This window comes from Temnothorax nylanderi, unplaced genomic scaffold (genome assembly GCF_030848795.1).
Source record: "Temnothorax nylanderi isolate EJ_2023f unplaced genomic scaffold, tnyl_v1.0 TNYL_tig0141_pilon, whole genome shotgun sequence".
NCBI lineage: Eukaryota > Metazoa > Arthropoda > Insecta > Hymenoptera > Formicidae > Temnothorax > Temnothorax nylanderi.
In genome coordinates, this window is record NW_027249203.1 from 411,520 (window position 1) to 475,063 (window position 63,544).

The following is a 63,544-nucleotide window of genomic DNA, read 5'->3' on the forward strand; positions in this document are numbered from 1 at the left end:
TCATAAAATCCAAAACTTTCTCATAAAAAAGATCTAATAAATCTTTTCTATCTTGAATTTTGTTGTCAGAAATACCATTCATTACTTTAATTCCCAAATAAAGATTATATTTTTCGAGAAATTTTGAAGAATCTGTAGGATCTATTTCCAAAATTGGTTTAGAAAAAACATAATTTTGTTTCATAAAACATAATAAAAGATCAGTATAACTCTCGACTATTTTTTTATGCATATCTGCTATTAAAACCTTCTCACTTTGGAAAAGTTTATTCATAGATGTTATTTTGGGTAATATCCATTCTAAAAATAAATAATACAATTTTACAAAAGGATTGTTTAAGGCTGTAAATATTTGTTCTGCTGAAATTAATCTTTCTTGCAACCATTTCTCATTTAAAAATAAAATTAATGCAGGCCATTGTTCGATTATCCTTTTTACCACTGCCGTTAAAGATAACCATCGTGTCTGAGATGGATGAAGTAGTTTGTGTACTTCGCAAAATTGCTGAAACTCTTGATATTCACTCATTCTTTTTGAACTATTCTGGAAAATAAAATTATTAGCAATTAGTTGAATAATTAAATGTAAGAATAAAAAATGTAAATGCTTACTTTAAAAAAATTATATGTATTTCTGGCTAAATCTTCACAAGTACGAGGAAGTTTTTTGCATGCTTCATTGGCACATATGGCAAACGAATGGCATATACATGACATTACTATTATTCCAGGACATCGTTCTTTAAATCGACTAGCAACTGAGTTGTGTTCACCATTGTGTTACAACCATCAGATCCAAAACCTATTATATTATCTAACGGGATATTTCGATTCTCAAATGCCGAAATAATTATTTTAAATAAATTTTTTGCTGTAGATTCGGTTGAAAACTTATGAACTTCTAATAGCTCATAAAAAGAACTTACAATTCGTTCTGTATTGCTATTATAATATCTTACTACTATGCACATTGTTTTATTAGTAAAGATATCAGTTGTTTCATCGACTAATATGCTAAACTTAACTGATTTTAAATATTCAACTCTGTTGTCTTTTTCATATTCTCCAATAACATTTGTAACTATTGAAGTAGCTTTTGTTCTTTTTAATTGCACATTTTCAGCAATTTTCGAGTCCTTGAAAGCACTTTTGAATATTTCTGTCAAATGTTCTACTGATAGAAAAGAAATATTATGAGCTGCAAAATAGGCACAAATTTTAACTTCCGCTTCTTTCGTTTGCAATTGTAAAGTGTCTGTTTTAAAGAATTTCTTCACGACATTCTTTTTTACACTATCTTTGGTTTTTACTCTTTCTCTGTGTTTTACACTTTCCTTGTGGTTCTTTATCACAGTTAACTCTGCAGTAAATTCCATGTTGCACAATATGCAATAACATTTATATAAATTGTTCTTGATGGGACGTAACCAAAATTTAAATTCATCTTTACGCAACCATTCTTCCCGAAATTTTTGTGATCGGTGTTTTTTCTTGCCTGGTTTCTTAATTTTAATCCCTTTTTTTGGAGGAGTATTTTCAGAATCGGAATTATCATAAAACCCTTTAATTGCTTCAGCCATCTTTATGCGCACAATGTTATTCTGCTGACCACATCAAATAAACCTCCTTTCTCCTTTTAACATAAGAACGAAGCGAGTTAGTTGTGCATTATTTTGGCATCCATCTTGTACTGTATCTATTATTATGTATTATTTGGCTGTGATTTGATTGACGCGTATTAATGTTTTGCAACTGCTTACCTGCTGATCTATCGATACAGTGGATACACCGCCGGTTTCGCCGGCTAATTTTTCGACGTTGATGGTTATTATTCCATCCAGCCGGTCCAGCGAGAGATTGACCATTGTCCACCGATCGGAGGAAAATTTATTCGTTTTGTGCAAGTCTCCGCCCACAGAATGTCTATTAGCAACGGTACGCCAGCGGCCAGTACGCCACGTTCTAGGGACTTTACCCCCACTTCGTCCGCCTATACGCAGAGTGCAGACCATTCTCTCGCTGTACGCCTGTACAGAGTATATTCTCTATTGTCTGCATCTGACCAATCACAGTTAAAGTCACTGTGATTGGTCAGGTACAGACCCTGTCCTGTCATGGCGGCGTTACCAACACTAACTCAATATAATGTATGTGTTGGTGTATGCGTGAGCCTATCTGTGATACTTCGCGGCTAGTTCGATTTATCAAAAATGTCGAAAGAAGATTATTACGGTAAATAGATACAGTTTCTGCGATTAAGAACGTAATTGAGCGTACCGCGATGAAATCTAAATCGGTGGGCGAGTATCAAGAGTAAAAATGCAAATGCGCGAGTCATTCAAATAGTCTCTCGGTTTCCGTATAATTATTACTTGACTCCTATTACGAAGATATTGGCCGCGTTCAGCAGATACAAGTGTTGAGTTCGTCTTATCAACACTCTGCGTTGATTGGTTGGTTCTAAAAGTAAGAGCCAATCACGTTCGACTGCTACTGAGCGGCTTGGTCTGCTGAACCCATTAAAACTATGCGCGTTAAGCGCTTTTGATAAGAAGCACTCATATATACGCACATATATTGGGTGTACAACTTAATTCGGTCCGTTTTTTGCTTGAAAGACGCATTTATTTGAACGATAAAATGAATTAATACCTTATTCAAAGTACTGTCCATCGCTAGCCACTACTTTTTCCCATCTTTCTGGCAATTTATGGATTCCGTCGCGGAAGAAGCGTTTATCTTTTGAAGCCAAGAATGAATCGAGCAAATTTTTGATACCCTGTTCTGAAGTGAAGCGTATTCCAGTCAAAGCGTTCTGCATCGATCGAAACAAATGGTAGTCGAAAGGGGCAAGGTCTGGGCTATAAGGCGGGTGAGCCAGAACTTCCCATCCGATATTTTCCAAATAGTTTTTAACCGGAACAGCAACATGAGGCCGAGCGTTGTCATGGTGAAAGATTATGGATTCGTGTCTGGTCACATATTCTGGACGTTTTTCGGCTATAGCTCGCTTTAAACGGATCAATTGTTGCCTGTAGAAGTCTCCCGTGGTGGTTTGACCAGGTTTTAGCAGCTCATAGTGGATCACACCCTTCTGATCCCACCAAATACAGAGCATTACCTTGGCACCATGGATATTCGGCTTCGGCGTTGATGTTCCCGGTTGGCCGGACTTTACATACGATTTTTTGCGTTTCGGGTTGTCGTAGTGAATCCATTTTTCGTCCCCGGTAATGATTCGATGCAGAAAAGACTTCTTTTTGTACCGTTCAAGTGGAGTGACGGCTGGTCTGGTGGGTAGAGCGCCAGATTCGTAATCCGGAGAACCGGGTTCGAATCCCGCTAGGCCACTGAGAATTTCTCAGTGAAAACGCCGTCCCCCCCATCTAGCGGAGAGAGGTATCCCTAGGTGGAAAACTGGGCTCCGTCTTTCGGAAGAGACGTTAAACCGTTGGTCCAAAGGAAATGATAATAGTAGGGAAAAGAATTGGATAGGGTTGGGTACGTCCCTTGAAAAACGCCTCTCCCCTCTTGAATTGGATAGAATTGGATAGGGTTGGGTACGTCCCTTGAAAAACGCCTCTTTCCCCTTGAATTGGATAGAATTGGATAGGGTTGGGTACGTCCCTTTAAAAACGCCCTTTAAAACCCCTTGGGGTATATAAAGTATATATCTTTATCCTTGTACCGTTCAAGCAACATTTCGGACATGCAAAATCGTCGTTCGATATCTCTCGGTTTCAATTCATATGGGACCCAATTTCCTTGCTTTTGGATGTATCCCGCGGGTTTGAGTCGTTTCGAAATAGCTTGTTGAGTAACTTCCAATGTTTTTGCGAGCTCTTCTTGCGTTTGACACGAATCTTGATCGAGTAATGTTTTTAATTCTTCATCTTCAAACTTTTTCGGTTGACCCGAACGCTCTTTGTCTTCAACACTAAAATCACCACTTTTAAATCGTCGAAACCATTCTCTGCAAGATTTATCCGATGGTACAGATTCACCATACACTTCCACAAGCATTCGATGCGCTTTAGCTGCACTTTTCTTCCAATTGAAACAGAAAATCAAAACTTCCCGCAAATGGTGCTTATTTGGAACGAAACTCGACATTTTCAACGCAGTAGAAATTAAACTTGTTGTGCAAAACTCAAAGGCTTGTAAACAATATTTGGTTGACAGATGTTGACACTTCACGATACAGCAAAAATCAGCTGTCGCCGTCAACCATTTATAGCACCTAGAGCCATCTTTTGAAAACGGACCGAACTAAGTTGTACACCCAATACATATATAAATATATAAACTATATATAAAAATCTCTCTCTAGTCCAAAGCTGAACGTTTAACACACCTAGTTTTAAGGTATATGCATATACACTATATATGAGAGAACACGTCGGGAATGAGTGCATTCAGGTCGAAGTTATTATCAAGGCGTGTTCAGGATCATGCGTGTTCAAGATCGTTCAAAACGTTCCCCGAAAATTAGAATACCTACTGCAAACGTTTGCATTTTACGTAAAGAATCTCTCTTGATTGAAAGATGAAAATTTTATACGCCATTTTTGTTTTATTAACAATAAGTGATAATTTCCTTCAACCACACTCGCACATTTCTACTAAATTACAATAAAAAATCTCTCGTATAATAAGTATCAATATATTTTCTATTAAGTTATAGAATTATATGCAGTCGATTCGAAAGCGCGATAAATTCGTACGACACGTATCACTGGTTTCCTATTACAGATTCTGGAAAAATGTGTGTTGAGAGACTGTCAAGTATTTTTGGGTGCGTTCGACGAGACGCTATCAGCGCTATCGTGTCATTCTTGTATTACGTCTATCCTTGTTTTACGTCTAATGAACGATAAAGATAGAATACAGCCTGTAGCGCTAAATAGCGCTATAGCTAGTGCAGACATTAAAACGAAATATTAAGGGTCGGCAGGAGACCCAGGCAAACTCAGGTGCACTCAGGTGCACTTTATGCACTAAGTGCACTTTAAACTGCACTTTAACTCCGTATTTTATTTATTATAAATTTTTAAGAGCCAAAATGGAAAATCCGGCTCTGTAGCGGGTTGCGGCTGATCTTACTGATTAAAACGAGCATAAGTTTAATAAGATTCGTTAATTAATTTGGCTAAAATTTAGGAAAAACCATTTGTAGCCGTAAACTACACATCGTACGAGTACGATAATAATTATTGTACGGTTGGCAACGCTGTCCAACAGGCAAATCGGCCGGTATGCGGACGGGGAGTCCGCGGGCTTACTCACGTTTGGCAGGAGGACCAGACTGGCCCTCTTCCAGCTCGTGGGGAACCGACCGACCCTCAAACACTCCGTGAAGATCCGGAGCAGGTGGTCGGTCAGTCCCCCAGCGGCCAAGGTCCAGGCCTTGCCTGGTATTCCATCAGGGCCAGGAGCCTTACGCTTCCTGACCCTGCGGATAGCTCGCTCCAGCTCTTCTTTCGTTACCCCCAGTTCCGCGCTTCACCCCGGGTCTTCTGTCTCGGGGAAGAGCACGGCTCCCCCCGCGTCGGCAAGGAATAAAGTGTCTACCACCCTGCCGACAAACAAGGGGTCGAGGGATTCCGTCAACGGAGGCGCCCATGGCCTTAATTTGTCAAGGACCATTTTATATGGGCGCCCCCACGGATCCTCATTGAGAGTCTGGAGCAGCTCTCTCCAAGCTTTTTCCTTGGCCGCTCTTATCGCCCTGGAGAGGTCCTGACGGGCATCACGCCAGGCCTCTCCAGTCTCTTCGATATCGAGGGCCCGGCGTCCAGCGCGGGCCCTCAGAAACATCCTCATCGCTTGGACGAACAGCCGCCTGAGCTCGGCGATGCTGTCCGTCCACCAGTAGGCCGCGCGTCGGGGGGGGGGGGAATCCTCTGATGCGAGGCATCGCCACGTCGCAAGCGGTTGACATTAATCTACCTAGTCGACCGACCTCCGCATCGACGTCCAGCTCCTCCCCCCTCTTGACGCGCCCCTCTTCATCGCCCCATGTCAGGACCAAGACCGCCGCTATCAGGCGGTCCTGGTCCAACTTTTTTAGGGCCCATCTCCGCCGCGAGTCGTTCGCGGCTTGGCGCCGGGCCAGCACTTCCGGGGGGGGGGGGGGTGGCATGGACCACCATCTCGATGTGACGGTGATCCGACAGAGTTTCCCTGTCAGTTACCATCCCCAATTGCGTATTAACCACGCGGCAGGGGGGTTAGCCCACGTCAGATCGACGATTGAGGCCCCCTGCCGGCGCACGCACGTGCTCTCTCGGCCTGTGTTAATTAAACACAGGCCCAGGCCCGACGCCCACCCCTCCAAGGTATGTCCTCTTTGATCGGTGCGGGGGGACCGCCATAGCGTGTTCTTGGCGTTAAAGTCCCCCAGCACCATCACCTGACCGGGGAGGCACCTGCGGACATACTCGCCCACTTCACGCAGCGCCTCCTCGAATTCCACCAGGCTCCACCTTGGAGGGGCGTATATCCCCACGATGGAGATGGACCCCCATTTAACTCCCACAAATCCCCTACCATGTTCGTCCCTCAAACACGGAGGGGAGTGGGGAAGGATCCGCCAGGTTATAGCAACGGAGCCCGTCGCGTCCTTGGCCCATCATGGGTGATTCACTGGGACTCGGAAGGGCTCCGCCGCCACCCCCAGACCACACCCGCGTTTCGCCATAGTGTGCAAGAATAAGTCTTGGGCGGCGCGGGCGTGGTTCAGATTCGCTTGTAGGAGGCGAAGGGGCATTACTGAGAACTCTCAATGAGGTCCTCCCCCTCCACCTCCATTGCATTCGGCTCCTTCGTGGGAGGGGCCGTGCCTGCCTCGGGCTTTTTGGTGAGCCCCTCGGCCGTGGTTGGGGGATCCACCACCCACCCCGTGGTGTTCTCCCCCGCCGGCCATGCCATCTTGACATCGTCCGTCGGCGCCGCAGGGTTCACAAGAACCACCCTGTGGTCAACCAACGTTATCTCCTCCGTCACCACAGGTTTGGTGAGGGGAGCTTTCTCCGTTTTCTTGGTCGGAGGTACGGACTTCGACGCCGACGCCGCACCCGCCTTCTTTCCGGCGTTATTCGCCGCTGGCTTTTTTGCGGGAGGTGCCGCCTTTCCTTTCCTTGTGGGGAAAGGAACCATGGTGTAAAGAAACATGGTGTGCTCATTTGGTTTCGTGTCTCTCTCGGAAATCGTTTCTCTCTCTTGATTTCTGGCTTCGAAGAGCTCAAATTGTACCAACCTTAAAAAAGTTCCTAGAATCTGGGGATATGTATAATATAGGGTTGCCATATTGTCGTGAAGCGACCGGGACAAGGATGATGACGGAGAAGGGGAAGGGAGGCAAATAGACCGTATTATATGTCAAGATAATTTATTTATATTAATAAAGAACTTATTTTTGACGCAAATAAAAATATATTCTTTAAAATATATTATTTAGAATGTTTATATTCGTCAATAAGTAAAATTAACGAAAATAAAAAACAAAAAACAAATCGGTGCATGTCGTAAAATTAAATAAAATAAAATATAATTTAACAATTTAGCGGGTTGACCGGGACATTTAATGGCTTGACCGGGACAATTTGCTGCAACTCTGCAACGGTTGTCGACAACACGATTGCAAAATCAGAACATTTGGCTATCTGGGAGACTTTACAACTTTACAATTCAAAGTTTCATTGCTGCTACTGTATAGGAAACTTTTGTACTTTCAAAAATCCAAAATTTATTTTTTATATTCTTTTTTACAATTTTACATTGAATTATAAAAATTAATAGGACATTTAATTTCATTAAAATTATTATGTACAGAAATATAGTCGGTATATACATTTTTTACGAACATATAGTAGAGTGTTATGTACAATGATAATAGTGTTATTACAATAAAAATCATGTAGCTTTCGTAGCACCAACAAATTTTTTCATTTTTTTGTCTTTTTTTCGCTGTTCCTTTTCGTCAAACAAGCGTTTACCAATTTCCTTAACTCTAATATAAGTTCGCGTTCTTACGAGGCACTGTAAAACTTTGTCAGGAATTTGTGAAGGATAGTGTTTGGTATTCTTTGCCATTTTTACAACTTTTTGGATGACAAACTCTTCTTTCGAAAAGTCATTTCCATGAAAGTCTAAAAAACATTTCTCTACTATTTTACTCGCAAGTAATAAAGTTTCAGACGGATATGTAAGGTAACCTTTAGAAACAGTTTTTACCCAACTTTGTTCGTCATTATCGTGTATATCCTTCGTTTTGTCGCCTAAAAACGAATAAATATTTTTAAAGCGATGAGCAACGTAACCTGCAACGTACTCCAGACCAGCTTCCTGAACAATGTCAGAAGCATTTTTGCAGCCAAGAATTGGCGTGGAGCTTTCAAAATAGCGTTTGATGAACCTTGTCAATTCTTCATCGTCGTCGATAGTGTCATTGCAAACATCTATATCCGATTCGTCATTTTTTTCGTTTTCCAGTGCATCTTCCAACAAGTCATCGGGTGAAATGTCAATAATGCTTCTAAATAATTCTTCGGTAAGAATTACTTGATCGTCCGATTGAGTGCAGTCAAGTTCATTACTGAATTCGTTATCCAAATCCACATTCGTCGATTCCGGAGCATGAAGTGTAATACCAGGACATGGAGTCGACGTAGCACGTGGATCGTTCGGTGTAACAGCTGCAAACGGTGAATCAGTTGTACGTGAAGAACATATTGACGAAGATAGGCAAACTGTGCTTTCATCTTCTTCGGTATTCTTATTCATGGTGAACACTGCATGGGAATGTTTCCCAAGAATGTACCACCGAAGACGGTATCGAAAGTCATAAGCCGATGGATTATCTTTGCCCGAACCCATCGCCCTAACATAAGAAAAGAAGTTTTCCAAAATATCTTGTTGGAGCCGCCGTGTCAATATATACTTGCAGTGTTCAGGGTATTTACTTTGCAAGTAATTAAATAACCTTTTAAGAGAAGCATTGCTGATGATTATGCCTTTTTGAAAAGGCATTAGCGATTTTCTCTTGCCCACTCGCATGTTCTCAATGTACATTGACATGAGTACCAACAATTGCATCTGATTCTCTAGGTCGATTCCAAAGCCATTAACTCCTGGATGTGCTCCATATTTTGCATACGAGTTGTGGACATCAAACCATTTATTCACTGTTGACACGAAGTATGAAAATTTTTCATATTCGGGAATGTCCAACAATCCTTGATTTCCGGCCCATTCAATTGCCTTCGCGGCCGTGTGGGACCAAATTCTGGCTGCAGGTCTGACAGCTTGTCTCGCGGAACCAACCACGTGTAATGTACGTTCAGTGATAGGATGAGCTACTCGAAGATCACCAGAGTTGCCCAGTTTAATGATTGATTCAAAAACGTCGGCAGTGAATATATTTTTGCAATTTCCAAGTGACAAACCTTCATCGACAAACCAATTCCTAAGAAGTTTCAATAAATGAGGAACATCAGCGAAAACAAATATTTGTGCACCCTCAATCAACGGATGTTCAAAGAAGTAATTGTCAGGAGTTATTTTCAGTTCTCCCCATACTCCTTTATTGCCCAAATCGGAAACAGCAGCAACAACCTCATATCCAGCTTCTTGCAAATGCACCACGCATTCCATTAAGATATCTTTCGTCATTGGCTGGTCGAATTTGTAAAAAATAGGTTGTTTCCAATTGGCAAACAATCCACGGCACATAATAACCTGTACTTTACTGCATGGACCAATGAGTTTTTCCAGTTTCGTGTCGAAGAACGGTTCTTGTGATAAGCCCATTTCGTCGAAAGATAAAACTGTAATTTTTTTCATTGGTGACAGATCTTTACCCTTCTCTTTCATAACAGCGAAAACATCTGCTAAGAAGCCTTCACGGATGTCAAAAGTTTTAAGTGCCCATCGTCTTAAAGAGGAAAGTGATGGTAAAGGGAAGTTTAGCTTCAATCGAAGGTACCGATAAGCTTTCGGACTGATACTCCGTAATGAAATTGCTGCAGCATAGTCGTCAATAGACCAATGAATCCATTTCCGCTTTTTAATGATGCATCTTATCTGTCCTTCCGTGAAATACGTCCTCAATAGCTCTCGCATTTCATTTTCGCTGTCTTCCTTTATCTTCTTCTCATCTTCATGAGTTGCCTCCAATTTAGCTTGCAAGTCTTTAATAATTTTCTTCATGTCCTTTACTTCTGCTACAAGTTGTTCAATTTCTTTGTTTTTCTCCGACATTTGCAATTTCAACGCTTTCACTTCGTCATAAAACGATTCTTCCACTTGTACATAAGTACATCTTGATTTCAGGTGAAAATCATTTAGTTCTCGATAGTGTTGCAGTTCTGCTTTCAGTGACTTTATAGTCTCGTACGGGTCATCTCCTTCTGTCCGTGGCGTTATGTTGGCGAGGTCGATCTCATTTCCGTCCATGAATCTTTAATATCATAATTAACTCATTAGGAAATCAATCGATGTATAATATAGTTAGAATATATAATATAGATGTAATATATAATATATAATCAATCGATGTATAATATAGTTAGAATATATAATATAGATGTAATATATAATATCAATGTATAATATAGTTAAAAAGTAATTGAAAAGAAAGTTAATAAAATAGAAATATATTCAATAAAACATAATGAGTTTGTTACATAAAATGTAAATACGTACAACCGTCTTCGCTTTAACATTGGAACGTTATCTTCGCTCACATATTCCAGTAGTTCATCCCTTGATGTAGTCCTAAAATTATGAACATTTATTTATAAAAAAAATAGAAGACATTAAGACTATAATATATCATAATTATCATAATTATCAATCACTCTTAAAGTAAAAATGCATACAACATAAAATGTCTGTTTTAATAACATCTACAACTTTAATTTGAAACATTTTTCGACATTTTCAATATTTTTTGAAAAATTCCATGAAATTGATCACGAATGTCAAGCGTATTTTGTACTTTTATTCACATTATGAAATCATGATTATGTACGCTAAAAATAATTAATAATTTATAATTAATAATAATAATAATATTATTAATAATAATAATAATAATATCATTAATAATTAATTATTAATCATTAATATGTACAGTAAAGTTAAAATTACCGTTTTCTTCTTCTCAAAATCGAATGCAACATCTTCGTCACTTCTTTCGTGTTTTTTCTACGTAAAACTCCCAGACGACTGCAGAAGACTTTCGATCTCTGAGATCTGTACAAATATACGTTTTCAGTAATTATAATTAAAAAATACAAGTACAGTTTGAATACCGGTGATACATTTTAGATCTACTTCCTTTATTCGACAAGTATTTCCTTTGGAAAAACTGAAATTTAATATTTAATATTATATATTTCATACCTTCTTGGAAACGTTCGGTCTGGCATATGACACAGCTCTTCCGATGAGGTTGGTGGTGTTCGAGTGGCTCGAAACGTTATGTCCATCCATGGATTACTAAACAAAAATTACGTTTTTACTTAATTTTACAAGTGATAGTATTTGCCTGCTTATTTCATGAGAAAAGTATACTTTTGTTGAACACTTTAAAAAGTACTTTATACATTAATTGAAATTATGAATAATCATTGATAAGAAATGTCAATGTTATAATAGAGCAAAAAATGTCGTTTAATCCTTGTGAAAAATATAGGTTCTCATAAGAATCACATGTCAAAATGTCATAAGATATATGAGATTATGGCATGTGATTATTACAAGAATCGTATCTAAAATTTTTCGTAGGGATAACATTATGCATGTATGTACCTTCGAGATGATGTATTCTGCTCATCAATGTTGTCCATTGCACTTTCCTCGTTCCAACTATTAGAGCCTTAGAACATATAGAAATGGAAGCGGAATGCCTATTGTTTTCGGAAGAAAAACATGTCCGGAGGAAGTGAGAAAGAAAATCATAGTTGCCTCTCTCTTGTGAGTGACTGCTCGAAAGTGCGCATGCGCGGTCTACATTTGTTTGGCCGGTTTGGCTCACTGAAAAATAAGGTTACGTTGGTGACATATGTTGAAACACGGTTATTTCTTAGATATTTTCTAAAACGTGTTGATCCGCGAACGTACGCCAAAATTCAAGCAAGATGATATATTGTATTTTATGCGGTAGAAAGGACAAATCGGTTTCATATATACGGTAAGTAAAAATGTATTTAATTTATTGTCAGTTTACGTGATTTCAGTAATCTCAGCAATAAATTTAATTATTGAACTATTTAAACTAATTAATATTGAAACTATTTTTTTTTACATTTTAACTATTTAAATCTATTTTATTATCTGTCAACAGATTTCCATCAAATAAGCACATCAGAAAGCAGTGGTTGAAATTCTGTAACAAGACCGAGAAAAATTTGTATGACTCACACAGATTGTGTACAGATCACTTCAAACCCGAGGATCTGAGGAAGCGTTCAAGGTGTATCGTTGTGCAACCAGAAGCTGTGCCTTGTATATATATATTTGGTGGAGGCACTCCACCTTCCACCTTCGTTGGAAATGCCAGTAAGACTGATGATGGCAATATCTGTTCCACTGGAATCACGAACAGTGATTCTTCGAATGACAACATTAACGTCGTGAATTATTCACAGTCCACAACAGCAGTAACAGAGAGTGAGTCTTATTTTTGTTTGTATATCTATTTAAATGTTTTGGCGTACACCAGCAGCGAATCAAAACATATACCAAGACGTTAACTTTTCAATAATTAAATAAGATATTTGACTAAAGTGTAAACTTGAAAGATGCTAAAATATTAACCTTTCATATATACAACTTGATATCTAAAGAATCAGAAGTTATATTTTCGGTAAAGAACAATTTGTACGACTTCTATTTGTGTGATACATACAATATTACGTCGATCTTTGTGCTTGAGGCTTTTAATAACCTATTACATACTGTTTTTGTGACAGATATTACACACACTTCTCCCAATCGAATCACAAGCTCTTGTGGTACACGCAAGAAATCTCAGGATTTTGCTAAAGAGGATATGAGTAGTATGGATGTCAATGTGGATGTCGATCCTGTTCATTGTACTGAAATAGGCAATTGTGAAATTCTTCCGAACAACTGCCTAACTCCCTTGAAACGGCGGAAAGATGCTCATTGCAGCAGCAAGAGAAAACGCTTAGATTTTAATGATAGTATTGATTCAACGATTCCCATTCATGAATTACCAGTAAGTATATTACTTCGTTAAAGTGTTTGTGCCTTATATGAAATAAATTTTTCACACATGGCCATTAAAGAAAGTAAAAAGTAAAAAGTATATAAAAAGTATATGTTGAAAAGTATGTTTTACAGTAAATATTAAAAATTTTGTATTATTTGATAAAAATATAAAATAATCATATTGTACATATATTTAATCCTAATATATCCATTAATTAATTTTATTTTTTATGACCTAAAAATAATAAATCCCCTGTTTTATATTGAATATAGTAAATATATATAATAATATAAGTTTTACACAATCTATCAGGTCCCTGCCATTACATCAGCCATTTGTGATTCTGCTCCACCGATGATACCAGATCCACGTTATGTTGGTGATATCCGGTCACCTCATCTGGCAACACCAAGACGAGCTACGAGAGCCATGAATTTAGCGCGACGTACCATTATGCAGCAACGAAAGAAAATTGAAACATTGCAGAAAAAATTCGGTAGATGCAAGCAACGTATTTCTTCGCTAAAGGATCTGGTCTCTGATTTGAAGAAAAGAAACTACATTTCTGAAATTGCTGCTGACAATTTAATGGTATGTTTGAATAACATTTATCGATCGATGAAAGCTCCGAATAAAGCCAATGCATTCATCGAAGGCTTCGAATAAAAGTGTTAGACATAATTCCATATTTTACATATTACACAATAACTTCAACGAGTTCTGATGAAGATAGCGCCGTTTGTCAGAATGTCAATTTGTCTTTTTTTCTTTTCCTTGACTCGGATCATGACGATAACTTCAGTAATTTGTATTTTATTAAAAACTATAATCGGTTATATATCTACAATCGGATGGAGTTGAAATTTACCTCGGTTACAATTGTACATAAATATATTATCTGGAATTATGCTCTCTGGAGAATATAAAAATTGAATTAAACATGTAAATAAGTTTCATATAGGAAGGATTGATTATTGTATTTAGGGTGAAGTCCCAGAAATTATGCATGAAGTTCTGAAGCGGAAAGGAAAAATGAAGAGTAAGTACTCCGCTGAATTACGAGCCTTTGCTTTGACTTTGAATTTTTATTCACACAAAGCCTACGAATACGTACGAAAAACGTTCAAAAACCTTTTACCGGAATCTTCAACAATTCGCAAATGGTATAGGTCAATCAATGGACGACCTGGATTTACTGACGAAGTTTTCCAAGCTCTACGATGTAAAGTTCAGAATACCGATAAACCAATAATTTGCAACTTAGTTATAGATGAAATTAGCATCCGTCAGCAGATCGAATACGATGGAAATCGGTATTATGGTTATGAAGATTTAGGTTTCAATAACTGTACAAATTCAGATCAGCCATTGCAAGCTAGAAGTGCCTTGGTTTTCATGCTTGTAGCCTTAAACGCGCATTGGAAGGTCCCGATAGGTTACTTTTTGATCAACTCACTAAGTGGAAAAGAAAGAGCGAGCGTTCTTAGAAACTGTTTAGAATTACTTGCGAAAATTGACATACACGTACATTCGTTGACTTTCGATGGTGCCAGCGTTAATGTGTCTATGTGTAAGGAGTTAGGTGCAAACTTTGAATTGGGAAAGAACTTTAAACCTTTTTTTATTAATCCTGCGACAAAAGAAAAAGTGTTTTGTTTTTTTGACCCTTGTCATATGTTGAAGTTAGTTAGAAATACGTTAGGACACTATTTAAAATTGTGGAATAACGGAAAAGAAATATTGTTCGACGACATTAAGCGTTTGCAGAAATTGCAGGATGAAGAAGGATTGAAGGCTGGCACAAAGCTAACTAAAAAACACATTTATTTTCATAATAATAAGATGAATGTAAAGTTAGCGGCTCAAACACTCAGCGAAAGCGTTAGCATTGCTCTAAAATTTGTTGAAAAGTGTTTTCCTGGGTATTTACAGTCACCTCAAGAAACTGCTAAGTTCTGCTCTATCTTTAATGATGCCTTTGACATTCTCAATGTCAGATCGAAATTTCCAAAACCGAAAAAATGTAATATGCCTCTTTCTGACGGTACCTTTATTGAATTAAAACAATACGCTGAGAATATAATTGAATATATTAAAAGCATTAAAGATTATGAACACCGATCCATTTTAAAAAGCAATAGAAAAACTGGTTTCTTAGGTTTTATCATATGCTTACAAAATATTTTTGAATTGTTTCCAATTCTAAAAAAAAAGGGATTAGAATATTTACTAACTTATAAACTTAATCAGGATCACTTGGAAACATTTTTTAGTGCGATAAGAAGTCGAGGTGGATTCAACAATAATCCATCGGCCAAACACTTTGAATCCAGTTACAAAAGATTATTAGTTCGACATGAGGTGAAAGCTGCTGAAACGGGAAACTGTATGATTAATGATATTCAGATTTTGTTTGTGTCGTCTGCAAACAAAGAAGACACACTTTTCACAGAGGAAAATAATATGCAAATAACGTCATCCATTGATGTGTTATTTGATCACGACTACGTATCCACATTGCGAAATCTTAGTCCATATATTGATGAAGTAGTAACGTACATCAGCGGATTTATAGTTAGGAAGCTATTAAAAAATAAAAGTATGTGCGACACATGTGCACCATTTTTGACAGCCAGTAGCCAAGATATGTCGAAATGTACATTGATCGAAATGAAAACACGGGGAAGGTTGATGTACCCTTCACGTGACGTTATTGCAATAGCTAGAACAACTGAGAGAATTATACGCGCAAATGATTCTATTCTTTTTACACAAAAAAATATTAAAGAATTTTTAATAACGAAAACGTTTGAGGCAGTTAGTATCAACCATGTAGTATTTAACGACAATATCATGACAGAACATGTTAAGAATCAAGGAATTCTTGATAACCATAAAACTCAATTGATCAAAGCTATTATTAGAACATATGTAATTCTTCGTTTATTTCATGAAGGAAAACGCGCAACAGATATTGGAAAAAACGAATATATTCGACAAAAATATTCAAAACTAATTTTATTTAAAAACCAATAAAATTGTAATACAGTGTAATAAAATAATTTCACCATATTATATAAACTGTACTTATTGATCTCCTCAACACTGATTTATTCATTATTATCCATTTATGATCATTCATTATAATATATTTATTTATGTATCAATTATTTAACCTCATTATATTAATTAATTTATCTTTTATTTATTCACTTATTTATTTATTTCATTTATTTATGGATTTCTTATGATACTTGATTCATTAATTGATTCATTCACCGATTAGTTCAGTTATTCATTCCGATTCGTTCATTTATTCGTTTATTTATTTTTATTCATTTTTTGATTTATGCATTTCATCATTTATTTATTTATTTATTCTCTGATTTTTTCAATGAATTATTTACTTATTTATTCATTTTAAAAAACCCTTAATATGATTGATTGTGAGGTATATATATGTACACACACACACACACACACACACAATGTGCTTGTATGCGTCAGCAAATGGCGCGCATGCGCACTTTCGAGCAGTCACTCACAAGAGAGAGGCAACTATGATTTTCCTTCTCACTTCCTCCGGACATGTTTCAGTCTGCTATTCCGCTTCCATTTCTATATGTTCTAAGATTAGAGCCACCAGGAGTAGCATTTGACGGACCTGCTACACACCATTCATCATTTTCAGATGTGGGAGTGTCACTTCTTTGGATCGTACTTGAATCATTGGTGCTTGTACCACTATTGGTAGAAACAAGTACAAAATTTCGTCGAACTATATTGAAATTCAAATTTGTTTCGTCGACTCTAACGTAGGAAAAGATATACATTAATATACAAAATAAATTAAAATATTGTTTTTGGTACACTTTGTATATGTACATTATATATTAAAACTTACCTAACTTTCGGGGAAGTTAAAAACAACGTTGGTAATGCAGTCTGCAAAAGGTTTCGTCTTTTGGACTTCTTCCCATAGCCAAAACATTCTTCATTGAAATGGTCTGAGCATATGTTATAAATGTCCGTGCTAAATGTTATAAAAAATATTGAAATTAATAACATATACGATACAAATTATGATACATAATTCTTTCACATGTATCTATGCTAAGAAGATTGCTCCGAATTCTTAACATAGTAGTTACATTTATTTAATATCAAGAACAACTTAAGCCATGGTCTGAAGAGTAACTTAAGTTCCACATAAAATAACAGAAATTTAATCCATGACTGTTAATTCAACTAAATATTAATAAAAGTTATGAAATTTGCAAACTTACCGAATTCAATTTTGTTTGGTAACTTAACCTCTCCAATTTTCTGTAGCCATCCCTCGCGAATTATATCGTTGGATGGTAATTTGAAAAAACTTATGTCTTTACGACATTGTGCCGAGTTGTTTCTACAACTTCGTACTACACACCGCACCATTTTTATTTCATAAATATAAAAATTTCATATCGCCACACGTATTACATACTCTCGATCTCGATGCTATGTATCTCTTTCTCTACTGCAGTGAGTGTGACAAGGACGAATACAATCAGGTGTGCCAATATTTATATCTTAATTTTGTTTTCTAGAGGTTGGTACAATTTGAGCTTCTCCGAGGTTTTTTAGACTAATAACTGAAAAGTCACTGAATATTGAGCACACCATGTTTCTTTACACCATGGGAGGAACCACTCCGCCGCCGCCCTTCTTGGCCTGCGGAGCCTCTCCCCCCTTCTTCTTCACAGCACTAGGGCAGGATTTGCCCCCTACCCTGTGCTGGCTCGGGCGCCCCGCCTCGGCGCAAATAACGCATCTGATGGGTCCTCACAGTTGCGAGCCTCGTGCCCGACCTCGCCGCACCTATAGCACGTGCCAGTGCGATCGGTCGCACTCTGGCACGTGGCCCTCGTGTGCCCAATTCCTAGGCACCTATAACATTGCATCGGGCGTTTGTCCAGGACCTCAATTTTGGCCCTGGCCCACCCGATGTCAATGTGCCTCCTTGCTAAGTCTGTTTACGGCAGCGAGGGGGTATCTTACGAAGACGGTATTTAAGCCGTTAGGCGCCCGCCGCATAGGCCCCGGTAGAATGGCAGAGGGGTGAACTCCCCCCTTTTCTGCCAGAGCTGCCTTGACTTCGCTCTCCACGACTGAGACGTCTAGCCCGGTAAGACGGATTTCCGCCCTTATCTCCGGGCGTGCGACTCTGACGCCCTCCTTGCCCGACAAGGCTGTCCTCATACATGAGGCTAGAGCGTCCGCCTTTCCTGCGCAATCCGGGCCGGCCACTTCCAAATTGATGGTCCCGGTAGCCGTCCTTCGGATGTTAGGAGCTTGGGTGATTCCAAGCTCCGAGAGTTTGATCGAGGAGCGCGCCAGCCTTAGGCACTCCTCGTACCCTCCATCCGGGCAGGTTAGGGTGACGGTTGCTGTGCGCGGCACCCTCCTCTTTGTTTTCTTGGGGGGCTGTTTAAAGTTAGCCCCAGCACCCCCGGTTTAGCTCTTACCGCCAGGACCGGGCTTGGGAACCAATCCCTTGGCCGCAGTACCTGCCCCGCGGGGCGTGGGATCCGGCTTCGGGGCCGCAGTACCGCTCGGGCCTGGCTTGGGGAGTGCGTTGTTCGTTCCTCCTCTCCTTCCTCTCCTCACCACGGTTGACCACGTCTCGCCAACCGTGGTACTCTTGATGGGTGCCGGGGGCGCCGGGAGTGGGGCAGGCTGTGCCCCTCTGCCAGTGCTTCGGCCCCCCTTGTCTTTCGCATTTGCGGGCGTTATGTTCTTCGTCGACGTCGAGGGGACTTTAGATATAGTGCCCTTCCCTCCTTTCTCCTTGACGAGCCTCCCGGCGGCCTACGGAACGGGGGTCTTCTCCGCCCGCGCCTTCTCCGGTTGCGCTGGGGTCCTCCTCGCTGAGGGCCCACTCGTCGGGGGGAACCGGCTTTTCAGCCTCTCGAACCAGGAATCCATCCTCCGCGAGAGGGACCGGAATATCCGCTCCTCTGCACCCTCGTTGCCTCGGGCTCCATCGACAGGTAGCGTGACATCCGTCGGCCTTCCGGTGGTCATCGGCGGTATCGCCTCGTCGATGACCTTGGTCCTACCTTGGATCGCCGGTCTCATCGCCGCCGGCATGCCGTCCCTCGCGATCCCCGCTAGCACTTCGTCCCTCGTGCTCTTTGGCTCCTCCGTCTCCAGCTCCATATTAACATCCGCGTCCACGGCCGTATCCTCGGTCGCGAACACCGCCGCCTCCTCTGAGCTGGAGCTGTCGACGAGTTGCTGCCGTCTGCGCTTGGCAGCCCTGTGCAGCTTCTCTTCCTCCTGGGGCGCGTTCTCGTGCTGCTGCTGCTGCTGCTGCGCCTGCAGCAGCGTTTGTTGCTGCTGCATTTGCGCAATTTGCAGCTGCATATTCTGCATGTCAGTCTGCAGCCGTGCGTTGGTCTCGCGTAATTCTTTAAGACATTCGATCTCCGCTTCCTGTGCGGAGACCTTTTGTCTTAGCTCCTCCAACTCCACGTCCCTGTCCACACCGGTTTCCGGATCCTTGATCCTCTGGATCATTTGTCCGGTAGCGGCAGAGATTGTGGCCGTTATCACATTCAGCGCCTTCCTCATCGTACCATTCAAGTTGGAAGATCTCTCTGCCACCTTGTAGATGTTACGCAAGCTCTCCAAGATGAGACCTGGTATCTCGGCGGTCGGGGAATGTTTAAGCCTCCGAGCCTCCGCGATCTCCATGATTCTTCGTTTTTTGGAGAGGTTCGGTATTACCGCGGGGTCCTCCAGGTCCTTCAATGTTTGTCGAACCTGGACGAGGTTCTTCCTATTCTTGAAGAGTTCCTTCCTTAGTCCAATGCTCGTCGTGACGGGACGTCCTCGCTTTCTGAGGAGCTTCGCATTTTGATTGCGGGACTCCTCCTCCGTTGACTCAGAGTCTCCGGGGGGTGGGGCGTTCTCGTCGGCGCTGATACGGGTGACGTCAATCTTTTCGCCACTCCCGCCTCCCGCCGGCTCATCCCGGTCCCCCACTTCGTCCGAGTCCTGGATATAGATCCTCGGTCTTATGGGTCGCGCATCCACATCGGTAGAAGCGTCAGTCGGAGGGGACGTGTCCCTCCTCCTGCTGTGCGACCGCGACCTGATGCGGGACGCGGATGTGCCCCTGCTCGCGCCCTCTGATCGGCCCCCTTTGGCCGAGCTGCGGGACAGTCTTGCCCCGCCTCCGGTCGTGGAGGCCTCACCCTCATCACGCGAAGAGGAGGCAGACCCAAGAGATCTATTCCTCTTCGCCTTGACGCACGCCGGACCAGAAAATTTGCCCGGTTTAATCGTGCGTGTCCCCTCTTGGTTCTTAAGAGAGCCAGAACCGCCAGCCTGGGAGCCTGTAACTCCCATCTGTCCATCCCTCTCCTTCCTTATAACGGCAGCGATAGCCGTTTCCCCCGGCGGGCTCGCTCCCAACTCGCCGGGTAGCCCATCGTTGGATGACGACGGGAGGGGAGCTGGGACGGTACCCCCCTCTCGCCGGTCCCTGGATGTCCGGTCATCCTGGGACAGTAGTCTCTTCTGATCCTCATTGTGCATGTTCAATGAAATTGTTACTATTAGGATATTTTCCTAAGAAACGTCTATGCATGTCAGTAAGAATATTATGTTTAGTTATGCTTATTTTAATTCTGATATGTACATATATAATATGTTGCCTTTTTATGCTTGACAGTAAATGAAATGTAGTACGTACGGTTGTGACCGAACATACGATCTTCGATATGTAGGACTTACTTGAAGTTAAATATTTATGGTCGCCTCTGTGTTTTAAGCGATCACACAGAACGCTAATTGCTCTCAATCGCCTTGATGAGAAGCTTCTTTCCTTCCTTCCTTCCAGTATTATTATCTTCACGCTGCTTGGCTCGTTACGTTTTTGGCTGACAAGGTCACGTACTCGCACTCGATTCGCGTATCAGATATTCGGATTTAGGATAGGAATATTAATGAATATTATTCTTGCATTGATTAAACAATAACAAAAATGTTCATTCGTCACTTGTACGCAAGTACACTCAAAAGTGAGATAAGTTATGTTTCAAACGGCTATCGGTAGTTAACCGGGTACGATCCCGTATCACGAGCTGATTATCTATCACAATATTACTATTGCCGCTTAACAATCGTACGCTTTGGTCGTGACGATTATAAGTACGCGAAGTATCGCAAAACTAATCTCTCCCATAAACGCTGTACACGATTGTTAATTTTATCGCAAGATATCTTTTCTCGAATACTCGATTTCGCTACGTGAGTTTATCTCTCAGAAGCTGGTACGAGAAAGACCTCGCACGGTCTTTCGGGCTGGCTTTTATACCCTGGCCAGGATGGCATTCCCACCCATGGGCTCACAACCAATCAGAGATCAGTCGTGCCATATTGTCTATCTCTCTCCAACATGTAGTCGACTCGTCTGAACACGCTCAACGGAAAATTCCGAGCGACGTAAACAAGTATATCAGATTACATCCTTGGCTTGAAATCTTTCAGAGATATTAAATTACTGAATTTAATTAAAATAATGCTTTCTAGCTGAAATATTATTTAGACACGCAACTACATGTTTCACATAAGCTATCTTTCTTTATAGGCGAATAAATGAAATAATATCAATAAAACTAATAAAATGATGAATCCCGCACATATTAGTCCCAAATGTAATTTCCTGTCCATCTTCACACATTCTTTCACACAGAACAATGATTAACGGTTTCCCTGCTCATTACAGTAATTGCTAATCCCGTATATTTATTCATTCATGCGTCAATTAATTTTCTCTTTTATTTTCAGGTTCATCATATCGGTTGTAGGACTCTCTAGGATTCATCGGGTAAGTATAGGTAAGTATACTGACTGTAATTAATACGTTAATAACGCAAAATAATCGCTTTTCCTCTTTTTCAGGAATTTCAGGTAAAATTTTATAAAATGCTTTAAAAGCTCGTAAAATGCATCCAACGCATTCTAATATGCTCAATATAAATGACTCTATCCTTAAAATTTAATTAACACGCTTATTTCAAATTTTGATGTTACAGATCTATGTCAATAAAATCTTCGTACACGCATATTTATGCAATTCTGACTTCAGGAATGTCTTTCTTGCTTCGTTACAATATCTCCTATGCACTCATATACGCATATTTATTGATAATTAATAATTTCGTAAAATTTATGAAAATCTGTAAAAATGCTTCGATTCGAGTAAATGAGGGTTTGTTGGATTCCTCTTACGCTAAATAAACTAATTCTAACGTTAAAAGATAATAATTACGTAAAATACAGAATTTGACACAAAGTGGTGAAATCTTTAAATAATCACTTAAATTACACATGCTCGGGGGGGTGTCAGGCCCCGGATGCGAAAGGTGCGAAAGTTACTCGAAGGACCAGAGGGACTATCAGTTCCCTCACAATTCGTTTTCGCGATGGCAAAGCGCATGCAACGAAAAGATAAAGCGAAGCGACTCACCGTGTCGGCCGTCGTCCCCGGGAATCCTCCGGGCCTCGTTCTGTCCTCTGAACTCGTGACCGCTCCGTGAGTCTCGTCTCGTTCGGCGTGCGGCAGGCAAACACGTGCAAGCAAGCAAGCAGTGGATAGCAAGCAATAGAGCAGGCAGGAAAGAAAGGCAGCCGGGGAAATGCACACTCCTGGTATAGCGAGGCGGCGGGGCGATTTCGTGCCGGTCGTCCCGGCTCCGAGACGATGTGATCCGTAGGTCGACTTAACGATGAGTGCCCGCGGTCCTGAAAATGTGCCGCGGGCGAGTAGTTGCTCCCTTTTTCGGGGAGAGTGGATGTCGTCGGCGGATGGGCGATGGCAGCACCGACAGGTGAGTCGCATGATTGAACTGCTCGCGATCCGCCGACGTTTCGCGCGAGAATACTAAGCGATACAGGGTAACTAACTATGACTTAACTAAGTATGACCTATTTACAATTATTTTACAAAGCGGAACGCCAAACATCCCGCCCACCAAATACACGCAGTGTATTTTAACAAGTCGTCTCCGCCGCCCATGGTGAAGCGCCCAACGGCAAGGGGCACAGCTTCACCAGGGGGCGTGAGATCGAGCCATCCGCCACTCGGACCGTGGCGACGCGCGGGACGCCGTCGCTACCCGGGTGTAGCGCTTCCACGCGTCCCCGTTTCCATCGTAGCGGGGACGCATTGTCGTCCTTGATGAGGACTAACGACCCGACGTCGAGCCGATTGGCGGAGGTCCACCATTTGGGGCGCTGTTGCAGCGTATGGAGGTATTCATTGTGCCAGCGCCTCCAGAAGTCTTGGTGGATCCGCTGAACGAGTTGCCATCGCCCCAAGCGATTCATGGGCAACGGAGTTACGTCGGGAGTGGGGACGGCCACGAGGGGTTCCATCGTGAGGAAGTGGCCCGGAGACAAGACTTCGAGATCCAAGGGATCGGTGCTCATAGGGCAGAGGGGCCTGGAGTTCAGCACGGACTCAATCTGCGCGACGACCGTAGTGAACTCTTCGATAGATAGGATTTGGTCCCCCACCACCCGGCGAAGGTGTGTTTTAAACGACCTGACTCCCGACTCCCAGAGGCCCCCGAAATGGGGCGCGGAGGGAGGATTGAATGACCATTTTATCTTCTCTCGCTCCGCCGCGAGGCACATGTGGTTTTCGAGCTCCCGCGCGGCTCCCACAAAATTCGTGCCACAGTCACTATACAAGAGCGAGCATCGTCCGCGTCGGGCCACAAAGCGTCGCAACGCCGCGAGGAAGGAGTCCGTGGACAACGAAAAGGCTATTTCTAAGTGTATTGCTTTAACCGCGAAGCAAACAAAGAGGCACACGTACACCTTGAAGGAGGAGACTCCCCGAGCTCGACGAGTGACCATCGTGAACGGTCCCGCGAAATCAACGCCGCTTATCGAAAATGGCTTAGCCTGACTGACCCTTTCGACCGGTAGACTCGCCATGACGGGTTGGGAAGCATGCGGATTCGCGCGGAAACATTTATAGCACTTCGAGAGTACGCGTTGGATTGCGCGGTGGACTCCGAAGATCCAGAATTGTTGAGCGAGTAAGTATTGCAGCGTGCGCCTACCCGGGTGTAGGTGGGCACGGTGCACCTGTTCAACAACGAGTGCAGTTAACCTATGTTTATTAGGTAGTAGAACAAGGTGCTTGGCCTCGAAAGACAGCCCCGATTTGACGAGCCTGCCGCCCACCCTGAGAACGCCCGTAGGATCAAGGAAGGGAGCGAGTTTGAGTAGAGGCTTGGGGATCCTCTTCCCGCTTTTAAGCCGATCTATCTCCTCGCAGAAGACTTCAGATTGCGCGATTTTCACTAAAACTAACAACGCGGAGTGTGACTCGAATTGATCCACGGCCAAGGTCGCGGGCACCGGCTTGGCATTAGAACGATTCGTAAATCTTAAAATATACGCAACTATTCTACAAATTTTGTCTAGTGACGAAACCCTATCTAGTAACGAGTATACGGAGTTAGGTGGATTGAGCGCGACGAGCGACACGATTCCTTCCTCCTTGCTGGGAAGAAACGTCTCGGAAGCGACAGGTTCGGCTCGGGATTCGAACTCTACCAACCACGCGGGGCCTCCCCACCACATCGAATTAGCCACTAAATCGCGGGGAAAAAGGCCACGGGAGCAATGATCCGCCGGATTGGACTCGGTGTCGACGTGGCCCCAAGCCGAGACCCGTACGTTGTCCTGAATGCGGGCAACGCGGTTGCGAACAAAAGTTTTCCACCGTTGTGGAGACGAGCGAATCCAGGCAAGGACGACCTCGGCATCCGACCAAGCATATTCGTCATCAATGTTAAGATGTCGCTGAAGGACCTAACGAACGTAAGCGATCAACTTTGATAGTAATAGCGCTGCACAGAGCTTCATACGGGGTATTGTAATAGGCCTAAGTGGCGCGACTTTAGATCTAGCGCACAGTAAGCGAATGACTACACCATCTCGCGTAACAAAGCGCAAATAAATTACGGCTCCGTAACCCAGTTCACTGGCATCGCAAAAGCCATGAAGCTCGCAACGGACTACATTGAGCGGATCAAACGAGCGAGGAACGCGGAGGGAAGCTAACGCGTCGAGCTCGGCCTGAAAGCGTTCCCAACTGCGACTAATATCTATCGGAGGCTCGTTGTCCCATTCCAGCTGCAGCGTCCACAAGCGTTGAATTAGGCATTTCGCCGTGAACGTGAGTGGAGCCAAGAATCCCAAAGGGTCGAAAATCCGCGCCACCTCCGACAAGATAGTACGTTTAGTACATTTACGGTCCAAAGGGTTAACTTGAAATCCGAAGCAGTCGGATTGTGAGTGCCACCGCAGGCCTAAGACTTTGAAAGATTGATCCTCGCTCGATTCAAACGACAACATAGAGTGACTGCATAACTGCGGGTCGAGCCCATCCAATGCGGCGGGATGGCTACTCGCCCATTTCCTAAGTTCGAAGCCGGCGCTCCGGAGTAGCGATAACAATTGATCGCGAAGCGCGCGAGCCTGTTCCACCGTCCGAACGCTAGTCACTACGTCGTCCACATACAGCGCCTCGAATAGGGCCGCGAAAGCTAGAGGATATTTGTCACGGTACTCGAGAGCTAGCTGGAGCAAGCAATAGATCGCTAGGAACGGGGAGGAAGTGAAGCCGAACGTAACCGTTTTGAGAAGGTAATCAAGGATCGGATCCGACTCCGAGAAACGCCAGACAATGCGTTGAAAATTGAATTGCTCCGGATTTATCCATATTTGGCGAAACATCTGCTTCACGTCCGCGGTTAGAGCCACCGGTTCGGCGCGAAACCTAAGCAGGATGGTGAACAGGTTCTGCTGTAATTTTGGACCGCTGAGCAATGTATCGTTTATCGATAGACCGTTGGGGCAGCGCGACGAGGCGTTAAACACTACCCGCAATTTGGTGGTGGTGCTATCGAGTTTGTATACGCCATGGTGAGGTAAGTAATCAATATGACCATCCGACGGGAATGGATTCTTGATTAATTCCATATGACCGCTATCGAGATAGTCTTGCATGAAATTATTGTAACTAATCCTAAAGTCGGGATTTGACTTGAAACGGCGCTCGAGCGCGCGGAGACGCCCAACAGCTATTGAGCGCGAGTCGACGAATGTAGGAGGATCTGACGCAAAGGGGTACGAAACGACGAAATGACCCGAGTGGTCACGATAGGTGGTCTTTGCGAAGATCTTCTTACATCGACGATCTTCTTTTGAACCAGACGTGTGTTCCGGAACCTCTTCCAACTGCCAAAATTTACCCACTGCGGTCTCGATCGACTCGAGAGTAGTCGCGAACGAGTGCAGGGGTGTTACTTGTAACGACGGGGACACCGCGCCAGTCAAGACCCAGCCGAAAACTGTGTTGAAGGCGTCCGGTTCCCCTTCCCTTCCTTTGCGACGACCGTCACGTAATACTGAGACGAACGATTCCGCCCCCAGTAAAATGTCAATGCTGCCGGGTAAGTGATACTCGGGATCCGCGAGCGGCAATCCCTTTAAGTGCTTCCACGATCGGACGGCGACTTTACTACTTGGCAACGGCGGTGTTATGCGCGGAAGAACTGTGGCCTCGATGGGAAAGCGAATGTCATCGCGACCGCGGGCACGGAGAACGAACGACGTAAGGCCCTTCGTGGTGGCCGCCTTTGTCTCGTTTATCGCGAAAACCGCAGCAGAGTGCCTAGTTCGCCGGAAGCCGCCTTTCTGAAGGCAGCCTTCAGTTACAAAATTCGCCTGGCTCGCGCTATCTAAGAGTACGCGAACAGGGAACGCGTTGCCGTGTAAATCGATCAATTCTGCTCGGACGGTGGACAACAGCACGACGCTATTGGCGAGACTAGCCATTGTCACGAGCGGTTTGTCTTCCGTTTCGATCTCGATCGCGGTGCCCTGGGCGGCGGGAGTCGCTGCCGCCGGCTCGGCCGTAGGGGCTGGTCCCGAGCTGTGCCCGAAGTGCAACAGCGTATGGTGCTTCATACTACAAGATCGACATGTCCACGCGGAAGGACAATTCTTCACGCCATGACCCGAGTGAAGACAGTTAAGGCACAATTTCAAATCGCGAGCGGTCGATAATCTCTCCTTCGACGAAAGTTTGAGAAACCGAGCGCATTTGGTTATGTTATGTTGCTCTTTACAGACGGGGCAATCCTTCGTGTGCGTCACAAATGACGAAACCGCCGCGGAAGTCGATTTGAGCGACAATGAGGACGGGCCCGAGATGGCCTCAAGAACTTTACAATGCTCGGAAAGAAACTTGATGAGTTGAGCGTACCGCGGTATCTCCTCGGCCCGATGAATCGACTCGAACTTTTCGCGCAATGATCGGGGGAGCTTTTCTAACAGGAAGTGTAGCAGGATAAAATCCCACGAATCGGTCGGGAACTTCATCAAGTTTAGCGCGCGCGTGTTTTCGGTGAACGCATCTACCAGGCTATGGAGTGCATCAGCCGTTTCGGATTTCAACGGTTTAGCCTCGCGTATTGACCTTAGGTGGTGATCCGCTAGCTTTCTTCTATTTCGATATCGGTCGAGCAGCGCCTCATAAGCGATCGCGTAATACTCCGCGGAAAGGGGGAGGTTCTTCACGACATTGAGCGCTTCCCCTTTCAAGGAGGCCACCAGGTATTGGTATTTCTCCATGGAGGAGATACTCCGGTTCTCGTGAATGGAAACGTTAAACAACGCGATGAACGAGGGCCAAAGCGCGAGATCTCCCGAGAATTGCGGCAGTGCGATCTTGGGCAATTTAATGGCCGATGAATTGCCCGAAGGCTGAGCCTGAGCCGTTCCGGGCGTCGCGCCCGTGAGCGAGTAATACCGTCCCTTCACTGCATAATGCAGTTTATCGAACTCCGCCCGAATCACGTCTTCGGCTTCGAACTCGGCTGTCTCCTGAATGACCTTAAGGTGCGCGGTCTCGAACTCCTCGGCGATCCTCGCCACGCTCGAGTAGCGGGCCAAAAAGTTCTCGCGTATCATCGCCTCCGTCGAGGCCTTCTGGGCGAGCGCATGGATCTCCCGCATCCGCCGGACGCATAATTCGCGGCAAGATGGAGCCGACTTTGCCTTGGACATGTTGCGCTGATACGACCAATGGCAGCTAACGACAATTAACGCCCAAGGCGCTCAACAACAGCACGCAGCACGACAAGGGCAAGACCGCGAACAGTAAACAATTAGGATCGAAGAGGCGAGTTAGGATATACGGAGCAGGAACGGTTGAAGGACGGCGAAAGCCTAACTTGAGCTCGAGGCAATGGCAACCGATTCCGCACGAAAATAATATACCGAAGCACAATAGGCTTCGAGTTCGGAATGCTAGAAACAACAACACTGTTCCGCTCGCCAAGGTGACGAATAACGGATGGCCCGGTTCGAATGCCTACACGAAGGCACGACTGAATATCCACGAGAGAATATTCGTCTATACAATGTAGTAAATCGTATTATTCGCAATATCGAAAATTTGATTCACGCACGGATCGGAAAACGCGAACGCAAGGAGGCGGGAAGGCAGCCTATCGCACGCAATTGTACAATTACCAATAAGATAGTTGTATCGTTATCGGCGCAGGTACCCGGTTACGACGAGCAATGCATTTTATTTAAATCGAAGTTCCAGCTACACAGGACACGAAATATATTATTATGCCGGGGACAGTGCCCACTAACAGTACTCTCGGTCGACGACAATGTGTTAACGAGAATTCCTACGATCGGAAATAATGTGTGTTTTGAGTCGAGCTGTAAGCACACAGCATCTACGAGGGATCGAACGGCGCGTTATTGTGGAGCGCGAGCCCCTTTAGAAAAAAGTGTGTACATGCGGTCGGCCCGTGACCGAGCGCCAAGGCCGCCGACAGATATGCGAATAATTATGGTTAGCTCGAGAATATTCGCGGGAGAATATTCTTCAACCAGAATATGTATAAATCGTATTGTTCGCACTATAACGAAAATGACGATTTGATCGACGCGAGAGTAATTCAACGGCAAGAGCGATCAACGACAATGGCGTGCACGAGACTCCGCGCGTGTATTCTCGTCGCGAAGCGAAACTAGTTGAAGATTGCGATCGAGAGATATCGCGGCGGACGACGGAGCAGCAATACCGATTAATCGTCAATGCAATTGCGCGTACGAACTATCAACAATTAACGACGGGAGCAATTAACGACCCTGGCGTGTAATGACAAGATTCAGCGCTCGGATTCTCGTCGCGAAGCACCACGTGGAGTTGCGAACGAGAGATATCTCGGCGCACGACGATTAGCAGCACCGATGAGTCGTTAATGCAATTGCGCGAAGCTATTAAGATTAAGCAACAGTTAAACGAGCGAAAGGTCGGCGGAATACACTATCGCGATAATCCGGCTCGAAGGACCAAATGCTCGGGGGGGTGTCAGGCCCCGGATGCGAAAGGTGCGAAAGTTACTCGAAGGACCAGAGGGACTATCAGTTCCCTCACAATTCGTTTTCGCGATGGCAAAGCGCATGCAACGAAAAGATAAAGCGAAGCGACTCACCGTGTCGGCCGTCGTCCCCGGGAATCCTCCGGGCCTCGTTCTGTCCTCTGAACTCGTGACCGCTCCGTGAGTCTCGTCTCGTTCGGCGTGCAGCAGGCAAACACGTGCAAGCAAGCAAGCAGTGGATAGCAAGCAATAGAGCAGGCAGGAAAAAAAGGCAGCCGGGGAAATGCACACTCCTGGTATAGCGAGGCGGCGGGGCGATTTCGTGCCGGTCGTCCCGGCTCCGAGACGATGTGATCCGTAGGTCGACTTAACGATGAGAGCCCGCGGTCCTGAAAATGTGCCGCGGGCGAGTAGTTGCTCCCTTTTTCGGGGGGAGTGGATGTCGTCGGCGGATGGGCGATGGCAGCACCGACAGATGAGTCGCATGATTGAACTGCTCGCGATCCGCCGACGTTTCGCGCGAGAATACTAAGCGATACAGGGTAACTAACTATGACTTAACTAAGTATGACCTATTTACAATTATTTTACAAGGCGGAACGCCAAACAACACATAAATGTTATATCTGGGCTTCTTACATCCCACTGAATCTAAATCCATCGAAATATTTTATAAATACTCGATATTTAACAATAGCGTCCGAAATAGTCAAATTCTATATTTTTGAGAAAATTCGCGTTTTCTTGTTATGGACGTCTTTAGACAGTCACCCTAAACTAATTAATCGCATTTGCAACTTAAAAAATCAATTATTTAAACTTTTGACCCGAAATGGTCAAATCATGAACTGTTGCGAAAATTGAGAAAAGAACTATATATTCTCACTCTATATGTTTCTACGAACACGTACATATCGTCAGTTTATCACAATTAGGCTTGTTCTCAATTTTTGCAAAATTTTGCAAAATTTTTAAATAATGAGAAAAATAAAAATTAAACGATGTGGCTCGCTTCTGGGTATCATTAGAAACGTTTTAAAACTATTTGCAACTCAATCGCATCATAAATGACAAAGTTCACCCAAAGTGGTGAAAACTTGTAATAATTGAAAATTCGATAATTAAACTATATGGGCAGTCTCTCTAGGTGAAAACAAAACATTTAAGCCTATTCTTAAAGTAATCGCACCATAAATGGCAAAGCTCACCTGAACAGGTGAAATCTCGTTATAATGAGAAAATTGATGTTTTTATGATATAGGCAGTCTATTTAGGACTAGACAAAACGTTTAAGACTAATTTTATCAAAATCGGACTGTAAATAAGAAAGTTCACTAAAAGTGGTGAAAAGTTAAAGTATGATTATTTCCTTTGAAAAAACTATATAGGTGTATTCTGTGAGTCACTATGAATATGTCCATACCCTTCTTTTATGATAATTGCCCAAAATACAGAAATTAATCTGAAAGTGTCCAAATCTGATCTATTGATCCAAAATCGATTATGGGCATATATCCTCTCTTAGGAGATCACAAGTAACTAAGATCCATCATCAGAATCAAGAAACTATCATTCTTTTATCATGTCAGCTGATCAGGCTTAAATCTCATTTGATGGCTCAGTAAGCTCGAATAAGGTATGTTTGGACTCGTCTTGACTCACAGAGAGTGAATCAAACTCAAAATATTGAAATTTATTATTAATATCAGTCTTTGCTACTCGGCAATGTAAATGATACGATTTAAAAATTGATGTTTTAATAAAATAAAAACCAATAAATCTTTATGCACTTAGGCATGTCAAACTGTCACGCTTATATCTATCTTAAGATTAATAACGCTTATCATTATTCATATCTGTATATATATATATATATATATATTTCACTCAAGTTCTAAAGCTCGTTTGAAAGAGCTATGTTGATATGTAAATCTCTATAAACTCTATCTCTAAATGTCAAAATCAGGTAAGTAAGTAAAATACTATTCATTATCAGCACCAAGGTAAGTATCAAATATATAATTAGGAACTCTGTATATATCACGCTTTCGCTTATCATAATTGAATTTGTTCGACTAATTATTTACCTATCCTTTTCAGGTTTCGACCAACCTTTACACTGTCTGGGAATCTGCTGGTTCTGTGTTATCCGGCTGCATCAGCTGACTGCTCTCGATCAGCTGTTCCACGGCGACGTCTGGCTTGCTGTCATCCAACGGTATGGTGGTATCAGCGTCAGAGCTGATATTCTCTTTATTATCGTTATTGTCGGGAATAGGAGTGGATGTATGGATTCTGGGTCTGTAGATTTCATTTCAGCCTTTGTTTTCACCATCTCCTTCACCGGTGTCAGCTCTCGCTTCTTGTACATCTGGGCTGTCTTCTTACCACGTAAAAGTAGATCCAAGGGTGACGATGCAGCTGGCTGGATTTTAAATGCCGGTTGCACCGTCACGCACAAGAAGCAGCAGCATATTATATATGTACATATCAGAATTAAAAGCTACACTATACATAATATTCTTACTTACATGCATATACGTTTCTTATAAAAATATCATGACAGTAACATTTTCACAGAAAACAATTCTGCAAACAAGTATATTTCTGTTTTTTGTTGGTACTTTGTTACCGCTCAATAATTAATAATTATATTATACCATTCAGCATCTTTGACATGCACATCATTGTTATGTATATGAAAGTATATCTAAATAAAATCTTAATAATATTGTGACAATTAATATCTGACATTTACTATTAGAATATTTTTATAAAAAAGAAACGTATATACATATACACAAGTAAAAATATTATGCAGTTAAACTTTTTAATTCTATATGACATATACATACATAATATACTGTTGCCTTTTGTACGTAACTTGTTAGATGATATTTCATAGGGTGCGTTCGGGGAGCTCGCTACCACGCTACCAACGCTAACGCTATTAACTCCGTTCATGGAGCCATGATAGCGCTAGCGAATGCGAGCTCCATGAACAGCAGTAGCGTACTAGCGTAGCGTTTCGTAGACCCCTGCGCCGCCAAATTTGAAAAGCTGAGTTAATAGATGCTGCTGTATCAATTACTTCTTTAATATTTTCAGGGCAGAAGTTGAGAGTAGTATGTGTGTAAATGAATACGATTTATTCGTAGTAAAACAACTTAAAGAAACTATTTTTATGAAACTCATGTTTGCAAAGCACTTCTGGATCCGACTCTTCAAAGTGTTAGAGGTGTTGCTGAATATCTCGCAGACAAGCAGCAATCTCCTGAGGAATTTTTAATATATATGATCCACAAAATGGTTCCCCTGAATATTAGAAATCAGCAGGTTAGATTATTTTTATATTTTATTTATTAACATTAAGCGACGTTTTAGATTAGATCATATTTTAACAAATATTTTTATTCTAGTAAAACTTATTGTCCAGTTGAGTGACATTGTTTTTATATAAAATGAGAAATATAATTAAATATATTTTTTAATAATATATCCATATTCGGTTCCATTTGATTATATGCTATATAAAATTAATTTATACTTTTAATACAATAAAAAAATTAGTGTATATGAATTTTGTCCATTAAGCTATATATAACTTTTATTACAGTTTTTATCAACTATATATCTAAGCAATACCTAGTCTAGGTAATTTACAGTATCTAGATTTACAAAATCTAGGCTTAATATTGTAATTAAGCCTAGTATATATAAGTTTTACATAGTTTATATTTGCAACAGCTTCTATATTAATCACCAAATATAAGATTATTATTTTTATGATATATATAAGTTAGATTCTCATGTTTAGTTTCACTTTTTTATAATAGGCATCTAATAAAGAAGCAGATTATCTTAATAAGTCGTGTGAGCTTCTTGGAGTTAAAAAATTACGATTGGAGTTGGGTGCGAAACATACAAGCATTATTCCTCCTGAAGATCCTATTCTTGTCGAAATTAAAAAGTATTTAGATATGTCAGAATCTATTATCGAAGATCCTCTACAATGGTAGAATAAAATGAAGTTGTCACTGCCAAATTTGTACAAATTGTATGCTGCATTTATGCCATACCGATTACAAGTTCAGCATCTGAACGCGCGTTTTCTTCTGCAGGTTTGCTTATCACAGCAAAACGTTCTTCGTTAAAACCATCAAAATCTAATAAAATATTATTTATTCACGATAATTTCAAATTAATAAAAGATATGTATTTAAAGTCAGTAAAATAAGTATAACTGTAAGTATAATAAGTTTACATTAAGTATAAGTTATATTATTCATATTATTTATACAACTTAATATGTGAAGAAATGTTTAATAAGTAAGAGAGAAAGAAGTCTGATATCTGATGGTTATACAGTGAATTACATTTTATTTTTGTTACGTATGATGGTCAGGAATAACATTTTAAGATAAATTTTATTTTATTTTGTGAAAGAAAAGATATTAGTAATGCTAATAAAGTGATCGTATTTTGAAAACAAGTGCTGAGTATTTATTGTTTGCTATTTTTGTTCATATTATTTATGAAAAGTTAAAATTGAACTTTATTTTAAGTCAGGAGGATTAAAAAAAATGTACTAACGCCGCCGTTCGCCGTCGCCGCCGATAAATTATATCATCCGCCAATTCCGCCGCCGCTGAAAGAGAAAATTATCGGCGAACTTTGCCGCCGCCAAACTATTTTGCTTCAAACGCCGCAATTCACTACCATTCACTATTGCGCTGTTCATAGAGCCTGTAAACGCTAACGCTCTTAATGCACTACCTCGGAAGGAAGAGCGTTGGTAGCGAGCAGTTATGATGTATAACACTACCAGTAATGACGTCACGACAGCGTTTGGTAGCGCTATCATAGAGCTCCGCGAACAGCCAGTAGCGCTAGGTAGCGCTAATAGCGTCTCCCCGAACGCACCCATTGTCAGTGCTTATAATAATCATGGCAGTGTATAGACATGCTTTGATAACGGAAGACAGAACTCCAAAGTCCAAGAAACAAACAAATGGATGTTGATGTTTTCATAACATTTCACAAGATTCTAATAGCGGAGACAGTAATAATAAACTCCTGCTTAAAAGAATCTCATGCTTTGTTGATGAATTCTTTCTTGATGGTTGATGACAAGCCTCTTCTAAAAAAAAGTGCTACAGATGCATGTTATATATTGTTCTCAGTTTTTTTTCTATCTGAAAAATGGACATTTAGTAAAGTTAATCAATAGCATAATATTCAGAATTTCTTGTGCAGAGTATTTATAATAAAAATGTTATTAAATCTCATGAATATACATACCTTATCACAGTTTATGAGACAGCTAATAATTTTAAGATTTCGACATCAGCAACTTGTTTTGTTAATGATTTCTTTCATTTCAGCATTAATAGAAATAGATTGCACAAATCACCATACTACTTTTAATAAAGATATAGAAATCTGATGTATCACTGTAAATAAGAAAGAGCTATTATTTATTAGTATATATTGCTAGGAATGACACGTAATTGTGTGCATTCGTAAAAAGTTTAAATACAGAATACTTACATAAATAATGACAAATGTAATCAATTAAACTTTCTCTGATATTCGTTACCTTCCGATTACAGTACTCTATATCTTTTATATCTGGAATGACACTTCGTCTGAAAAAATAAATTTGGAGAATTTGCAGTCAAGTTTGAAACTATAATAACTTATTTACTTATTATGTATGTACATACAACGTGATATTGCGAGATGTTAGGAAATCTGTCATAACAATGATGTGCGAGGTAAAGATGCAGAATAATATAATAATTATTAATTATTATTAAGCAGCAAAGTACCAACAAAAAGTAGAGATATACTTCCTTGATAGCAGTTAACATAATTTTTTTCCACGAAGTTGTTATGACAGATTTCCAGTCTGGACGGGCTTTTATCACGCTTGGGCTCGTTTCCTTCGTTTCCTTCGCTTTTGCTTCCGCGATTGGGTCAGTGGTGATCCGGTGGTGTCTGGAATGCCACCTCAGGTATATTTGGCAATTATCGGGGCTTGTGCTGACAGCTCGATGTTGCAACTAGGGAACGTTGACTTCCGTTTCACAACATCCCTTCCCCCGTGGAAAAAGAAAAACTGAGGTATGAAGTTTTTCGTTAACATCTGTTTTATACAGGGTATTCTTTTCTTTTCCCATGGAGGTCACATTCTTTTATAATCTATTTTCCCAGTTGCATGCAAAAGTCGCGTCGCGTTTCCTTATTCGTTTTCCTTTTTACTAACTATATGACCGTGATTACGATCCCTTATAATTACAACTATGGACACGGAGCCCACGGGATATATTACATATTAGTTAGATAAGAGGCTGACTTGGTTGTTTTCTAGTTCCTCGTTTATTTCTTCTAGGTTCAGGCTTAGTTTCGTTAGCTCCGCGGGATCATTAATTACAGGTTCCAATCGTAGTTCTGTTCCTGATTTTTCGTTATTTCCAATATTTTTAGTTATTGTTTTAAAAGTTAAGTTAAACTGTGGTAAATGCATTTGTACGTATTTGGTGTATTCTCGTTTTTTTGTTCGTAGTGTTAAGTCCGTCGTAGTCAGCCTACAGTTTTCATTTAGTTTAATTTTTCCTGTTCTATTTATTTCGATTTTATTTTCAGCCTGATCATTGCATTGTATGGTTACTTGTTGTTTATACGGGGTAGAAAACAGCCATTTCTGCGGTTCCGCTAGAGTTATCCAGAACGTCACGTTCGAGAAAATGTGATGTCGCTCGCAACTATCTCTTTGTGCTCTTATAGATAGATAGATAGATAAATAGATAGATAGATAGATAGATAGATAGATAGATAGATGGATAGATGGATAGATGGATAGATGGATAGATGGATAGATGGATAGATGGATAGATGGATAGATGGATAGATGGATAGATGGATAGATGGATAGATGGATAGATGGATAGATGGATAGATGGATAGATGGATAGATGGATAGATGGATAGATGGATAGATGGATAGATGGATAGATGGATAGATGGATAGATGGATAGATGGATAGATGGATAGATGGATAGATGGATAGATAGAGTCTTTATTGCTTGTCCCCGCAGGGTTTGCAAGGCGTTTTTAAGGAACGGTCCCAAACCTTTACAATCCTCCTCACTTAACCACATACATAAACTTTTACACAGTTGGCGTTTTCTAGGGACGTACCCAACCCTTTACAATCCTGCCCCTTCCTAACCCGACCTGACCATTGCGGCCTTTTACATTCTTTTCCCTCCCTCCCCTCCTCGCCCTCCACCCCTTCCCCCTCCTTCCTTCCATCTCCTTACTCTGTCACTCTGTCTCCGCACCCCGGCGCCGTCCTCTTTCTCCTCCCGCAACTCGTTATCCTCCGCCCTCATCTCTCCTCCCATTTCCCCTTACCTTCGTTCCACACAATCTCCCTTCCATCCACCCATATTCTCCTATTTTCCACCCTCGTTCTTCTTCCCTTGGCTCTCTCTTCCCTTGCCTTCTCCAGAAGCCTCCACCTCGTCTTTCTTTCCTCCATGGATAGGTTGTGACCGGACGGCACGAGTTCGGCCCGATTCTCGCGGCTATCTTCCCATCTAACGGTCGCCACTCGGTTTTACCTCTAACTACCGAGAAGGTAATTTCGCATCAACGCCCCGATTCTTCACAAGACGCTAATATTATTCCTTTCTTTCAGACTGATGCCCCTGATGAACCACCGTTGCTGCTACCCGTCTCCAGATCCTCGCCTATTCGCATACTGGATAAAGGTACGTTTCGATAATTTATATTAATTAAGTGCTAATATTCTTTTTCTGTTGCAGGCCACGCCCAGGATGGATCGTCGCTGCTGCTGATCGTCTCCGGATCCTCGCTTCACATCGCATACCGGATCGCCGCTGGACAACGAGGGATCATCGCCAAGGGACAAGGTAAGTAGAAGGTAAGTATCACTAATTATATAATTAATCTTGAGACTTTGTTTTAGAATTCACTATTCTTTAATTCCAGATCGTTATTTCAGCTCTACAGATCGTTTCACATTCATAAAGGTGCTTCACAATGGAGTCGCCACACTTCGGTGTGAATCGCGCTTTATTTACAACAATTTCCGCAAACGCCGATTTTATTGATCCCAGTGGATTAAATATAACAAATGACGCTGTTCGTATAATATCTCGTAGTCGTGAGACCCAATGTCCACGATGGTACTATACTCGATACGCACTAAGTCGCCACCGTTCTATTTCACTATCACTGAATGTTATTTCGATAATTAATTATCTCTCGCTATTGTTGAGCGAGTGTTTAACGCGCGATTACGCGGGAGTTCCCGATTGTTAAGTATCTCCGATAACTGTCGTTGTGATCTACGCTCGCGATATACGCTACTATACGAGACACGTCCGTTCGCTATGGCGATACTCGAGAAACTGCCTCGAGTCCCCTATCTCGCGCTGGCTCCCCACCATGCCGAGCCATCCCTACTCTCGGGTTGTTTTCGTCGTTCGCCGTGACGTCACAACTTTCTCTTTTGGTTTTTCGGTGTTTTCGCACGCGCTCCCATAACGCTGCGCGTGATTATCACGCTTGTCCCCCGTGCCCCCCTTTCGGACGCTCCCGGGTGGAAATTTCCGCGCGCAGTACTATGTGGAGGTCCCCTTCCTTCGGTACCGCTGCACCAGGTTTTCATCTTCTTCATTTTCGCGGTGCCGTTGACGCCGACCCGTGCGCACCGCCTCGGAGACGTCCCCGATGATGATTCCGGGTCGATTCCCCGTGGAAGATGTCCGGGTGTACTTTGGGTTGCCGGCCGTTGACGCCGACCCGTGCGCACCACTTTTGAGGTGCCCCTGATAATATTTCCGGACCGACTTCCTGGAGAAGTCGTCCGGGTGCGTTTCTGGTCGTAGGCCGTTGACGCCGACCTATGCGCATCTCCTTTGAGATGCCCCGTGTAACCGTACGGAGGAGTAATGTCCCCCGCGATATCAACATAAGTGTCACCGACACGGTCGCCACTCGATTTCATCCCAAGAAACCGAGAAAGGATTATGAAATATATGGAGATTTTCCCAACCTTTCGACGCCCCGCTGATTCCTCTTTTCCCCTTCTGTTTCAGGTCGCCTTTTCGCCGTTGGATCTAGGATCGCCGCTGGACCAAGCTCTACGGACCTCTGGACTGCAGCTGTGCACCGCTGACTGGACGTCTCCGGATCGTCGCTGGACCACCTCAGGATCTCCCCGAACGGGCATAAGATCGCCAACAGGTAGGGCTGCGTTCGGAAACTTCACCCGGGTGCACCCGCCGAGACTCACGCTGTTTAGAAACGTTCGGGTTGTACCCGTGTGATAGAGATGAAGTCGTTCGGAAACTCTACCCGGGTGCACCTCAAGAGGAAAATTTTCCACCCTGAAATTTCAGGGTGGATGTGGGTAACTTATTATATTTGGCGGAATTTTTAAAAGTGTAGCAATGTAGTTTCTTCTTCTATGGAACTGGGGGCATGTATTATGGAACTTTTCGGAATATATTCCAATCGAAATTATTCTGTTTTCCCTAGAAAATAGAAATCTAGGAAATAACTAAATAATTCCAATCGTAATCCATTCCAGAAAGTTCCATAATACGTGTACATCTCTGTGTCCAGTACTTCGTATACAATACACCGGGTATTATACATATCTTTTCTCTTCGAAGTGAGGCTGGCGAATATCGCGAATATTTAAATTGTCCGTTTAAATACTCAAATTTGTAGCTCCATTATCTATTTGCAATTTGCTGATCAAACTGGTCGAATTGGTCGAACAGGTAACTATAATGATTGGATTTAAGTAATGTTAATTATATTCTATTGCCTACTGCTAATTTATAATTATCAGATTTTATCTACGTTTAATAATATCTTGACGCTAATTACGATTATGTTTTTCTATTATTCATATTAATTAATAATTCATCTTATGTAGGTGTATCTTAACAGTTGCTTAAGCGAATGATATATTTTACACTCGTTTTGTAAAGTAATAACCGATAATTCTAAATAAAAAAAATTTATCATTTTAATGTTATTTGGTGATTGCACCACTAATTTTAATTTTATAAAAGGAAGTAGAAGCTGTGTAGAAGCACTCAGCGGCTCCTCTGATACAACTGTGGCAATGGAGTGCATACAGTTGTTGAAAGAAAGACACCAGTTATGTACTGGTCCAGATAACCAGCCAATATACGATCCTCAGGGAAATTTAGTAGTACTTGACGTAATAGGTGAGTGATAAATTTTTTGTTTACTTGCACCTTTTAAGTGACATACATCTCTTAAATTACAAATATTTACAAAAAGTATCTTTCTTTTTATAGGTAAGAAGTTAATATCAGTACCTGTTTCGGAAGAGTCTTTGGCGTTCTTTCAGCTACAACAAATAATTTTAGACTGTGATATTGATAAACCCGATAGTCTTAATCTCGAATCCAGTGGTGCGTTAAGTACTCAGTCGTCGACACAACATGGTATGAATTTTCATCACTTCATGTTTCTTTGATAATGTGCTTTTGATAATATCCCGGGAGCTTTTCACCAAGCGACGCAAGTCGACACAAGTGTCGTTTTTATCTTTGTTACTCATTGCTGAAAAAGAAAGCTTGCTGGAAAGCTCCCATCATAATTATTAAATAATTGCTATGACTAATGTAGCATAGCCTATACCTATTTGTTCAATGTTACAGCATCTTGGAAAGATAATAATGCTACAAAAAGATTAATTTATGCCTGGAAAGAGCATGAGAATGATTTTAAAAGTGGAAAATGTAAGGCTTCAGAAGTATGGAAAAAAGTTGCCATTGTTCTTCAAAATGAGAATAGTCGGTGGGTGTACACTGGCACGCAATGTGAAAACAAATTCAAAGAATTGCGCAAGAAGTACATTAAGGTAAAACAAGCCATAACAAGCAATCAGGCAATAGTCCAATGACTTGTAAATTCTTCAATGAATTTGAGGAAGTGTTAGGAGATAAACCTTGTGTCCAACCTGTGGTCCTGGCTTCCAATTTGAGAAAGCGATCAGCAACCATTAGTTCTCCAGACAGTGAGAAGGAAAATGAATCTGGTAAAGATGAATATAATGAAAAGAAGAAAGTAAGGAAAACCAGAGTTCAGAGGGAACTGGCTGAGTGGTCTGCTGCTTTACGTGAAGATGCTAGACACAGGGAGGAGGCAAGAGAACAGCGTCACAAAGAACTGGTGGCAGCATCTGATCGAGCAGTTGCTGCATATAAAGAAACGATGGGAAAACTCATAGACAAGTTATAAGGACTATTAGATAAGTCATATTCTAACAAGTGATTACATAGTAGAATACATAGGGAGCTTTCCAGCAAGCGACACAAGTCAATACAAACATCCTTCTATCTTTCTTTATTGACAATGAATAACAAAGACAAAACGATACTTGTGTCGATTTGTGTTGCTTGCTGGAAAGCTTTTATAGTAGATTACATAGTAGAATATACAGTTAGTTTAAGTCCATATATATGGATTTTTGTATAAGACTTGTTATTTTCACTACAAGGTATTTTTAATGAATATCTTTTTATTTTCTTGGAAGAAGTGCAAGATTTGATATCTCAAAAGTTGCCAAAGAATTAAAAATGCTTGTTTATTTCAATGCTTGTTTATTTATCTCTTCACAGATATTTGAAAGAGAAAAAGGACACAGTTTTGTATAAATTTTATTTAATATTGTATTTCTGTTAAGTCTGTAATGCTAGTCTATAAGTTAGAAAATGTTATTTTTTGTCCTGAAATAGGATTAGAAAAAGTCAGGATTTTGTGCTATATTATTATAAGTATATCTTCTGTTATTTTCATATAATTTCATACAAGTATCTTATTTTTTGTTGTTAAATGAGTGACCCATGATTTTTAAGAGTAAAACTTGTATCTATAATTATAGATTGATTTAGTGGTTATGGCTAAATATTCCCTCCATTCAAATATTGATTATGCGAAATGACATAATAAAAGAATGTATTTTGATAAAATGGTTTTATTTACAATAATTACATACTCGCAACTATAATCGCTTCAATCGTGCTTGTTTCTTGCTTTCTTATTACAGAGTAGAATATATAATCCTTAAGTAGTATTAGACTGCACTTGCATCCTATAATTTAAGCTATTAATGCTGCTAAATAATTGCGTTTTGCTGGACCCTGAGCATCACTGTAAACATTTTCTACTCCAAGTTCGTCAGTTAGCCCTCGACCTTGATTCTGTTCAGCACCATCTCTTTCACCATGCTGTCTTCCCTCTTCAATAAAATCTTCTACTCTATCATTACATCCTTCAAGACATATGTTGTGTAGCACACAACAAGCTAATATTACATAAGGAATCAGATCTGCCACGCTCATATGCAAATATTTCAGTCTTCGGAATCTTCCTTTTAACAGGGCAAATGCTCTCTCCACTACTTGCCTCATTCTTGACAATTCCCTATTAAAGTTGATATGAACCTGCATACAAAAAGCATCAGAAAATTACAGTTTAATCGATACAGGTATGAAAGACAAAATAAAAGAATAAGCAATAAGGTTAACTAACTTCTGTCAAATTTCCTTTGTTTATGTACGGTGGGATGCACCAAGATAGCACTGGATAAGCCTTATCTCCTATGATATATTCATTTCCTGGAAAGAACTTTGCACGATCCTCTTGTACAGACATCCACAAATCTGAATTTCTAAATATCCTGGAATCATTTACAGAACCTGCGAACCCTACAAAGCAGTCTGTAAACACCAGGTCTGCGTTGCAAACAGCTTGCAAAGTAAGGGCATATTCACATTTCCTGGTTCTGTATGATTCAGAGTGAAGCTAGATATAGATAAGAACATAAAAATAAAATGAGTTATTAGAACAACGAGAAGATAATTAAAATAGCATAAAAATAAAAGTTTTACATGTGGAGCGAGGATGGGTATGTGCGAACCGTCAATAGCTCCAATGACATCTGGAAGGACACCAATTTCACTGAATCTGTTCTTCACAGCAGTTAATTGGTCCCTTTGTGGCCACACAATAATACTATCTGCTATGTCATTCAAAGCATACACAACTCTACGGAAAGAATTGTGTAAAATAGACTTTCCCATATTAAAACGATCTGCAACAGACCTATAACACGAATCTAATTATTGCGCACATCATTAATAAGAAAATCTAATGCTTATATTCACAGAACTTTCACTCACCGAAATGAATCCGGAGTTGCTAGAAGCCAAATGACTGACAAGAGCTGATTTCTAATTGGAATCATTGGTCTCCCTTCCATCCCTATTCGCGTCAATGCCGGAGTTAGCCGTTGCTCGAGATTTTCGTAGGTTGTTCTCGTCATACGAAAGTGTTGACGGAATACTTTATCACTAAATCTTGGTATAATTTCATTTATATATAGTTGTTCCCTAACCTCACAGCGGTTTCGATTACCAAGTCTTAGCTGGGCTTCAACAAGATTTGCCTCCTCAATTATTCCATCTTCCTCGTCATCATTACTGTCTGGATATAAATTATTTAAAGCTGTCCTGATTATTTTATATCCAGCAGTCACGGCGCAGGATACAACAACACTTTTTCGGGATTGCCTTTTGTCCGCCATGTCTTATTACTTATTGCCAGTTATTGCCGTTCGGAAACTACTTACACCCGGGGTATACCCTGCCCCCACCACTACTCACCCGGGTCTACCCTCAGGGTGGCGTTTCCGAACGCAGCCTAGGTATCGGGATCGGATAATCGTATCGGTAGGGTAAATTTACCGCACACGGGCGTTCAATAAATGTATCTCTTTTGTTTAACAAAAAACAAACCTATATTTATTTTCTATGTTGTAGATGATACAAGTGTTTGACCCGCGGATCTTATGATTTTACGCGTCTATCGCGGGATGTTCTACGCCGAGTACAAGTCCCTATCGCAAGATGAATCGACCGTACTGTTCGGAGTCCGACGAAGAATTCCTGGATCGATCGTCCTCGCTCCGGCTCCCGACTTCGGAGCCGTTACCCCACTACGGCGCGGGCACGCCCATCTACCACCGCCTGCCGCGTGATAGCCACGCGCCCGTGTGTGGTGTTCATCGCTTCCGCGTTCCATCGCTATTGTTTGCCGTGCCAGATGTTGCGGCGAACAAAAGGCCCGTCGTACCCTTCGACTTGTCATTCACATATAAGTAAACAACTTTCTACACACTTGTTTGCGCATACCTTTCTAATTATCCCTTGACACCTCTAAGCAGCGTTCCCTTTCTCACACTATATAATCTACCTTGCATTAATTTATACATTATCTTATCGTTTGCTCTTGTTGGAAAGGGGACTCTGCGTTTACATGAATTATTCCTAATCATAACGCACGCACCCATTTTTCGCGACACTTTCCGCATCTTTGGGTGACCCATGATTTCCGGTCCGCATTGTCGCACCGCCGCGTCTCATTACGCGATGGTCCTATCCGGTAGGCGCTCGTCATTAACTACGCTGAGTTCTCCGGTTCGCGCCTCGCCCGTGGATCGCGATCTTGCAATCCGCGCTCCTGGCTCATTGACCACCGGTCATTCCACCCTGATCTCGATGCCCGGAACTCGCCTGTGTCGTTGTCCCGCCGCTCGGACCGCTGGCTCGACGAGATCGCTGACCGCGCCTCCGTGGTACCTCACCTTCGGGTTTCGCGCGTCCGGTTCGTTGACCATCGGTCATTCTCGGTTGATCCCGCTGCCCTTGACCCGTTCGCGCCCTTGGCCCGCCGATCGGACCTCTACTTGGCCGATTTCCCCGACCACGTCCGGTGGTACCTCCATTTCGACATCTGTGCGTGCGGCTCGCGATTTATCGGTATTGTCGCCTTGTCTTTGACCCCCGCAACGCGTTCGCGTTAACAGTTTGCCGGTCGAGTATTTCATTCGCCCAAATCGCGTACCATGTCGCATGGTCACCCCTTTATGGGTCCCACGCGTCCGGCCTGCTGCCCGTCGCTGGAATTACGTTGTCCGCGGTGCCCTTCCTGTTTCTCTCGGCTTACTACTCGATCCACCCGGTGGTTGTCTTATTTCGCTGACCACCCCTTTGGTAACCCTTTTTCGGGTTTGGTGTGTCTGACACGCCGATTAACGGTGTCATTGCCTTAATTGGGCCGCCTGCAACACCCTCACGTGGGTACTCCATCGCTCGAACCGGTGGTTCGCTTAAACCACTAACCATGCTGCATGGTAACCCTATCTCGGCTAGTGATTGTTTCGCGTGCGCTCCTATTATGGATTTCGCATTATCTCACGCCCCTAGAGATCGAGCTTGTAGCACGAATCGGTCCGCTAACCTCGAATTCATTTTGCGCTTCCCACGTCGGTAACTCTGCCCGTTCGCGGAAAAAGCCTATATCTCGTCGATCAGTCGTCGTTGTGGTCGCGCCTTTAATCCTCTGTGCGAGTTTCCACCCTTCCCGGTCCTAATGCCGGTTTGCCACGGTAGCGACACGACCCCTTGGTTCATATTTTCTTACGCCGGTGTTCGTATCACCGTTAAGCTAATTAGACTCTTGCGGCTTCTTTTGCCGTTAACTCTAAACTTAAATATGAATCTTTTTTGGCATATGAACTAAACTGAACCTTTATTATTTTTTTTCCGTTGAATCAAAATAAACCAAACTCTTTTAAGCCTTATTCGACAAAAAAAAACCAAAATAAACCAAAATTCTTTACGTTGTATAATGCGGTCAACACTCTTACCGCAAACGAAAATTAACTGAACCCTTATACATATATATTTTTTTTTTATAACCTAGTGGGATATTGGGACAAGAGGAGTTAATTCTATTATTCGAACGCACTGACTTATTATCTAATTATAATTGAACGTTTTTATTAATTAATTTGTCCGACACTCTTGTGGCGTCTTTTATGGCCGCATATATTAACCGTTGTTGACACCGGTCTATGGGCCCGGATTTGCCGGTCGTTACCTTCGGCGGTTTGGGACTGGGTTTCTTCCCGTCCTTCCTCTTCCGCGTGATAAGCGGCTGCTCGAGCACTCTGTCCTCCAGGACGGTTGGCCCCTGCTTCCGCATCGCTAGGGTTGGCACGATCTCAGCCGTCGGCTGCACCCCGGAACAGGTTTCCGGACCGACTTCCTATAGAAGTTGTCCGGGCGCCCTTTTGGTGGTCGGGCGTTGACGCCGACCCTATAGGCGGGTGTCCCAGGTCCTTGAGAGATGAATACGGGACTTTGTTCCTGGGGAAAAAAGTCCCCTTTTTGAGCTGACGCTCCGTCGACGACGCCGACCCTGTAGTCGCGTGTACCAGGTCCGGCTGATGATCCTCCGAACCTTTTTTCCTGGAGATTGTCGCGGTTCACTTACCGATCGCATTTATTATCCCGCTGACCTTATGCGTTAAAACAAAATGTACTGACACCGTGAACCGTCATAATATCAAAATAAACTTTATTGTCAGCGATCTGTCATAATAAGCTTACTATATCTATGCCGTATCGGCTAACTACGCTAAAGGTAAATATTGCCATATGGGCACGCAAGACTTACTGACTAACTTATTCTCTAACCTCGGAATCCTATGGCCGAGTTTGTCACATGAGTGGCTCAAAACAAAATAATATTAAAAACTATTCTTATCGCCGCGAAACAAAGAATAAAATTAAACGACTCAATCGCGGCCCACGATCTTTCGCGCGCCTCGCCGTCTCCTCATTCCGTCTCTTCCTCGCCGCTGGACGGGCTGAGGAAGTCGTCAGACGGCTGGTCAATCTCTCCCACGGGTGTTGGCACCCACACTATGGGCGGCTGGATCGGGATCGCCTGGCTTCCCGTGGACCCCTCGCTGGGCCCGGTCGCGGTCGAGCCGCCTGGCGAGATGGTGGGCGTGTCCCGTAGTCGCTCACCTACCCGTGCGGAAGGCGTGTCGCTCTCGCTCGCGACGCTCGGCGGGACCACCGTCCGCTCGAGGACCACGCGTGGTGACCCTTGTCGGCGCACGATCGCCCTCGGAGAGAGCGGTCGCAAGGTCCTCATCCACCCCTATCCCCCACCTCTGTCTAAATACCCCATATCTTCCTAGCAGCTCCTCTCTCTCCCTCTCATCCTCCATCTCCACTATTAACACCTCTCTCCCTCCCTCCCCGCTTCTTTCCCAAACCCATCTAATTCTCGGTACCCTACCTAACACCTTCTCAGCCACCCTTTCCATCATACCCCCTCTCTTCTGCATCCCTCCCGTCTAGCCCCCTCCAGACCACATTCCTCTTTTTTCTCTCCCCCTGCTCCCTCTTCTCCTCCAGCCTCCTTACTCTCTCCTTCAGGCTCGTCGATTTCTCGCTCTCTTCCTTCTCTCCTCCTTCCACCTTCTTCTGTGGCCCTACCCCCTTCTCCCTGTGCCTCCCTCTCTCCATCGCCCCCAGCCCCCCTTCTTCCTTCCCCTCGTTCTCTCTCTCCCTCCCTCTCTGCTCCTCCCCTCGCTCATCCGCCCCCCTACTCCCCAGCATCCCAACTCTTCTCCTTGCCTCCTCACCCACCCATCTTATAATACTCTCCCCTCTGTCCCAAACTAGCTTCCTCACCTCCTCTCCCCCTTCCCCGGTTTCTCTTGACGCCTCTCTTTCTTCCGCCGCCACTATCTCCCCCACTTCCCTCCTCTCCCCTGCGACCTCTCCCTCTGTCTCCTTCCACCACTCCATCTCGCTGCGCTTCTCTTCCGACTTAACTCCTGCCTCGCTCCCGGAGCCCACTATTCCTTCCGCCCCCCTTCCCTTCCCTCTAGCACTTTTCTAATCTTCTCAAGCTCTTCTGCTATCTTGCTCCACACCCTCATCATGCTCTGCGACTCCTCCATCCTCCTCGTCTGTCTTCCGTCCCCTTCACTCCCCTTCCTTCTTCTTCTCTGCCTGCGCCCCCTCAGCTATATCCCTCTCCTGTGTCTCTTCCTCCTTCTGCCTCGGTCCTCCGCTCCTCTCCTTGCTCTCCGTCCGCTCCTCCCCTACTCTCACGAATCTCTTCTCCCTCCTACAAACAAAACCTTCTCAGATCCTGCCTTCCTCTCTCCTTCTCTCTCTCTCTCCTCTAACCCCCAAGCGTGTCGTGTGTGTGTGTGTGTGTGTGTGTGCATCCGACCCCTGTCCTCTTCCTTCTTCTCCCTTACTTACTTACTTTATTCTCTCTTTGACTCCACTCACTCCTACTACCCTCTCTTCCGCTATTTTCTCGCCTTCCTTGAGTTCTCTTTTTCACCTTCCTACTTTTCCGCTTTTCCGCTACTCCGTCACTCAGCCCTCTACGCCTTGCCACACTGGCCACCGCATACCATCGCCAAGCGTTCACCTCCTCAATCGACCCATCATCTCGATCCATCGATTTCACTCGCTCTTCTCCTATTGGCTGTCGTGCAGTACTCTTGTGTGCTCGCCTTAATTCGCCTCTCACGCCATCTCCTCCGTCATCGGGCTCTCCTCTCTCCTCCTTACCGACCCGCTCCGCCCGCAGCACACTCCTGCGCGCCACTTCCGCCGTCCCGCAGTGGTGCCAACATGCTCTTTCGGAGCAGTCGATTCCCCGCGCCGGCCCGGATCAATACTCGCCGACAGCCAACCAGCGTGCCCCACGTCTCCATCGGCCCACCAGGCCCTGCTCCAGCCAATCGCTCCCCTCCATTCCTTCACCGTCATTCTAACCTCCTTTTCCGCTCTCTTCTTCTCCCTCGATTTCTGGCCGCTTCACCTCGATTCTGTCCTCGCCTCCAATGTCACCGCTCCCTCTCAACCTCCTTCAAGACCTCCCTCACTCCTGCACCTCCACTCTTTCACACAACTTCGCTTTCGACCCTATTACTACTACCTCTAATTTTCCTCCTGTTCCCCCGCCGAGAGCTAACGGGGGACCTCCCATCTTTATGCTCTTATATAGATCTGCACCTCGCATGGTGCGTGTGCTGTTACAAAATATACGGGGTAGTTTATGTCGCATACAAATGTCGTGTCAGAATGCGTACATTTGTCTAGATCGTTTTCTTTTAGTGTTAGGTAATTTCGATTTTGTTGAGAATTGAATAAATGCGAGCTGAAAATTCTCGAACTTCGACGAGACAGCAAGCATTATTCGAGAACGCTTGAAAGGCTCCAAATCGCGACGGTTTCCTCCCCCCCTTTTTTGTGTGTTTTCGAGCAAACGGCATAGGTGTTTCTCGCGTGATCGCAAGCACCGCGACCAATAGACGATTTGGAGCCAACGAGCGTTTCTCACGTCACCGAATTCCTCGACGCGAAGCTCCGGCCGCGATCCCTCGCCTGCTCCGTCCGGGACGGCAGTGAGCCATCATAACTCGCACGCGATACATGATCGACGTCGAGAAAACGGAGGAATGTAGCGAGTGCGAAATCGCGAGTGCGAAGTCCAGTGTAACCCACTTTAATAAAAAGGACTGACTGTTATTTCGTGTACTCATTTTTGTACTTTCCACGGCGCGCACCGCGAAAACGTCGAGCGGTCCACTGACATTTAATGGTCCTTCGAGCCGGATCAGTGATAAAAGACCGGCATAGACAGTTCGACCGCCTCAACAGTGATCGCGTCGTGCTACTCCGAGATCGACATACCGTCGCGCCTACACGACTCGCTCAAAAAAGGAGTTCGCCGTTCGAACCGTTGTCCCGGTTCATCGGGTACTTCGCGATACGTGCCCTCGACTCCGTGGCTCACTCCGAACGTTGAGCGCTCTGCACCCGCTCTCCTAAAGATTGGTGCCTTGTGATTTGGTGAAGTGCTTCGGAGGCTCCTGCGTGACCTCCAGCAAACGTATCGTGCTCCTTGCGATACGCATCCGCCGCCCGACGGCGCCCTGCGTTGCGACGTGCTATACGTCCCTGCCTCCCGCGAGTACCTGCTACTCGCCGCGGAGTCGCACCCCGAGACGTGCTATACGTCCCTGCCTCCCGCGAGTACCTGCTACTCGCCGCGGAGTCGCACCCCGAGACGTGCTATACGTCCCTGCCTCCCGCGAGTACCTGCTACTCGCCGCGGAGTCGCACACCGAGACGTGCCAGACGTCCCTGCCTCCCGCGAGTACCTGCTACTCGCCGCGGAGTCACACACCGAGACGTGCCAGACGTCCCTGCCTCCCGCGAGTATCGCCCTGCTACTCGCCGCGGAGTCGCACACCGAGACGTGCCAGACGTCCTTGCCTCCCGCGAGTATCGCCCTGCTACTCGCCGCGGAGTCGCACCGAGACGTGCCAGACGTCCCTGCCTCCCGCGAGTATCGCCCTGCTACTCGCCGCGGAGTCGCACACGAGCGTCTTCGCTCGACAAGAAGATTGACACGCAAGTGTCTGAAAGATTTCTACACGATCCAGACATCTGCTCAACATGTCTTCGGATCTCGAAAATCTACTCATTGCTCAAGGCAATGCGATTGACCAGCTACGACGGTCGCTGATTAACTTCAAAAAGCTTCCCAAGGCTCAGGTCACTCTCCCTAAGACGAAGGGGAGACTGACGAATTTGGAGGGTCTCTGGGAAAAGGTGCAAGCCCTCCATGTCCAGCTGCTGCAGACGGCTACGGCGGAGGAGAAGAAGTCGACCCACTACTTCAAGGACGAGAAATTTCTTGCCGCCGAGGACGCCTACCTCGACGCGACGGACCACCTCCACGAGGTCATCGGTAAATTAAGTAGCGACGCCCCGAGCGCGCCGTATCGAGGTAACGAGTCTTCTTATCGCGACGCGCACTCCGGAGTGTCATTGCATCTGCCTCGTATCTCGCTTCCGAACTTTTCTGGTGCTTTCGCTGAATGGGAGAATTTTCGCGGAATCTTCGAGTCTCTCGTAGCAAACAGTGAATCGTTGACAAGAACGCAAAAGTTACATTATCTGAAAGCGAGCCTCTCCGGCGAGGCCGCGTCGTTGATTAATAACATTCAAATTTCTGACGCGAACTACGAGGCAGCGTGGCTACTTCTTACCGACGAATACGACAACCGCAACGCGATTATTCACGCGCATATCCATTCGTTCGCCGACTTACCGAAAATGAAAAACGAGAACGTGACCGAGTTGAAAAAACTTCGCGATAGTGTGTCCGCATCTCTCGCCGCGTTAACGAATCTCGATCGTCCGGTCAATATGTGGGACGACCTCCTAGTTTATATTATCTCGCAAAAGTTCAGTCCGCGAACGCGCAATGAATGGAATCTTAAACGAGGCAACACGGATGCGTACCCTACGTATAAAGAGATTCATGACTTCATGACTCTTCGCATTCGCGGTCTCGCGGATTACCCTTCGCAATCCGAATCTGCGTCAAATAGTGCGCGCGGTAATAGAGCTCGTGCTTCGGTGAATACGGTTTCGCCCGTCAAATGCGTCCGTTGTTCCGGAAACCACGGTCTTGCAAAGTGTAATAAATTTCTAAGTCTGTCGGTCGAGCAGCGTCGACTCGCCGCGCGACAGCATAAATGTTGCTTTAATTGTTTGAGAACCGAGCATTTTTCAAACAATTGTCCGAGTAAAGGACGGTGCAATCAATGCCACCAAGCTCACCATTCGCTGCTTCACCGCGAGGGTACGGAAACTGGTACTAAAAGTACGCTTTCCGCGGTTAATTCGCCGTCCTCAGCTCCGTCAGCTGTGTCAGTCGCCGCTGCCTCCGAGTCACCGGCCGCGCCCTCAGCGTTCGTTCAAAACGTGCATGCTACTCGAGATTTTGTGAAACAACCGCCTCATGTACTTCTCGCCACTGCGTATGTTAGTTTAAGTACAATCGAGGGCCGCACATTTAAAGTACGTGCACTACTAGATCAAGGCTCGACATACAGTTTCATATCAGAATCTCTTTGTCAGACGATGCGAACCAGGCGTCATCGTGCCGCGTTGAAGATACATTGTTTTGGAGAAAAATTTAATGGAGTCGCGCGGTCACAAGTTAATCTTGCTCTCGCGCCCTGCGACAAACAGGGACCGATATTTCCCTTCTCGGGTTACGTATATCAAAGAATCACTTCTTATACAGCCTCTCAACAGAAGCCGGCCGCAATGTGGCCACATCTACGCGATTTACCTTTAGCAGATCCTGATCCCTCATGTAATCACCCGATTCATGTATTAATCGGCGCGGATTTATACGGGTCTCTGCTACTCGACGGTCTACGTCAGGGCCCGGTCGGCACTCCGACGGGCCAGCTTACAATTTTCGGATGGATCCTCTCCGGTCCCGCCGGCCCTGCGCGCCCGGCCGGAGAGTCCGCTTCTGTCCTGAGTTGCGTATCCTGCGAGGATACGAATTCCTTAATTCAAAGTTTTGGGAGGACGAACGTATCCCCTCTCGAACTCCTCTCACCGAAGAGGACGAACGTTGCGAGAAGCATTTTGCGACGACTCATTCTCGCGATTCACAAGGACGCTACATTGTGCGTTTGCCGTTCAAAAACGGCCCCCCTCGCGTCGGCGACACATTCCGAAAGGCTTCCTTCCTGTACTCCAATATGGAGCGCCGACTCGCGCGGAAACCAGAAATCGCCGCGCAGTATCACGATTTTTTAAGAGAATACGAATCGATGGGGCACATGGAGTCGGTGCGGGCGGACGAGCGCCCCCCTTACCCCCCGATATACATCCCGCATCATTTTGTTTTACGCGAATCGAGTACAACGACCAAGTTACGCGTCGTGTTTAATGCCTCTAGCGAATCGACCGACAAAACCTCGCTCAATGATTTTCTAATGGCGGGACCTAAACTTCAACAAGACATCGCCGCGATAATCCTGCGCTGGCGACTCTTTCGGTACGTGTACATGGCTGACATTGCTAAAATGTTCCGACAAATACTCGTGCATCGGGATGACGCGGACTATCAACGAATTCTTTGGCGCCCCCCCGACAGTCTGTTGATTCGGCTTTACCGCTTACTCACCGTGACCTACGGGCAAAAACCTTCGCCTTTTCTCGCACAGCGCTCCCTTATTCCAATTAGCTCGCGACGAAGGTAAAGACTTCCCCGACGCGGTCAATATAATCGAAGAGTCGACCTACGTCGATGATGTTCTTTTCGGAGCAGACGACCTTCTGTCTCTGCTCGAGAAGCGCAAGCAACTCGTGGGCATAATGAATCGCGGATGTTTCCCCCTGCGAAAATGGGCCGCGAATTCAGCCGAACTTTTGACGGATATTCCAGAGGACCAACGGGAATCCTCGGACTATCCGATCAACCTCGATGACACGCTCAAGGTCCTCGGCCTGTCTTGGTCTCCGCGCGATGACTCGTTTCGTTTCGTAATTTCGCCATACGCCGTGACAGTTCATACTAAGCGCTCCGTTTTATCGTTTATTGCAAAGCTGTATGACCCCCTCGGCTGGGCGTCACCGATAGTCATCGCGGCCAAGATGTTGATGCAGGAGCTCTGGCTCCGTAAAATTGATTGGGATGCTCCCATCCCCGATGATCTTCTGCATCAGTGGATCAATTACGTTTCAGACTTGCCTAATATTAGCAAAATACGCATTCCTCGATGGACAGGGATGCGTCAAGATAAAATCGAAGTTGAATTGCACGGCTTCGCGGACGCCTCCACTCGCGCTTACGCCGCGGTAGTTTTCCTCCGAATCGTGCATTCTCCCTCTAACATTCAAGTCATCCTCCTCGCGGCCAAAACGAAAGTCGCGCCATTGAAAACCGTTAGCGTTCCACGCTTGGAACTTAACGCCGTCGTTCTATTAATTCGATTGATAGAATGGGTAAAAACACCACGGGCTTGATGCGAGCTCTCTTGTTTGGATGGACTGATTCCCAAATCGTATTAGCTTGGCTTCTACAACATCCATCCCGCTGGAATTCCTATGTCGCGAACCGCGTCTCCGAGGTGCAGACGCGCCTTCCGACCGTACGTTGGCAACACGTTCGCTCCCAGGAAAATCCTGCCGACTGCGCGTCGCGCGGCTTTACTGCCGCCGATCTCGTCAATCATGAATTATGGTGGTCGGGGCCCCGGTGGCTTAGCTCGACCACGGCCTCGTGGCCGATCCCCCCGACACCGACTGAAAAGGACATTTTACAAACGGTATCTTCCGAAGCGCGTAAAGCTACCGTTCATCTCGTCGATTCAGCTCCTGAGTGGGATCTGCCCACCTCCTGCTCGAGCTGGATCCGACTTCTTCGTATTACCGCGTACATTCGGCGTTTCGTTCGGAACTTAAAAAATAAAGTCGCCTCTTCGGTGATCGTCAAGTCTCCCTTGACCGCAGAGGAGATTCACGAAGCCTCCGTCTTTTGGCTTCGATCGGCACAAGCGACTTGTTTTTCGGATGACTTGAAGGCTTTGAACGCTCACGCCGCTGTATCGCGATCCAGTTCCTTACGCTCTCTCCACCCCTTTATCGGGAAAGATAAATTAATCCGGCTTGGCGGGCGGCTCGAAAACTCCGCGCTGAGTTACAATGAGCGACACCCCGTCATACTTGCTAGACATCATATTGCCGAACTTTTGATCGATCAAGCACACCGACGCTCTCTCCATGGAGGGACTAAACTCACGCTTAGATGTCTCCGTCAAAATTATTGGTTAATTTCCGCGCGAAGCATGATCAAATCTCACATTCATAAATGTGTTACATGCGTTCGACATTCCGCAAAAACTCCGACGCAATTAATGGGTGATCTCCCGAGTCCCCGAGTAAATCCTGCTCCTCCGTTCTCTCACACGGGCATAGATTACGCCGGACCTATGAACATTACCCCCGTTGTCGGTCGCGGCCAAAAGGGGAGCAAACACTACGTCGCGGTGTTCGTTTGTCTCGCCACTAAGGCGATCCACCTACGAAAGTGTGGAGGATTACTCCACCGATGGATTCCTCGCGGCATTTCAACGGTTTGTCAGTCGCCGCGGACTGCCATCGGACATGTACAGCGATAATGGCACGAATTTTGTGGGTGCTGACCGCGAGCTCCAACGCAGCTTCCGCGCGCTTGTGAACAACCCCTCCCTTAAGGAAATTCTCGCTAACGACGGCGTACGGTGGCATTTCGTGCCCCCTGCGGCACCACATTTCGGCGGGCTTTGGGAGGCTGGAGTGAAGAGCTTTAAGCACCATCTCAGGCGAGTGACTGGTGCTCGCACTCTGTCTCGCTCCGAATTCGTTACGCTTTTATGTAAGATAGAGGCTTGCTTGAACTCGCGACCGATCTCTCCACTTAGCGACGATCCGTCCGATTATACCGCTTTGACACCTGGTCATTCCTTATCGGCCGACCGCTCACGAGCGTACCGGAGGAATCCGTCCTCGAAATCAATGCGAATCGGTTGTCGCGATGGCAACACGTACAATTAATGCTCGAACAGATCTGGCGTTCTTGGTCGTCGGACTATTTACATTCATTGCAACAGCGCGTGAAATGGACCGAATCTCACGATAATCCGAAAGTTGACGAGTTAGTTTTACTTAAGAGTAACCTACTCCCTCCTTCAAAGTGGGAACTCGCAAGGATTCAGCAGGTCCATCCCGGACTTGACAGTCGCGTTCGCGTCGTCACATTACGCACCGCCAATTCCGAGCTAAAACGACCAATAACCCAGATCTGTCGGTTGCCCGCGTCTATCAGTCCGCCGGGAACCGCGGAATCCCGTTAGAATTAAGCTCGTTCGTTTTTCATTAGATTTAAGGACATTGTAAAAATAGGGTAAGTTCTCAAATGTATATATTGTATATAACGCTTTGAACCAAGACGTTCCCACGCTCCTCTATGCGACCTTGTCAACCCCCGTTCGTTTCGCATTCCGTCGAATGCGAGGCGGGCGGCATGTTGAGAATTGAATAAATGCGAGCTGAAAATTCTCGAACTTCGACGAGACAGCAAGCATTATTCGAGAACGCTTGAAAGGCTCCAAATCGCGACGGTTTCCTCCCCCCTTTTTTGGTGTTTTCGAGCAAACGGCATAGGTGTTTCTCGCGTGATCGCAAGCACCGCGACCAATAGACGATTTGGAGCCAACGAGCGTTTCTCACGTCACCGAATTCCTCGACGCGAAGCTCCGGCCGCGATCCCTCGCCTGCTCCGTCCGGGACGGCAGTGAGCCATCATAACTCGCACGCGATACATGATCGACGTCGAGAAAACGGAGGAATGTAGCGAGTGCGAAATCGCGAGTGCGAAGTCCAGTGTAACCCACTTTAATAAAAAGGACTGACTGTTATTTCGTGTACTCATTTTTGTACTTTCCACGGCGCGCACCGCGAAAACGTCGAGCGGTCCACTGACAGATTTTCTTTATTAATAGCCAACAGGGTATGCGTGGTTTTGGGAATTATAAATACATTTTATTGTCATACACCGGCAGGGGGGTTACTCGTACAATTTCGTAATTGGGGTATGTGATATCGGAAAGGTTAGGATCGTGTAGACGTTAGGGTTGTCGTAATATGCGTTTATTTCTACAAACTTTTGGATGGTATTCCAATTTCTACTTGTAACTTAAAGGGAAAGTGTGCCCCTCGGGATAGATGGGCCGTCGCTTCTCTTAATTCCGCTACAATGGTTTCAAGTGGTAGTAGTCGTACGAGTATTATACCGCTTTTTGTATAGGTAAGATATTCTAGGGTATCTTCTATCGCTTACTAGTTTAGCTGTTATCGCGCTTATTACTAAAAGGTGCTCGTCTAATTCTTCGCGGCGTATTAGTTTTGCTACTCGTTGTTGTACCCCGTCTCGTGACATTCGCTATTAATTTTCGTTTTTGCTTAGTGACTGTTCTAATGTCTCTATGTGTCCTAAAGTGGCGTTTATAATTTTAATTTGATGCTTCGCCGCGTGCTGTATTTTTTTCTGTTGATTTTGTATTAATTCTAGCTTTTCTTGTATTCGTTGTGCGTCGTCGGCCTCCATTGTCCCAAACAAGGTTTTACTTATTGTGCCTATTGCGTCTATCAGTCCGCGTCGACTCGTCGTTACTTTATATACGGTCTGTAATCGTAAGAGCAGTTGCGTCAGTTTTGCATTACTGTCTTCTGTTATGCGGAGGATATTGTTACATGCGTCTCGGTTATTTTCATCTACGTTATTGCATAGCCCTTTGATCTGTTTGAGGTAATTTTGGAGTAGTTGATATCTCACTTCAAATGCCGCGACATCAATTCTGATAGCTAGTTTCCACGTTGCTTCCTTTAGTTGCATGGTTCTGATCTTCTCGAGTAGATTCCAGGTTCGTCGCTAAACGCTGTCACCTCGTACGGTGGTACGGGTTCCGGTCTCGCTTTCTCTGCGAGGACGATGATTATCCTGTAATATTCGCGTTTGAGATAGAACTTTTTATTTGTTTACTGATTAATATATATATTTTGCTTTACTCCTTTATAAAATGCTTTTAACCGATTTACATGCACGCGTATCGTATTTCGTTTTATTTTAATGGTGTAGTTTACATTGCTATGTTTCTCAAGGATCACGTACGGTCCGATCCATTGAGACTCGAGCCTTTTTGCTCGTCCGCGTCGTACTGTCTTGTCATGCAGTAACACTTTGTCGCCTACCTAAAATGTCTCTTTGTTTATTTTCTTATCGAATTTCTGTTCGCCTTGCTTAATTTTCTGCTGGCGTAGATGTCGGTCGAACTTGGCCTACTGGCCCCTGAGAACGTACGGCTCCGGTGGCGAAATCTGATGCGTCCGTTGCCGCGCTCAAATGGTCGGTCTGTAATTGCTCGCGTAATCTTTCGCGTCGCGCTGAAATAGATTCGCGTTTTTTCGGTCGCGTGTAACGTGAGTACGTCAGTTGTGTCACTTACCATCTTCTCTTTTAGAGTTACACGCAGTGTGGGTGTCCTACTGATTTTTCCACGCCGTTTGACATGCTTATTGGGCATTCAACATCTGTCGGCTCCATCAAACAGTGTCCGATGAATACTCTTGGTGTAGGTTCTTTACCTTTTACGATACCTACTCTGTACGGGGTGGTAAATCTACCTTCTTGTATGTTTGGAGTTTAAATGTAACTCTTCCGATGTGTAACCTGCTTTGTGGCGTGTGAGATAACGGCCTTGCGCTTTGTGAGGAAATCATTCCCCAGTATTCCCTCATAATCGATCGGGAAATCGTCTTCTACCACGTACATGGTATGGCGTATTTTCTGGGTTTCCGAGGTCTACGGTTGCTTTTATTTTTCCGAGAGTGTGGATCTTGTGTCCCGTCATTCCGGTCAATGTCAGGCGTTTTTACTCGCACCATGGTATCGCCTTTTAAATTTCCTACTTTTATTAGCTTCAGGATCGCTCCTGAGTCTAATAAGAAATTCGTCTTGCCTTTCTTAGCCTCTTGAATCGGCAGTGTTATCAGGTTTAAAGTGTGTAGGTTATGCTTTCCCGTTATCTGCGACACTTGATACTCCTCGGCGGCTCGTGCCTTATTCTTCCTGGGTCCCTCTGTCTTCTTCGCTGCCGCTTCTGGAGGAAGATTTATCGCTCGTTTCTCGCGATTCTTTTTTCTTACCTTTAAAACCGTTTTACTGGCGCCCTTTTGGGGGCGTCCGTTTTCGATCGGCTTGATCGTTCCATGGTCGGGTCGTCCGTTCAGCGACCAACACTCTTCTCGCTTATGCCCGGTCCTTTTGCAATAGGTGCACTCGATCGTATTTATTCCGCCGGGCTTGTCCGCTTTCGGCAACGAGAATCTATTCGCATGTCGGCTCGTACGGCAATCTCGCCCGTAATGGCCTGTTTCTCCACATTTATGGCACTGTATTGCTGCGTTCTGTGAATATCGCGCGTTTTCCGTATTGAATTTATGTTTGTTTATCGGCTGTCCGTTCCGCGGGGAGGGGCCTCTCACCTTTTCCTCCGCGCTGGCGCCGGTTATTGCCTCCTGTAGGCTTTGATATTTTTGCGCTCGGACTAGCATCTTGATATCGTCGTGCAACCCTATTTGAAAATTATGTAGGGCTTGCATCTTAACGCTGTCGAGAATCGCTTTCTGCTGCTCTTGCGAGTGCCCTTGGCCTTCCTCCATGACCCTCGTATAATTCTCGCGCTAATTTTTTCGACGCGCCGCCCGAATTCCTGCGCGCTTTTTCCCGGTTTTGTTTCAGGGAGTTAAATTCCAATTGCAGATGAGTCATGCCGCGCTTTCCCAGATATTCCGTTTCTAGCTCGCGCTTTAGCTGCTCAAAATCACGAAATCGCGCGTGTCAAAGTCTGTCATGGCCTTTCCTTTAAATTTTGTGCATAAAATGGCCTCTAAGAGCATCGATTCGTCCGCGGGCTGAATGTTTTTTCATTGCGTAGGTACTCGCGCTTAGAAATTCGCGACGCGCTCTCGGGACTCTCAGTTTATTTCGGGTATCATATTTCGCGCTTCCTTTAAGCTGAGGAACTTGATGTGGTGTCCCGGTTGATTACGGACGTTCGCTATGCGTTCGGCCCGTATGTGACGTCAACAATAAGGGGCCGTGGCTGCGTACGCGGCGGACCCTTTCCTCGGAGTGATCGTACATCGCGATTTCTATTCGCGAATCGCGCGTAGAATTTCGTCTAACACGGCGTCTTGTGCGCCTGGGCATGCTCTAGACGGCTCTGGGGCTCAGTTCGGTTAGTCGCGGGCGGTCGTCTGCTTATAGAGGACCTGAGTCTCGTTATCTCGGCGTCGACCTGCTCGGGGGTCACCGGCTGTTCCGGAGTTTCGTCGCGGGGCGTATTTGCCTGAGCCGCTCTTCTTTGCTGGCTCATATTTTCGTCCGCGGAATCTTCTTCGGGATCGAATACGCTGCTGTCGTATGACGTGAGGGAGAAGTCCCTTCGGTGAGAGACTTTGCTTGGCGTACGGTCTGAGACGTCTGAGTTTGCGTCTGTTTGTGTCGGGGTCAGTCTGTCGTCGCCGTTACCGCTATTATTTCCGTTATACTCGCGCGCTAAACTTGCGTCTATTTCCTTAAACGAAAATTCGCGCTCTATAACGACTGTGGCGGCTGCGAGCGCCCAAACGGCGCCTCAACCGCCACACCGATTACATACAACGCGCCCCTGCCGAACGGCATCCCGTTGTCCGCGTCCTGCCGGGAGCGAGCGCGCCAGCAGCATGACAGCCGGCCGCGCGCGGTGAACACGTGCTTTCACCGTGACAAGGATAACAACAAACTTTCACTACTAGGCGGCTGAGCTTTCTCGTAAGAAAGATTCGACGAGGACCTGTATATAAAGGCTGGCAGCGAAAGCACTTTCGACTGTTCCCGCTCAGCAGTACGCCGATTAGGACGTTGCTGAAGGAAGAGCCTTTTGACGTAACAGTACGCTGCGCCAGTGGAATCCGACCAGGCCGCTGACGCCACGCACCTCGCTGCCGCCGAAACACCCGGAGCAGCCGCAGGACGTACGCCCTGCAGCGTGGACGCTCATCCGCCTGGATTCGCCGCCGTGGCCGCTCACCAGGCCTCCTCAGGCCTTGCTAACTACGTGGGACATCCGCCTCCGACGTTACACCTCTCCACGCTGGACCGTGCCTCCACTGCTGTCGCCGTTGCCGCCATCGCCCGGGGATCATCATACGCAGGGGACGCAGGCCCTACCCCCGGCACGAGTCCATCGGGGCATTCAAGCTCAGGTTCGTGCCTGCGACTCCGAGGCACATACGGACAGCGAGTGGGAGGCGTCCAAACGACGTGTACCACCGACACGCAGGCTACGCAGACGGACGAGCCGGACCCCGACGACCCGGTATCTTATACGCCGCCCGGCACACCTCCGGCCTGGAGAAGGCCCGGACCGTGGGGTCAACGTCAGCCGCTCCACCGGACCCGGACGTCACCCTGCCTGGTGTGGAGTGAGCGCCTCCCACAGTAGAAGCGAAGACAAACGGCCCTTTTCAGGGCCACATATATTGCGAATAAACGGCCCTTCTCAGGGCCACATTAAACTCCCGTCAATCAACTGTATATAACTGTACATAGAGTCTAGAAATAAGAATAAACGCTTGTATATACCAGACATTACGGCTCTCGTCATTCACGGCTCCACACACTGCGCCTCCTTCCTCAGCGAGCGAACACGGCAAGCGAAGCCGAGAAATAAGTGGCGAACGACGCCATAACGACATTAGGGTGCAGTTCTAGCACCGGCGTGTCATCGTCTGAAAATTGCGAGTCTAAATTTCGCCGCACGTGGTCTAATGCTTCGCTGTCTGGATGTCTTGCGGCGCGAACGGGGTTGACGGTTATGTTCAATCGCACGTCGCGCTTGCTCGCTAAGTACGAAAGACGCGTTGCTGACGGGGGGATGTCGGGGTAATTCGTCCGACATCTATCGGCGCTTGCGCTTTTAAGTTCGGCACTCGCGAATTTTATGTTCGGCGTTGGTGATCCGTTTTCTTTTTCGCTCGTTGGTTTTACTTTCGGCGCTCGCGAGTATAATTGAAACTGACTTACAGTATCGCCGCGCTGCGCATGTCGGCTTTCCGCTGAGTTGTCGTCCGCTGCTACGCTGTCCCGCTGGGCTGCTTCGCTGCCTCGCTGCTCCGTTGCCACGCTGCTTCGCTACCACGCTGCTTCGCTGCTTGAGCTGGCGAGTCCGTGCGGTAGGTCGGGGTCTTTTCCGGTGTCGCTGATAACACTCGGCGGCTGCTACCGTGGCTTCTCTCGCTCTGGATCTGGCTGACTGTTTCTCTCGGAGATGCTTTACCGCCTTTTGATGATCCGCTCCTTTTGCAGGCGTGAACCTCTGGAGTTGGCTGTCCTTTCGCCCGGGTGTCGGAGATCCCACCGCTGCCACCAGTTTTGTCGTGCCGCGCCGCGAATGATGTTTCGGGGCCGGCACCGGGTATCGAGGATTCTCCGGGACGGTGAAATGACACCAACACTTTGTAGATTTTGCCCGTAGCGGCGTTTAATAATAAATATATTTCCCGTACACCTTTGGTTTACTTAATTTAATTACACGTATAAAAATGACGCGGTCGACTCGTAACGCGTGCGACGGTTGTGGACTGCCCGCCGTTTCTCGGAAGGGCGGGCTTTTATCACGCTTGGGCTCGTTTCCGCGTTGCCGACTCAGCTGTCAGCGCTTTTGCTTCCGCGATTGGGTCAGTGGTGACCCGGCGGTGTCTGGAATGCCACCTCGGGTATATTTGGAAATTATCGGGCTTGCGCTGACAGCTCGATGTTGCAACTAGGGAACGTTGACTTCCGTTTCACAACAGTGTCATAAAAAGTATAGAACACTATAATCAGAAAGTGAAACATAAAAGTATGTTAAATTTATTATATTTGTCATTATTTCTGTAAATATCCCGTATTTAAATATTTCTCAATAAGGCAAGAACACAGTTACGTGTTATTTCAATAAATGTTTAAAGTTACCTTCTGGGGTGCAATGAAAAGTATAATTTATTCACAACAAGTTAAATCCGAGAAGGATTTGGTCACATCGTTAAGGCATCTGAAACCATCCGACACATGCCTAAAATATTCCAAAGAACGCGGCAGTCATTGCTCCGTCGTGGTGCTGTGACTTTTGTTGTAACGTTGGCGGTCATAATTTTGAACATTTACTGTAAACTAGAGACCCTCTATACAGAATCTGGCCATAAGCGATTTGTCAAAATCCTGCGAGAGAGACGGATATACATTTTCTCTTAACCTAGCCTCATCTGATACGCTCAAGCACATTTGGCAGCTGTAAAAGTGTTATAAGTATTGCAGCAATAGGTAGATAGCGAATAATAGCGATATTGTAAAGATAATGTATATCTTTCCTCTCGCAGGATTTGGACAAAATCGCTTATGGCCAGACTCTGTATAGAGGGTCTCTACTGTAAACATGTCAAATTGACGGAATAAAATCATCGCATCGCAGTAGTTGTGACGATTTAATTAAACGCCCATCACGCCGTAACGAAGCGTCGTTGACCCATGGTTCCTATACTTAAAGTTGGTGTATTTATTCCTTCTTTCATTACACAAATTTACGAAACTTAGTTTTTCTACATTTCTACACCCTGTATATATCTCAGGAACTGCTTAATATTGTAACTCGTGCTCAATCGTGGTCAATCGGGACGGTGATCAATCGGGACCGTGGTCAATCGAGACCGTGGTCAATCGGACGGTGGTCAACGGGACCCTGGTTAATCGGGACCGTGGTCAATCGGGACGGTGGTCAATCGGGACCGTGGTCAATCGGGACAGTGGTCTATCGGGACCGTGGTCAATCGGGACCGTGGCCAATATCAACGTGGTTAATCGGGACCGTGGTCAATATCAACGTGGTCAATCGGGACAGTGATTAGTAGGGACCGTGGGAAATCGCAACGTGATCAATATTAACGTGGTCAAACGCAACATGGTCAATAGGGGACCGTGTCAATCGGGACGGTGGTCAATCGGGACCGTGGTCAATCGAGACGGTGGTCAATCGCGACCGTGGTCAATCGGGACGGTGGTTAAACGGGACCGTGGTCAATCGGGACCGTTGTCAATCGCAACGTGGTCAATATTAACGTGGTCAAACGCAACGTGGTCAATCTCAACGTGGTCAATAGGGACTGTGGTCAATCGGGATTGTGGTCAATCGGGACCGTGGTCAATCGAGACCGTGGTCAATCGGGACCGTGGTCAATCGGACCGTGGTCAATCGGGACCGTGGTCAATCGGGACCGTGGTCAATCGAGACCGTGGTCAATGGGGATGGTGGTCAATCGTGACCGTGGTTAATCGGGACGGTGGTCAATCGGGACCGTGTCAATCACAACGTGGTCAATCGCAACGTGGTCATTGCAACGTGCTCAATATCAACGT

The 63,544-nt window shown here is 44.8% G+C and overlaps 4 protein-coding genes and 1 pseudogene across 4 annotated transcripts; 2 read left to right on the forward strand and 3 right to left on the reverse strand.

Moving 5' to 3' along the window:
• Positions 1–7,722: 7,722 nt before the first annotated feature.
• On the reverse strand, positions 7,723–11,876 carry LOC139777225 (uncharacterized). Its single transcript, XM_071714527.1, has 5 exons — positions 11,815–11,876; positions 11,407–11,502; positions 11,152–11,256; positions 10,705–10,776; positions 7,723–10,459 (listed from the first exon to the last, which is right to left on the reverse strand). Exons 1-5 carry the CDS (start codon positions 11,850–11,852, stop codon positions 7,915–7,917), a joined length of 2,856 nt encoding a protein of 951 aa, XP_071570628.1. The 5' UTR covers positions 11,853–11,876; the 3' UTR covers positions 7,723–7,914.
• Positions 11,877–11,878: 2 nt separating this feature from the next.
• On the forward strand, positions 11,879–14,153 carry LOC139777226 (uncharacterized). The gene is made up of 4 exons (XM_071714528.1): positions 11,879–12,196; positions 12,350–12,675; positions 12,978–13,246; positions 13,553–14,153. Exons 1-4 carry the CDS (start codon positions 12,144–12,146, stop codon positions 13,904–13,906), a joined length of 1,002 nt encoding a protein of 333 aa, XP_071570629.1. The 5' UTR covers positions 11,879–12,143; the 3' UTR covers positions 13,907–14,153.
• A 9,131-nt stretch (positions 14,154–23,284) lies between these two features.
• On the reverse strand, positions 23,285–28,384 carry LOC139777219 (uncharacterized). Its single transcript, XM_071714514.1, has 2 exons — positions 25,274–28,384; positions 23,285–23,758 (listed from the first exon to the last, which is right to left on the reverse strand). The coding sequence occupies exons 1-2, from the start codon at positions 28,382–28,384 to the stop codon at positions 23,285–23,287; spliced, it is 3,585 nt and encodes a 1,194-aa protein (XP_071570615.1).
• Positions 28,385–39,893: 11,509 nt separating this feature from the next.
• On the forward strand, positions 39,894–41,041 carry LOC139777220 (uncharacterized; annotated as a pseudogene).
• An 860-nt stretch (positions 41,042–41,901) lies between these two features.
• LOC139777221 (uncharacterized) lies at positions 41,902–44,487 on the reverse strand. The gene is made up of 5 exons (XM_071714516.1): positions 44,448–44,487; positions 42,985–43,288; positions 42,694–42,907; positions 42,335–42,607; positions 41,902–42,246 (listed from the first exon to the last, which is right to left on the reverse strand). Exons 1-5 carry the CDS (start codon positions 44,485–44,487, stop codon positions 41,902–41,904), a joined length of 1,176 nt encoding a protein of 391 aa, XP_071570617.1.
• Positions 44,488–63,544: the final 19,057 nt, after the last annotated feature.

Excerpts from the sequence above, each read along its gene's own strand:
- LOC139777225 (XM_071714527.1), bottom strand. The coding sequence starts at position 11,852 with ATGGACAACATTGATGAGCAGAATACATCATCTCGAAG. Across the intron at positions 11,257-11,406 it reads GACCGAACGTTTCCAAGAAG|ATCTCAGAGATCGAAAGTCT; the intron begins GTATGAAATATA and ends ATATTTGTACAG. Across the intron at positions 10,460-10,704 it reads ATGTTAAAGCGAAGACGGTT|ATTCATGGACGGAAATGAGA; the intron begins GTACGTATTTAC and ends ATGATATTAAAG.
- LOC139777226 (XM_071714528.1), top strand. The coding sequence starts at position 12,144 with ATGATATATTGTATTTTATGCGGTAGAAAGGACAAATCGGTTTCATAT. Across the intron at positions 12,676-12,977 it reads CACAACAGCAGTAACAGAGA|ATATTACACACACTTCTCCC; the intron begins GTGAGTCTTATT and ends TTTTTGTGACAG. Across the intron at positions 13,247-13,552 it reads TTCCCATTCATGAATTACCA|GTCCCTGCCATTACATCAGC; the intron begins GTAAGTATATTA and ends ACAATCTATCAG.
- LOC139777219 (XM_071714514.1), bottom strand. The coding sequence starts at position 28,384 with ATGTCCAAGGCAAAGTCGGCTCCATCTTGCCGCGAATTATGCGTCCGG. Across the intron at positions 23,759-25,273 it reads GTGAACTGGGTTACGGAGCC|ATTGAGTCCGTGCTGAACTC; the intron begins GTAATTTATTTG and ends GTCGTCGCGCAG.
- LOC139777221 (XM_071714516.1), bottom strand. The coding sequence starts at position 44,487 with ATGACCGATGGTCAACGAACCGGACGCGCGAAACCCGAAG. Across the intron at positions 43,289-44,447 it reads CGGACGCGCGAAACCCGAAG|ACAGTAATGATGACGAGGAA; the intron begins GTGAGGTACCAC and ends ATTTATATCCAG. Across the intron at positions 42,608-42,693 it reads TACCCATCCTCGCTCCACAT|CTTCACTCTGAATCATACAG; the intron begins GTAAAACTTTTA and ends ATCTATATCTAG.